This window comes from Poecile atricapillus, chromosome 39 (assembly GCF_030490865.1).
Source record: "Poecile atricapillus isolate bPoeAtr1 chromosome 39, bPoeAtr1.hap1, whole genome shotgun sequence".
NCBI lineage: Eukaryota > Metazoa > Chordata > Aves > Passeriformes > Paridae > Poecile > Poecile atricapillus.
In genome coordinates this window covers 12501-69326 of record NC_081287.1, presented here as the reverse complement: position 1 = coordinate 69326, position 56826 = coordinate 12501, and the positions used below count along the sequence as shown (strand labels likewise).

At 54.3% G+C, this 56826-nt stretch overlaps 2 protein-coding genes and 3 long non-coding RNA genes across 15 annotated transcripts; all 5 read left to right on the top strand.

Annotated features, from left to right (window-relative positions):
• The first annotated feature begins 2545 nt into the window (after positions 1-2545).
• On the top strand, positions 2546-11506 carry MAP2K7 (mitogen-activated protein kinase kinase 7). 3 transcript variants are annotated; one of them, XM_058861732.1, is made up of 12 exons: positions 2708-2877; positions 4826-4873; positions 6518-6653; positions 6914-6980; positions 7157-7270; positions 7354-7473; positions 7734-7841; positions 8164-8343; positions 8572-8652; positions 9187-9329; positions 9649-9694; positions 10047-11506. In XM_058861732.1, the coding sequence occupies exons 1-12, from the start codon at positions 2754-2756 to the stop codon at positions 10179-10181; spliced, it is 1302 nt and encodes a 433-aa protein (XP_058717715.1). In that variant the 5' UTR covers positions 2708-2753; the 3' UTR covers positions 10182-11506. The 3 variants fall into 3 exon arrangements, with proteins under 3 accessions (XP_058717714.1, XP_058717715.1, XP_058717716.1); XM_058861733.1 differs by lacking the exon at positions 4826-4873 and having other exon boundaries at positions 2709-2877; XM_058861731.1 differs by lacking the exons at positions 4826-4873; positions 6518-6653 and having other exon boundaries at positions 2546-2877.
• Positions 11507-12010: 504 nt separating this feature from the next.
• On the top strand, positions 12011-16697 carry TGFBR3L (transforming growth factor beta receptor 3 like). Of its 7 annotated transcripts, XM_058861921.1 has the most exons (7): positions 12011-12337; positions 12582-12673; positions 13030-13143; positions 13345-13644; positions 14302-14461; positions 14815-14913; positions 16346-16697. In XM_058861921.1, the coding sequence occupies exons 1-7, from the start codon at positions 12265-12267 to the stop codon at positions 16363-16365; spliced, it is 858 nt and encodes a 285-aa protein (XP_058717904.1). In that variant the 5' UTR covers positions 12011-12264; the 3' UTR covers positions 16366-16697. The 7 variants fall into 7 exon arrangements, 3 of the variants coding, with proteins under 3 accessions (XP_058717904.1, XP_058717903.1, XP_058717906.1); XM_058861920.1 differs by lacking the exons at positions 14815-14913; positions 16346-16697 and having other exon boundaries at positions 14302-14761; XM_058861923.1 differs by lacking the exons at positions 13030-13143; positions 14815-14913; positions 16346-16697 and having other exon boundaries at positions 14302-14761.
• A 9641-nt stretch (positions 16698-26338) lies between these two features.
• Positions 26339-27733, top strand: LOC131591240 (uncharacterized). The gene is made up of 3 exons (XR_009280296.1): positions 26339-27303; positions 27399-27571; positions 27655-27733. It is a non-coding gene; the product is annotated as an uncharacterized LOC131591240 (long non-coding RNA).
• Positions 27734-28483: 750 nt separating this feature from the next.
• On the top strand, positions 28484-29440 carry LOC131591239 (uncharacterized). The gene is made up of 3 exons (XR_009280295.1): positions 28484-29031; positions 29127-29299; positions 29383-29440. It is a non-coding gene; the product is annotated as an uncharacterized LOC131591239 (long non-coding RNA).
• Positions 29441-44431: 14991 nt separating this feature from the next.
• Positions 44432-53505, top strand: LOC131591346 (uncharacterized). Of its 3 annotated transcripts, none has more exons than XR_009280335.1 (5): positions 44432-44877; positions 48188-48372; positions 50194-50238; positions 51452-51569; positions 52903-53505. It is a non-coding gene; the product is annotated as an uncharacterized LOC131591346 (long non-coding RNA). The 3 variants fall into 3 exon arrangements; XR_009280336.1 differs by lacking the exon at positions 44432-44877 and having other exon boundaries at positions 47269-48250; positions 48329-48372; XR_009280334.1 differs by lacking the exon at positions 44432-44877 and having other exon boundaries at positions 47269-48372.
• The last annotated feature ends 3321 nt before the right edge of the window (positions 53506-56826 follow it).

Sequence of the window (56826 nt, the reverse complement as noted above, 5' to 3'; positions counted from 1 at the left end):
TCTCCCTCTGTCACTGTGGGTGTCCCCAAGAATGCCTCCCTCCCTGCAAAATTTCTCTATAGCCATCCCTGGCCTCCTGTTACCCTCCAGGTGTCTCCTCTGTTCCTGGGGGTGTCCCCAAAGTGTCCCCTATATTTTCCTCATTGGTCCCCCACCCCTCACCATTGCACCCACCCCCATCCCCCTGTGTCCCCTGGGTGTCCCCGTGGCTGTTCTTCACTGTCCCCATGTCCCCATGGCTGTCCCCTCACTGTACCCATGTCCCCCAGTGTCCTCGTGGCTGTCCCCTGTCCCCATGACTGCCCGGCATTGTCCCCGTGTCCCCAGGAGATCGACGGGAAGTCGCTGCTGCTGATGCAGAGGGCCGATGTGCTCACGGGGCTCTCCATCCGCCTGGGCCCCGCACTCAAGATCTACGAGTACCACGTGAAGCTGCTGCAGCGCAGCCACTTCCAGGATGAGGAGCCCCCCACGGAGCCTTTCCCAGCCTGAGACCCCCCCACAGACCCGCAGGGGTGCCCCCCAGACCCGTGGGGGCACCCCAGTATCCGGGAGGGCTCCTCCCTCCCCCTGCTGCTGCACACAGAGACTTTGGGGGGTGGGTGGGGGTCAGGGGGCGTCCCACCCCTTTTTGGGGAGTCCTGCCTCTCTTTGGAGGGGTTCCCATCCCTATTTAAGGGGGGGTCTTGCCTCTCTTTAATGTTCCACCTCTAATTTGGGGGGGGGGTCCTACTCTTAGTTGAGGGGGTTTGCACCTCGCTTTGAGGGGGTCTCATCTCTATTTTGGTGGGGTCCCATCTCTCTTTAGGGGGCTCCCACCCCTCTGGGGGTCCCATGTCTCTCTGGGGGATCCTGCCCCTATTTTGGGGGGTCCCACCCCTCTTTGACAGGTCTCTCTTTTGGGGGGGCACTTTTCTGGGGGGACACCCCTCTTTTGAGGCATTGCCTCCCTTTTGGGGGGTTCTCACCCCTTATTTGGGGGGCCTTCTATTTAGGGGGGGTCATTTCTCCTTTGGGGGGTCCCACCTCTCTTTTGGGGGGCTTCTCCTTGTGGGGCCCCTCTTTTAGGGGGGGTCACTTCTCTTTAGAGGGGTCCACCCCTGTCTGTTGGGCGCTGACCCCTCTTTTGGGGGGTTACCTCTCTCTGGGGCACACTGGGGGTGGGGACCACTGTTCCTTGTGAGGGTCACCCCTCTTTTGGGGGGCCTCTCTCGGAGTGGGGGATCACCCCTCCTTGAGGGAGCCCCCTTTTTAGGGGATCCCCTTTGGGGGGGATTTTTACCGCTGGGGGAGGGGGTTGGGGGGCTCTGCCCGGAGATGATTTAACCTTGCCCATTCTGTGCCACCCCCCCCCCAGCAAATTGGGGTGCAGACCCCCCACCCCTTGGCCACGAGGGGGGAGACCCCCCTATTCCCCCCTCCCCGCAGTCTGTGCCCCTCCCCCTTCCCCGGGCCTGGTTCGTTTTGGGTTTTTTTAAATAAAAACGGAAAAATGAAATAAATAAATACAGATTCTCGACGGTTGTAGTGGGGGGACTTCTGCGGGGTGTCCTCCCTTTCGGGGGGGTCCTCCCGCCTTAGAGCCTCCCCCAAAACGGGGGATTTGGGTGGAATGGGGGAGCCATTGGGGGGCTACTGGGGCTCTCGGAGCCCCCCAGTGATGGGAGGGTGCTGCGCATGGGCTGGTCCTCCCGCCCGGCAGGGGGCGCCTGCGTTGTTCGCCTACGGGTAACCCCTCCAGCCCTGGAGGCAACGCGCCTTAGCGCCCTCCTCTGCGCTTGCGCCGTCCCGCAGCCGCCTCCTCTACATCCTTACGGCGGCTGGCAGTGCCCAAGGGCTCCGCTGCATAAACAAGCCTCGACTGCCCCAAAACAGTCTCAGGTTTCACTAAAAGAGGAAGAACTGTCCCCAGAGTGCCCCAGAAGTAACCTCAGACGCCACTAAAGCCACAAATGCCCCAACACTCCTAATGTGCTTCGAGCCGCTCTAAAACATCCCCAGTCCCCTATATAGCCCTTCTGACACACAGAAAATCTAAACAAGCCCAAATTGCCCCCACATGCCCATGAAGCCCCAAAAATATCATTCATATTCATTCAATATCATTCAATATCATTCGATTCATATCGAATCGCCTCGTGTCCCCCTACGGCGGCCGGAGAGGCCCAAAAATCGCTCTGTTTCCCCCATCCTTCTCCTCCCCTCCCGCCCAATGGCAGCTAGCGGGGCGAAATAAACTTCTGGCTTACTAGATGGTTTACTATTATTATGCTTTAATATATTCTGTTTATTTTTATTATAGCTGTGGCTGTTCTGTGTCCCGCTTTCCTACGGCGCCCGGAGAGACCCAAAAAGCCCTCGCATGCGCAATGGCCGTTCACTGGTGAAAATGGCGGCGTCCAGGTGCCCTCTCTCCGTACGGCGGCCAGCGGGGTCGAAAAGCCGCCGTACCCCCACCCCGTCCTCCAAAGAAACCCAAAACCCTTCCTTGTCCTCTCGTCAATTCTCCCCCATCGACAGCGGCGGGTGAGGCTCTTAACTGCCTCTCGTTATTCTGCGCATGCGTAGTGACTGCTCCCGGGGGAGATGGCGGCGAGACTCAAATAATCCCAGTATAGTTTTCTGCGCATGCGCCTTATCCATCCCCGGGGCAAGATGGCTGCGCTTTCTGTGCCCTCCCTCTGTACGGCGGCCGGCGTGGGCTCCAAGCCCCGCCCCGCGCGGGCCCCGCGCATGCGCCACGCGGGGGGAAGATGGCGGCGTCCTCGCTGGAGCAGAAGCTGTCGCGGCTGGAGGCGAAGCTGAAGCAGGAGAACCGCGAGGCGCGGCGGAGAATCGACCTCAATCTCGACATCGGCCCTGCCCGCGCCCGCCCCAGTAAGCGGGGCCGGGGCGGCCCGGGGAAACGGGGCGGGGGGGGCGGGGCGGCTGAGGGGAGGCCGCGGTGGGGGGGGGTGGAGGGGATCGGGGCTCTGAGGGGGAGATTGGGGCTGAGGGGCCCGTGAGGGGGACGAGGGGGTTTTAGAGGCGTTTTTGGGGCACTTTAGGGACATTTCGGGGCAGTTTTGGGGTGTTTGGGATACTTTAGGGGCACTTTGGGGTACTTCTGGTCTGTTGGTGGGGCCAGAGTGTTTTTAGGGGGGCTCCGACGCTGTTTTGGGGTGTTGAGGACAATTTAGGGGTGTTTTGGGCAGTTTAGGGGCGGTGGAGCAGTTTAGGGAGATTTTAGAGCAGTTCTGGATTGTTCGGGGAATTGCAGGCGGTTTGAGCATGTTTAGGGACATTTTGGGGCAGTTCCGGCTTGTTTGGTGGCGTCCCAGGGTGCTGGGGATAGTTTTGGGGATTTGGGGTCATTTGGGGTTGTTTTGGGCTGTTTGGGGCGGTTTAGGGACATTTTGGAGTTGTCTGGGGTGATCGGGGGGACTCTGTGGGGGATCCGAGAATGTTTTAGGGTTTTAAGGACAATTTAGGGGATTTCATGGGCGTTTAGGAACGTTTGGGGCACTTTTGGGTTGTCTGGAGTGTTTGGGGCAGTTTAGGGAAGTTCTGGGTGGGTTTAGGGGAATTTGAGGCTGTTCTGGGGCATTTGGGGCCGTTTTTGTGGTCTTTGGGGCAGTTCAGGGCTGTTTGTGGAGTCGTGGGGTTTTATGGTGTGTCCGAGGCTGTTACTGGAATGTTGAGGACAATTCAGGGTATTCTGGGGCAGTTTGGGGTTTTTTAGTGGTGTTTCAGCCTGTTTTGGGGTATTTGGTGTCATTTTTGTGATGTTTGAGGCAGGTTAGGGACAATTTGGGACAGTTAGGGATTGTTTGTGGGGCTTGGGGGTTTTATGGGGGATTCGAGGCTGGTTTTGAGGTGTTGGGGACAATTTTGGGGTAGTTTAGGAGCAATTTGGGGGAGTTTGAGGCTGCTTTGGGGGGCAGGGTATTTTGGGGGGGTGAGGCAATTTGGGGGGTATGGAGGGGGGAATTTGGGGACTCACAGTGAGGTTTTTTGGGCTCTGGGGGGGGTTGGGAGTGGGATTTTTGGGGTGTTTCCCCCCCAGTTGTCACCACGAGGACCACCCCCATCAGGTAGGACCCCTCAGTGAACATTTTCCAGCTTTTCCAGCAGTATTTTAGGATTTTCCAGGATTTTGTGGGCTGGGGAGAGCAGACCCCTCTGCTCCCCCTCCCTCCTCCCCTCTTTCCCCTACCCCCTTTCAAATTTAAGCTCATGTTTATCCCCCACAATTTAAATTCATCACCCCCAAATTAATTCCCATCCCCCCCCCAATTAAGGTGATTTCCCTACCAATTTAAATTTATTTTTTTTTCCGCTGAATTTCGCTCCTGTCCCTCCCCCAGTTTCATGTCTGTCCTCTCCCCCAATTTAATTTCATTTAAATTTTGTTTAAATGTCTGTCTCCCCCAATTAAGCTCCGTTTCATTCCTGTTCCCCCAACTTCAACTCAATTTTATTTGTCCCCCCAAATTGAAGTTAATTTCTGCCTCACCCTAACTAAAACTCATCCCTCTTAATTTAATTAATTCCCCCCAACTTAAGTCCATTTTTGTTTCTTCAGTTTAAATTTGTGTCTTTCCAATTTAAGTTAATTTCTGTCTCCCCCATTTAATTAATTCCCCACACAATTTAAATTTGTATCTGGCCTCCATTTAAATTCACTCCCCCAATTTAAATTAAGTTCTGTCCCCCGAATTCAACCCCATCCCCCCAACAGGTTCTTTTATAATTTATTCTCTTTTTCTTTCTGTTTTTTTTCCCCCCCATTTTTTATTTTCTCCTTGTGCTCTCCCATGTCCCCCCCCCCCCCCCAAAATTCCAGTCATCGTCATCACCCTTAGCCCCGCTCCCGCTCCGTCCCAGCGAGCAGGTACCTACCCTCCCCCCCCAAAATTTGGGGACCTCCACCCCATGTTAACCTCCCCTTGCCTGTTTCCCCTCTTGGACCAGCTTTGCCCCCTCCCTTCCCCTCAAAATTCGGAGACCCTCTCCCCATTTTAACCACCCCGTGCTTCGGTTTCCTCCCCCCTTCCCCAGAGCAGTTTCTTTGCCCCTCTCCCCCCTCTATGTAACCGCCCCTGAATGACCCCCTGGAATGGCCCTTCTTTCCCCACCCCCACCCCAGAATGTCCCCCCTATGTCCCCTCCCCTTCCCGTGGCTGTGGCATGGAGTGGCCCCCCCGGCCCCGTGAAGCATGCGGCCGCTCGGGATGGGAAAAATGGGGGGAAACGGAGAAAAATTGTAGAAAATGGGAGGGCTCAGAATGGGGAAAATTGGAGGGATGGGGAGTGGGACGGGAAGAGGAAAAAATGGGGGAGAAATGGGTAAAATTGGGCAGGAAAAGGGGGAATTGAGGGAGAATGGGGCAGAAATGGGGGGAAATTGGGGAAATGGAGCAGGAATGGAGGAAAATGGTGTAGGAAAAGGTAAAATGGGGCAGGAATGGGAGAAATTTGGAAACATGAGGGGAGAATGGGAGGAAATGTGGAAAAGTGGAGCAGGAATGGGGGAAATGGAGGGAAATAGGAAACTGGAAAAAATGAGGAAAAGTTGGCCGGGAATTGGGGAAAACTGTGGGTGGAGAAATAGGGCAGGAAGAAGAGAAATGAGGAAAATTTGGGGGTAATTGCAGGAAAATGGGGCAGGCAGGGGAAAAATGGGGCAAGAACTAGGAAAAAAGGGGCAGGAAACTGCAAAAGAGGAGAGTAAGGGCCAAAATTTGGGAAAAATAGGGCAGAATCAGAGTTGGGACTGACTGGAAATGGGGCCAAACTGGGGCTGGAATGGGGCCAGACTGGTTCAAACTGGGGCTGTGTCCCTGGGGAAAGGGGGAGGTGGGGGGGGGCATGGGGCTGGAAGGGGCTCACTTTGCTGCTGCCCCCCCCCCCCCCCTCCATTTATGGGGTTCCGATCTTTCTCCCCCAATTTTGGGGTCTTGACGAGTCTGTAGTCTGATTTTTGGGTCCTGATGTTTTTCCCCTCGTTTTTTGGGGTTCCTGACATGTCTGTTCCCCATTTTTATGTTCCTTTCAAGTCTCTTCAGTTTTGGGCTTCCTGACTTTTCTTTTGCCCCCACACCCCAATTTTGGGGTTTCTGACTGGTTTTTTTGTCTCCTCACCTCAATTTTGAGATTCCTGATTGGTTTCTCTCTCCCCTCACCCCGGATTTTGGGGTTCTTGCTGTTTCTCTCGCCATTTTTGGTGTCCCTGATGCTTCTGTCTCTATTTTTAGCGTTCTCTTCCTGGTTTTATGATTCTCTCCCTCATTTTTGGATTCTCTCTCCATTTTTGGAGTTCTCTGCCTCGTTTTTGGGATTCTGTCTCTCCCCAGTTTTGGAGATTTCTTCTCCCCTTTTTTTGGGGTCCCCATTTTTGTGTTTCTCTCCCAATTTTTGAGGTTTCTCCCTATTTTTGGGGTCTCTGACACTCTTTTCCATCCATTTCTGGGGTTCTCTTCCCATTTTGGGGGTCTCTGTCCATTTTGGGGGTCCCTGACTCTGCTCTCCCCTCCAGCCCTGCAGCTGCCTCTGGTGAGTGAGGGGGGCCGGGGGGGGCCCCCCGAGAGCCCCCAGCCTGCGCCCCCCCCCAGACCCCGGCAGATGCTGGGGCTGCCCCCGCCCCCCTTCCTGGTGCCGCGCAGCCTGGAGAGGTGAGGACGTGCTCCTGAATCCTGATTGGCTGATGGGGGAGGCCTAGCAGCTGATTGGCCAAAGGTTTGGGGGATCTTGTTCCCTGATTGGCTGGAGTTCTGGGTAGTGTTGTGTTCTGATTGGCCGGTGCTTTGGGGTGATCTCTTGCACTGATTGGCTGCAGCAGATCCTGCAGCTGCTGATTGGTTGATGGTTTAGAGGATCTTGGTTGCTGAAATGCCCTGAGTTGATTGGCTGAGCTTTCCCGTTGCCCCTCCAGCATCGAGATCGACCAGAAGCTGCAAGAGATCATGAAACAGACGGGGTACCTGACCGTAGGGGGACAGGTAAGATGGGGGGATTACCTGGCTGTGGGGGGCACAGTTGAGAATGTGGGACGGGGACAGGAGGGGGTTATTTGTGAGGGGGTTATTTGGCTGTGGAGGGGTTACCTGGCTATGAGGGCCCAGGTGAGTCCAGGGGTATCCCAGGTAACTCCCCCATTTCCTCCCCCGCCCCACAGCGGTACCAGGCGGAGATCAATGACCTGGAGAACCTGGGCGAGATCGGCAGTGGCACCTGCGGGCAGGTGTGGAAGATGCGATTCCGCAAGACTGGCCATGTCATTGCTGTCAAGGTGGGAGCGCTTGTGTCCCCCGTGCTTGGGGACATTGGGGTGACCCCTGTGATCCCCCCGTGACACCTGTGGCCCCCCCCCAGCAAATGCGGCGCTCAGGGAACCGTGAAGAGAACAAGCGGATCCTGATGGACCTGGACGTGGTGCTCAAGAGCCATGACTGCCCCTACATCGTGCAGTGCTTCGGCACCTTCATCACCAACGTAGGCACCTGGAGGGCTGGAGGGTCTGGATCCATCCATGGGCTCCCCTCAGTGCTGCCCCCAGTGCTCCCAGTCGCCCCAGTAACCCCTTTCCCCCAGACCGACATGTTAATCGCCATGGAGCTCAGTGCTCCCAGTGTATCCCAGTACATCCCAGTGCTCCTAGTGCTCCCAGTATTGCTTCCAGTACCGCTCCCAGTATCACTTAGTGCTCCCAGTACTGCTCCCAGTGCTGCCAGTTCATCCCCTTTGTCCCCCAGACGGACGTGTTCATCGCCATGGAGCTCATGGGCACCTGTGCAGAAAAGCTCAAGAAGCGAATCCAGGGCCCCATCCCTGAGCGCATCCTGGGCAAGATGACAGTGGCAGTGAGTGTCATTGGGGACAGGGGGGGACGCCGGGGACAGGCAGGGGGTCCCCAGGATCCAGTGCCCCATTCCCAAGTGGATCCTAAACAGGGTGACAGTGACAGTGAGCAGTGTGGGTGGCACCGGGGGAACGCTGGGGACTGTCACTGCTGGTTCTCGCAGATGGGGAAGGTGCTGCTGTACTTGAAGGAGAAGCACAGGGTGACCCACAGGGGGACACTGGGGACAGTGGGTGTCCTGGGCAGGGTGACATGGCAGTGAGCAGGGTGATGATGATGCAGAGGTGACACTGGGAACAGTGATGTCCATGTCCCATTCACAGATTGTGAAGGCGCTGCTGTACCTGAAGGAGAAGCACGGGGTGATCCACAGGGATGTCAAACCCTCCAACATCCTGCTGGACGAGCGGGGCCAAGTCAAGCTCTGTGACTTCGGCATCAGCGGCCGCCTCGTGGACTCCAAGGCCAAGACCCGGAGTGCGGGCTGTGCGGCCTACATGGCGGTGAGGGGACACTGGGGACATGGGATTAGGGACATGCCCCAGCCCCAGAGTGGGGTGTTTTGGGGGTATCGGGGCTGTTTGGGTTCCCAGGTTTGGGGGGGCTGCAGCCCAGGTTTGGGGATGGGGCTGTTTGGGATCCCCCCCAGGTTAGGGGGTTTTGGGGATCCCCCCAGCCTTAGGGTCTGTATCCCCCTCCCGGTGCCCCGCAATTCCATCCCTCCCACCCAGCCCGAGCGCATTGACCCCCCTGACCCCACCAAGCCTGACTACGACATCCGGGCAGACGTCTGGAGCCTCGGCATCTCCCTGGTGAGTGAGCGTTCCCAATGTCCCCAGAATCTCACCCAACTGTCCCCAAAGTGTCACCAACCCGCCCCCAGTGTCCCTAAACTGGCTCCAAACAGGTCTCAGCCTTCCCCAGCTGCCCCAGCCAGCCCAGGCCCACCCCAGTGTCCCCAAACTATGACCAACTGTCCCCAAGCTGTCCCCAACCCACCCCAGTGTCCCCAGACGATCACCAACTGGCCCCAAACTGTCACTAGACTGTCCCCAACCTGCCCCAAACTGTCCCCAAGTCCCCAGACTGGCTCCAGTGTCCCTAAGTGTTCCCAGATGGCCCCAAGGTCCCCAACGCCTCCCCAGTGTTCCCAGACTGGCCCCAACCCATCTCTGGGTTCCCAGCATGTCCCCACAGTGCCATCCCAGCCTGCAGTGCCACCTGTCCCTACAGTCCACCACCTGTCCCTGTCATCTGTCCCTGTCACCTGTGTCACACCTATGTCACACCTGTCCATGTCACACGTGTCTGTGTCACAACTGTCACACGTGTCCCACCTGTTGCAGGTGGAGCTGGCCACAGGGCAGTTCCCATACCAGAACTGCAAGACGGATTTTGAGGTGCTGACCAAGGTGCTGCAGGAGGATCCCCCCCTGCTGCCCCCCGCCATGGGCTTCTCCGGGGACTTCCAGGCCTTCGTCCGCGACTGGTGGGTGACACGGGGACATGGGGGGCACACAGGGACACCAGGGACACACAGGGGACATGGGGGTCCCCAGCCCAGGGGATCCCCAAGATACTCCAGGGACTCCCAGGCCTCTGTCTGTGACTGGTGGGTGACACAGGAATGGGGGGACATGGGGACAGAACCCAGAGGGTCCCCAGGGTACCAGCCCCCCTTCTCTGGGGAGTCCCAGGCCTTCATCTGGGACTGGTGGGGGACACTAGGGGGGACACAGGGGACATGGGGAGACATGGGGACATGGCCTGAGGGTCCCAAGATGCTTATCCCCTGTCCCCTCCCCCAGCCTCACCAAGGACCACAGGAAGAGACCAAAGTACAACAAGTTACTGGTGAGTGGTACCTGTCACCTGTCCCACCTGTCACCTGTTATTGTCACACTTGTCCTTGGCACACCTGGCACACCTGTTATTATCATACCTGTCACCTCTCCTCCCTGTTACCTGTTCCATCCCTGTCACCTCCCCTACATGTCTGCACCTGTGTCCCCATGTCCCTGTGTCCCCAAGGCCATGTTCATGTCCTGTGTCCCCGTACTCACCTTGTCCCCAAACCCTCATCACTCGCTGCTCCATCTCCATGTCCTCCATGTCCATTGTGGTCACCATGTCTGCATATCTCCCAATGTCCCCATGTCATGTCCTTGCTGTCCCTGGTGTCCCCAATGTCCCCATGTCCCCACAGGAGCACACCTTCATCAAGCGCTACGAGACGCTCGAGGTGGATGTGGCCACCTGGTTCAAGGACGTGATGGCCCGGACAGAGTCCCCGCGCCCGGGGGGTGGCTTGGGCCACCACCTGCCCTTCTTCACCAGGTAGCGCCCACCCGGCGCCGCCACGCCCGACAGGGGACACCGGGGACAGCCCTGGGACACCTCCGGGGACAGGAACATTGGGGACAGCTGGGCCACACCCTGGGACAGGGCCACCCTCCTAGGACAGGGACACCCAGGACAGAGATACTGCCCTGGGCTGGGACACCCAGGACAGGCACACCTGTGACACACCCTGGGGGTGGTGACACCTTTGCCACACCCCTATGCCACCCAGCGTGATGGTGAACTGCCACAGCCACCACAGCCGCGGCCTGGCCTGGAGCGTCCCCAGCTTGTCCCTGTGGTGTCCCAGTGTGTCCCTGCCATCCCAGCGTGTCCCCTCCCACGGTCCCCTCCTTCCCAAGGCCAGGGGACAGCCCTGTCACCTCGGTGTCCCCCTGGCTGTGCCTCAGTTTCCCACAGGGTCCCCCTGTGGGGACCGGGCTGGGGACAGGACAGGGAGTTGGCACGAAGGTTGTATCACTCTGGGGTGTGACACCGGGGAGGTGACACAGGGAGGTGACAAACGGGGAGATGGCCCAGGGACGCGGACATGGCTAGGGGATGTGACATGGATGTGACACGGATGTGACGGATGTGACACCGGGGCCTGGGGCTGTGGCAATCTGCCCTGAGGTGGCACCAGGACCGGGGATGTGACACGGAGATGGCACTTGGGGACATGGAGATGGCGCAGGAACGTGGGACAAGGGACAAGTGTGGAGAGCCAGCACGAGGATGTGACAGCAAGGGACCGCGAGGGGACACTGAAGGATGGCACAGAGATGGCACTGTGATGTGACACGGGGATGGCACCAGGATGTGACAGAGGGACACAGGACAGAGATGGCACCGGGAAGTGACGCAGGACACGGGGATGGCACCAGGATGGCACCGGGAAGTGACACAGGACACAGGGATGGCATCAGGACGTGGTACCAGGATGCGACACGGGGACACAGGACAGAGATGTCCCCAGGCTGTGACGATGGGGACACGGAGCTGAAGGACACAGAGTGATGGCCTGGGGACATGGACACGTCATGGACGTGGCATCACAGGGCCCAGTCCTGGGGCTGTGACACCGGGGATGTGACACCAGGAGGTGACACTGGGGGGTGACACCGGGGACACGGCCTGGGGTGGCCCCGAGTGGCAGGGCCATGGTGGCATAGTGACAATCAGGGCCAGGCTGTGTCCCCGTTGTCCCCAAGGCCAGCAGGTGCAGTTTTAGTGCATTGGGGGCGTGGGCTGCGCCGCCCCCGTCACCCTCATTAATTATTATTAATTATTAATTATTATTATTATAAATGCGCATGTGGAACCCGAGGGGCCGCGTCGGCATCAGGCTCTGGGGACATGGGGGGGACATGGGACATGGGGAAACATGGGGACATTGGGGTCATTGGGATGGGGAGGGGGGACACAAGACATTTGAGGCATTGGGGACGTTGGGAAGGGGACATGGGACATTGGGATGGGGGGACACAGGATATTGGGATGAGGAGGGGATGGGGACATAGGGAGACATGGCACGGGGACATTGAGGACAGCGACGAGAAAGTGGAGGGGGGGACATTGGAGACACAAGAGATGGGACATTAGGGACAGGGTGACATTGAGATGGGGATGGGGAGCAGGGGTATGGATGGGGGTGGCACAGATAGACCGTGGGGACATCAAGATGTGGGACATTGGGGATGGGAAAGAAGGGGCTGGGGACAGCGGAGGGACACTGGGGACATGGGAAGGGATGGCACAGGGGACACCAGTGCCAAGGGGGGTGGCAGAGGCCACGGGGTTTTGGGGACACTGGTTGGGGACACGGGGGGACAGCTGGAGGATCCAGGTGACACCGGGGCGCTGGGAAGGGCATTGTGGACATCGGGGGGGGACAGGGGGATACTGGTGGCACATCAGGGACACGCGGGGGCACTCGGGTGACGTCTCCCGTGACATCACCGCGGCCCAAGGGTGTCACCGGGGCGACGGTGGCCTCGGGCGGGCTACACGGAGACATCCCCCCCCCAGCGTGGGCGGGTGCCGCGGGGACAGCGCCGGGACAACCTGGGGACAACGGGGACTGGATGGCAGCGCCACCGAGCCGCCCCCTCCCCCTGCTCGTCCTCCTGCTCCTCCTGCCCGGGGAGGGGCCCGCAGGTGTGGGGGACAGAGGGAACATGGAGGGGACATGGGGAGGGACACGGGGGGGGAGGGTCCCAGTGGAGGGGTCCCAGGTAGGGGGGTGGGGGGGTTCAGGGGTTCTCGCATGTCACGGAGGGGACAGGAGGGTCCCAAGGGGGTCACTGGGGGACCGGGGCACGGGGGTGGGTCCTGGATGTCCGGGGAGGGGAGGTGTCCGGGTGACCTCGGGGGAACACCCAGAGGTGTCACCGTCCCCCAGGACCCCCCCCGGGCTGGCCGTGGGGTGACCCCGCCCCCGCCCCGGCACTCCCGAGGCCCCCGAGGCCGCGCTGCAGCGGGGACCGGCCCGGGGTAAGTGCGGGTACTGGGAGGGAACTGGGTGAATTGGGAGGAGTAACTGGGAGCTCGGGGGGGTTACTGGAAGGCACTCGGGGGATCTGGGAACACTGGGATGTACTGGAGGGGAACTGGGAGTAGTAACTGAAGGTGACTGGGAGTGGGCGGAAGGGGGCACTGGGGGTGACTGGAAGGGTCACGGGGGAGCACTAGGGGTTACTGGGTTGAAAATGGGAGCACTGGGAGGGGTCGACGAGCACTGGGAGGCAACACTGGGAGGGGATACTGGGAACACTGGGATGGTGACTGGGAGCAGTGGGAGGTCACTGGTGGCACTGGGAGCGGACCCCGCGCTGACGCTGCTGCCGCAGTCCCGGTGCCCCCCCCGGCCCCCTCGGCTCCGCCTGGACGTCGCCCCCTCCCCCGAGTTCCGCCCGGCCCCGGGACCGCGCGCGGTGCCCGCGGGCGGACGCGTGTTCCTGCAGGTGAGTGGACACGGGAGGCGACACCGGAGACGGCGGGGGGCGCGTGTCCCCCCTAGGTGAGGGGGGGACAGGTGAGGGGATACCGGCGGGACATCGGACCCCGGGGGACCTTGTGGGGAGCACGGTGGAGGCACCGAGGGGTGTCCCAATTTCCATCAGCCCCGTGTGCCCCCCCGTGACCCCTGTCTCCTGTTCCCCCAGGTGTCGCTGTCCCGCGCCCCCCCCGGGCTGGGTTTCTCTCTCCGCCGCTGTTTCGTGTCCCCGCGCTCGTCCCCGGGCCCCTCCCGGGGTCCCCCCCCAGTGCCGCGGCCGCTCGTGGTGCTGCGGGGGGGCTGCGGGGCGGGCAGGGGGCGCGGGGAAGGCCCGGGGGGGGCGCGGCGGCGGCTCCGGGGCTCGTTCGTGCTCCCGGCCCGGTTCCCGGAGCCGCTGCAGTTCCTGCATTGCCGCCTGCGCCTCTGCCGCCACCGGGGCGACACTGGGACACCGGGCGGGCTTCCCGCGGTACCGACCCCATGAACAATGGGATAACAGTGGGATAACGGGAATGCGATGGCGGGACATCGGGAAAGGGGAAAACGGGAATGGGATAACGGGAATGGGATAATGGGGACACCGGGAATGGGGATAATGAGAACAGGGATACAATGGGATAAAAACGGGATAATGGGAATACAGAGGAAATGGGAGACACTAGGAATGGGGGACAGTAGGACCCGGAGCAACCCTGAACCAGGAGTGGGACACGCTGGGGACACACACCGGGAATAGGGGACAGCGGCAGCGGGGCCATGGCGGCACCGCGAGCGGGGGGACACCGGGATCGCGGGGACACCGGGAATAGGAGTAGGCACGGGGGATCGGGAGCACAGGGATGCTGACTGGAACCGGGGCCGGGGGTGACACGGCGGGAGGAGGACACCGGGAACGGGGAGGAGACACGCTGAGGACCCATAGGGAATAGGGACTAGGAGGAGGACCGGGACCGGAGACACCGTAACTCGAGAAGGGACGAGGGCAACGGGATCCGTGACCAGGGAGGCACGGGAGTGGCCCTGGGAACAGGGACACGGGGACAGGGGGACACAGGGGTGGCACGAGGGACACCGGGGGCCTCTGGGGGGGGGGGGGGGGGTCGCCGTTAACCCCGTCCCCCCTCAGTGCCGGGCCGAAGCCTGTCCCCGCAGAAGAGGCGAAGCCTCCGGTTCAGGCCCCGCCCCTCGGTCCCGTCCCCGCGATGGCCCCGCCCCCGGGCGCGCGCTGCGCACCGTGACCCGCCCGATCGTGGTGACACTGGGGACACCCGCCACCCCCGCGCCCGGTACGGGACCCCCGAGCGGCGACACCCCCGGACCCCAAACTCCGCTCCAACCCCGGGAGCGCCGGCCCGAGGCCCGCCTTCCAATCCCAAGACTCCCTCACTGGGACCACCACCCCCGAGACCCCCGGACGGGGATCCACCCCTCAAGCTCCCCAGGGACCCCCAACTGAGACACCCCTGGACACCCACCTAACGCTGGACCCCCTGACAGAGACCTCCTTCCTCCCCGAGAGCCCCCGTGCCAAGCGGGACCTCCCCGGGAAACCCCAGAACGGATCTCCCCCATAACCGGGACCCCCAAACCCCCCCCGCGGGCAGAAGTGATCCCCCAGTAGCCTCCTCTTCCCCTCCAGGCGCCCCTCCTGGGCTTCCCCTGCTGCCGCTCCCGCCGCCCCCGCCTCTCCTGCGCCCCCCGCCGCCCCCCCGGGAGCAGCCCCGGGCACCCCCCGCGGGTGAGTGACGGGAATGGGGGGTCACTGGGACCCCTGGGATTGGGGAGTTTGGGGGGTCCAGGACCCCTGATTTTCCTTTTGGTGGGGGGGAGGGTCCCGAACTCCTGGGTCGCTTTTGGGGGGGGGATCTTGGGGGGATCCCGGACCCCTTGAGGGGGCTTGGGGAGGGTTTGGACCCAAACTGCTCAGTCCCTTTCCGGGGAGGGACTTTGGACGGACGTCCCGAATCCCTGGGTTCTTCCGCGGGAAGATGGTTTGGGGAGCTGGGAGGGTCTCGGGGTTCTGGTTTCCCTTTTGGTGGAATTTGGAGGTGTTTAGGGAGGAATTTTAGGGAGTCCCGGCCCCCACATTTGGGGGGGGTCAGGATTTTGGGGGGGCTGACCCTGCCCCCCAGCCCCTTCCGTGCCCCCCGGGGCCGTGGCCGCCGTTTCTTTCGGTGCCTTCGTGGTGGGGGCGGCGCTGGCGGGGGGCCTTTGGCTCGTGCACGGCCGGACAGGTGAGTGACCCCCCCAAAATCATCTATATCCCCCCCAGAATAATCCCCTCAAAATAATCCCCCACCCCAAATAATACCCCTCCCCAAAATATCCCCTTACCTAAAAGAATCAAATCCCCCCGAATACCCGCCAAGTTCATCTCCCCCAAATAATCTCCATCCCAAAATAACTCCCCCAAACAATCCCCGTCCCCAAAGTAACCCCCTCTCCAAAATAATTCCCACCCCCAAAATCCCTAACCCCATCCCTGGGCCCTCCCTGTTCTCCCAGAGCCCCCCCAAGGCTGGGACACCCCCAACCCCCTTAATCCCCCCAATTCACCCCCCCCATTTCCCTTTAACCTCTTCTGCCCCCGCGAGACCCTCCCCAAATCCCCCGAGCTCCTCCCCCACCCCCCCATTTGGGGTGGGACGCGCCCCCCGATCTCTGCCCCTCCCCTCCCGCAGCCCTCCGACCTCCGCCAGCGCTGCCCTCCAGCCCGGGGAGGGGCCAGGTACTGGGAATACTGGGAGCACTGGGGGGCAGCTGGGAGGGACATGGGGGATTTTGGGAGTACGGAAGGGGGAATTGGAGGGGCAGGGGTAACTGGGAGCACTAGCGGGTAACTGGGAGTGGATACTGGGGGATACTTGGAGTACTGGAGGGGAGCTGGGGGGAACTGGGAGGGACATAGGGTAATTGGGGGCGGGTCACTGGAAAGGGATTCTGTGGGTACTGGGCGGAACTGGTCATGCTGAGGATACTGGGAGTGGCACATGGGAAACTGGGAACACTGGGGAGGACTGAGAGCCCGGGGAGTGACCAGAACCTGGGGGTTTTGGGACCCCGTTGGGCCGGGCTGGGGTGTGTGGGAAGGTTCTGGGCTGGGTTAGGGTATCACTGTCGCTATCACTGTCCCTGTCACTGTCACTGTCCCCATCACTGTCGGGTGACAGGTGATGATTGGCAGCTCTGAGCGCTTAGGCTGAGAAATTCCTGTGGGAAAAGGAAATTCCGGCAGTGGGAGATGGAGGCCGCAGCTCATCCAGCCCATCGCTCACCTGCTCAGGCCCCCATGGCAGGGAAGAGCCACAGCCTGGGGAAATTCGCATGCGAGCGGGGAGACAGAACCAGCAAATTGGGGTATTAATTAATAAAAAGTTCTGCTGTCTGTAACCAAAGATGCGCTGACGCCTTCAGTCATTAAAATGTCCCGATGGTGCAAAGCTTTGCCGATGGGGGAGTGGGGGAGTGGCCTTTGGGGGAACCCCCAGCGGCTGCTGTGCCCTAAGGAGAATAAAAACTGCAAATTCCTCTCCTAGTGGTGTGACTTGGCTTCATCCTCCATCGCTGTGCTCCGGGTGGGCTCAGGGTGCCCTACAGGCTGGGAACAGCCAAAGCAGACCCAGGGTTTGGGGTTTGGTGGGGGCAAGGAGTGCATTGGGGGCTGCAGGGCCTGCCATGGGAAGGGACTGGGAGGTTCAAAGGGTCCCGTGATGGAAGACTGGATCCATCTCGAGGGTGCTGAGCGCCTTCCAGAAGGTGCAGGATGCGTCCCGAGGGTGCTGAGCGCCTTCCAGGAGTTGAGTGCCTTCCAGAGGGTGCTGAGCGCTATCCAGAAGGTCCGGGATCCATCCCGAGGGTGCTGAGCGCTTTCCAGAAGGTGCTGAATGTCTCCAGAAGGTGCTGGATCCGTCCCGAGGGTGCTGGTCTCTTCCAGAAGGTTCTGGATCCATCCTGACGGTCCTGAATGCTGCTGTGGTTCTCCTAGGGTTTTGGACTGTCCTGGGTGATCTGGATCCTCAGCACTGGGCGGGGTCCAGTAGAATAGCCTAGAACCTCCGGACTGGTTCCAGGACCTCAGGACTCTCAGGATGGATTTTGGGGCTGAAATTTGGGGATGTGAACTGCATGGTGGGAGCTGAAATCAAGGTAAGGGCTGGGATAGGGCCTTGCAGAGCTGTTCCTGCAGTAAGGATGGTCAGGTTGGGGCTGGAATGTGGGTTCAAGAGCTAAGCTCAAACCACAGAGAGCTAGAGCTAAAACAGAGATCCTGCCTGGAGAGCCAGAAAGCAGCATGATGTGGCAGTGCTGGGAAGATGTGGAGCCAGAAGCGCAGCACAAGAGCCGGCAGTCAAATAAAGCTTGTGGGACTGAAGCTGAAATCGCTGGGGCCGGGGTCGGGACTGCAGTGCTGCAGCTGCAAACGCTGTTCTGAGGGGATAGTGACTGTAGATGTGGGAAGCAACCATAGAATGGTACACAATGGGATGGGCTGCAAATACAGTAAAGATTGCTTTGGGGTTGGGATGGGGTTGGAGTGGCATTTCTTGGCCTGGAGGTGAAACCTCGGAGCTGGAACCAAAACAAAGACCCTTTTGTCTCAACCTGGAGCAGCTTCACCTAGCGGAGCAGGGGAAAAGGAAGCGGACATGTGGAGCTGGAAGAAGAGAGCTGGCCGTGAAATAAAGCTTGTGGGTCAAGAGCTGAAATCACTGGGGCAGGGAAGGGCACTCCAGGGCTGGAGCTGAAATCATTGTGGGGCTGGGATAGGGACTGATAATGGGATTGCCACGGTAGGATCTGTGTGCTGGAATCACTGTAGCCTGTGATATGGATGTTGGAGCTGGGTCCTGTGACTGGAAATGAAACAAGACGGGTAGGGCCAAAAAAGGGGACTTTATGATTGGGCCTGAAATGCTGGCAATGCCAGAATATTGCCAGGGTCTGTGATAGCCACTGTAGGGCTGGAGAGGAAATCCAGCTGTGGGGCTGGGATATTGATGGTGGAGTGGGTTTAGAGGCCCTAGGACGGGAGCTGAAATGTTGCAGAGCTGGAGCCAAGAGGAAGACCCTGCTCCTTGAACCTGGGGAAGTTTCAACCAGCAGAGTTGGAGGAACGCATCTGGAGCTGGAAGAACAGAGCTGACCGTGAAATGGTCTTGTGGACCAAGAGCTGAAGTGACTGGGCCAGGGAAGGGGTCACTAGGACTGGAGCTATAATCACTGTGGGGCTGGGATAGAGACTGATAGTGGGATTGACACTGCTGGGTGAGGTAACTATGGTAGCATTCATATGCTGAAATCACTGGAGGTCAGTGATATTGATGTTGGGGCAGGGTCAAAGGGCTGAGGTCAAGGGCAAAAGCTCAGAGATCAGGGGTCAATGCTTAAAGTGAAAAGTCAGGGATTCAAACTTCAAGGGTCACATGTGAATGGTCAGGGTTCAAAGATCCAAGAGTAAAGGGTCCAAGGTCCAATGTTATGGGTTAATTTTCCAAGGTTGTGTGGTTCAAAGTCAATTATCAGGGAATCAAACTTCAGAGAGCTAAAGTCAATAGTCAAAGGTCAAAATTCAGAGGTTAAAAGGTCAATGGTCAGGGTCAAAGGTGAAGGGTCACAAGTTGGAGGTCAATGCCAAGGAGTTGCAGGGAAGAGGAGTATTTCTAAACTTCATTCATGTTTCCCTCTAATTCTGGGTGTTTGGATTTCCTTTGTGCTCGTCAGGATAAGCCATAAACGAGCCCCTGAACTCTGCATCGATGTGTCAAACACTTCCACAGAAAGGCAAGTCAGCAGTGATTCTAGAGGAAAAATTAGAGGTGATGGCTTATGATCCATGGGGAATTATATTGGGAATTATGAAACTCAGACACATGGAATTGTGGAGGTGGAATTTCATTTTCAGCCTTGGGCACCTGGAGGGGGAGAGGTGTCCTCATCCATAGCAAGGAAAGCCTGGTGCCCCAGTGTGTCAGGTGCAGACAAGGAGCTGTCTAGGGAATGAGAAACAAGTTCCTTCTGCCCCTGCCCTCACTCTTAGAGTGGCAACAGCACAAACTGAACTGTGAGGATGATGAGGAGACAGAGCAGCCCCAGGTGTGAGCAGTGAGGCTGATGAGGGGACAGAGCAGCCCCAGGTGTGAGCAGTGAGGTTGATGAGGAGTGGGTGGATCCTACCCAGGGCTGTTTTAGGGGGAGGGTTTCGCTCAGTTCACTTGAGCACGGAGCAGTTGGAGAAGAGGGGTTTATGGTGAGCTCCCCGGGGGTATCTCATGGAACGATACCGAGACCATCTCATAGGGTCTGGGAGAACAGCTGGATGCACTTGGACATGGAGCATTGCTTAAAGGAGGTGCCGAGGGACAAACCTTTGTGTCTGGAAGCAGCATCGGAGCAAGTAAGCCAGTGCGGGTTTGCAGGGGGGACTTTTCTCCTTTTCCTTTTTGATTTCCTCTTGCCGGGGAGAGACAGAGCCGTGCGGAGGCGAGGCGAGCTCTGCCGGGCCGGCAGGCGGGAGCCGCGGCGCGGAGCTGTGTCCGTCCGGCCGCTCCGCCCGCTCCGGGCGCGGGGCTCGGGCACCGCCGGGATCCCTTCGGGCCGGTCCCGGTGCCGCTGGGCGGGCCGGGCTCTCCCGCGGCCGGGGCCGCCCCCGCCCGCCGGAGGAGCCGCTTTCCTGCCGGGAGCCCCGGTCCGTCCGGGGGCAGGAGCGCGGGGCCGCCCCTGGGTGCCGAGTGCCGCCGCTGCCGGGGCTCCCGTGGCTCCCCCGGTCCCCCCGCACCTGGAGCGGCGCCAGCCCGGGAGCGAGTCCCGGCGAGGGCCGCTGGGGGACACCTGTGGCTCGTCAGCTTCCGAGTGCGCTGGCAAAAGCCGCTGGGAGGAGGGGAGGGGGAAAAGCCCGACCTTCCGGCCTTTTTGTCTCGGGGCTTTGTCGGTTTTGCTCTTTAGCCGAGCCGCGCCTTTAAATAACGATGTGGCGCCTTCTAGAAACTGCGTCCAATACCTTTTGCACCCTCACGTGAGGGCTTCGAGCTCAGGTTTTTCTATTGCCGAGTTAATTGTAGGTCCAAGCTGGCAGCGTCCCGTGCATGTGGCGTGCGTGACTCTGTGATGTTCATTTCCCCTGGATGCAGAGTTGGGCTTGTTGGGCAGACCGTATTTCTCACACCTCGAGGCTTGTTAACCCTCGTACACGATTTTCTGGAGACGCGGGCTGGGGGAGAACTTTGTCTTGCTGCTGTACTAGGGAATGGAATGCAGGGGGTCCCCGCAATATCCCCGTGGAAGCTGGAATGTCCGAGGAAATGGATGTGATAATTCTCGGGGCTGAACCTGGCTCCCAGCGCTCTGCAGCGTAGGACGCGAGAGAGCAGGGCCGAGGGACAGCGGGGTAGGAGCGGCGAGGTGCTTCGTGCTCTGGGTTTGATGTCGCTGATGTTTCCAGAGCCAGAGCAGGTTGATTTGGTTCTGGTGCACTGGAACGGGATCCAAACCTCGGAAAGGTTTGAGACAAACTGGGAGGAAATGTTTTAAAATGAATGTGTTTCTTAATAGAAAGCAGGTTTCAGTCCGTTTTTAAATTGATTTTAAAGGAGGTTTTTTTTTTTGTTGTGGAGGAAAGACCAGTAGATTTTAGAAGGGTTTTTATATTTGTTTTGAAAAATTATTTTAGTATTGTTAGTTGAAGTGTTAGGATGAGTTGTGTTTTAGTGTTGAATCTTTTTGAGGGGGTTCAGATTTTTTCTAGGTTAAGATTTTTTTCCCTTGGTTGGTGGAGGTATTGTGATTTTATTGATGATATTGGTGGGAACTTGATGCTGTTTGTTTTTGGCTATTTTATTTTTACGAATTGGATTTTTGCAGTTGGACTGGAAGAATTCACTTTATTTCAAAACATACTACTGTAATGATGTAAACTAAACTGTAATGATGTAAACATATTAACTCCTCAGTGTCTTAGATTTATTTTCTCATTTAGGTTTTCCAGAATTTATGGATAATTTAGCAATCAAGCAGGGATGGCACCCAGTTCTTGACAAGATGGCTATGGAAAAACCTGTGTCTAACAACACGTACCTGATGGAGGGCAACAATTTTGCTGTTATTACAGGGCCAAATACAAGTGGCAAAACAACATTGGCATGCATCTCCTGGAGGAGAGGAGTTTCTGGTGGGCTCCCAGTGGCATTTCATGGAGTGATGGTGAGAGCATCTCATAGGGTCTGGGGGAGCACCTGGATGCACTTGGACCCGGAGCACCGCTTAAAGGAGGTGGTGAGGGACAAAGCTTTTTGCCAGGAAGCAGCACCTGAACAGCTGAGCCGGTGTGGATTTGCAGGGGTGATCTTTCTCCTTTTCCCTTTTGATTTCATCTTGGCAGTCCTTTCCCGGTGCCCTCAATCTGTCACAAGAATTCCAAGAAAAAAAAAGGCTGAGCAAACAGTGAAAAGAAGGGGTATAGGTAAGGTGGAGTTCAGGTGTACCCCACCCCAAACCCTAAACAGCAGCCCTAACAGTGCTCCCGTTTCCCTGAGACAGCTGCAGGCAGGAACCCTAAAGCAGCAGAGTGCCAGAACCCCTGGTACTGCAGACAGTACCCCTGGTGCTAGGGTCAGCCAGGAGATAGTGGGGGGACGATCCGTAGGGTTGGGGAAACAGGGGGTTTCCCGCCCCGCCCCACCCTGGGCTCTCGGTCCCTCCGCAGCCGGGGATTGCTCCCACCCCTCCTCGAGGCGGCGGTTGGCAGGGCTTCGTGCCTGGCCTCCGCAAAGAGTTCGGCTCTGTCAGCCTCTGCCCTGTCTCAGGGCCAAACTTAGGTAGGGTAGGGAGCAACTGTGGATTGCCTGGTCCGGGCTAATGGACATCTCTTGGGGCCTATGGATAAGGAGCATCCCCGGTTGCAAGTGTAGGGTTCTAACTAAGTTTGTAGGGTTCAGCGGGGGAGCTTGGCAGTGACACAGAGAGGCTGAGGGAGGGCTTCAGAGGTCGAGGGCTGGAGACAAACAGTGAAAATAAAAAGGGTACAGGTTTCGATATAAGGTAGAGTACAGGACTATTCAAACCCTGAACAGCAGCCCTAACAGCGCTCCCGTTTCCTTGAGGCAGCTGCAGGCAGGAACCCTAAAGCAGCAGAGTGCCAGAACCCCCGAGAGCTGCAGGCAGTACCCCTGGTGCTAGGGCCAGCCAGGAAGAGATAGTGGGTGCTAGGGCCTACTGCTGTCATATAAGCTGGGGTTTCCATCCTTGGGGTACCCTGGGCTCCCTGTCCCTCACTGACTGGAGAGTCTTCCTCCCCTCCTTGAGGTGGTGGTAATTTGGCTGTGTCAGCCAATACTGCTGTGAAGCAAGCCTCTGCCTCCCTGTGGGGTGAAGTGTGCAGCCCATGAACCTGGGCGTTCTCTAGAGAAGGTAAGTGCTGGGTTTTCACAGATGTGCTGCTAAGATCCTGCATTGATATTTGGTCTTCTAGATTGTAGCTGACGAGGAGACGACATCCTGGCGATGGCAGGAACTTCCCGGATAGCGCAGCGGCCTTCCAGGGCGTCCTCGTGTGGATCCTCCCCGCCGGGCATCCGAGAGCTGAGTCAAAGGCTACAAATTGCAGAGGGGCTGAAAGCGGGGTGCCTGGTCGGGACTCGTGACCTGGGATATTTGAGTCAGCTTTGGGGACGGGGAGGTCCAGACTGTGGCCCCTTAGGCCACACGGTGGGAGAGCCTCACAGTTGCTCACAGTGCTGAGGTGCGCAGGACAGAGCAGTCCCGGGGCGTGTCGTGTCACTTGTCCATCGTGCCTTCTGTGTCTTTTGTGCCTCTCGTGTTGTACGTGCCTCGCCTTGTTTCTTCTGGGGGCTTACCAGAAACCCCGGCGTCACTCCTCGCATCTCTGGGCTCTTCAGCCCGATGCCATTGAAGCTTTGCCTCAGGAGCTCGCAGAGGCCTTGGAATCGCGTCTCTCTTTTAAAAGCATCCGATCGGATGTCTTTTAGAGGTCTTGTTCCGAGCTGTGTCGACAGCCGTGCGCCGCGAGGATCCATTGTTGCGGCTTAGGTCTTGAAGAAACGCAAAGATAGGTAGAGGATTGTGGCCCTAAAATTCTCGGGCATCCGTCTTGGCAGCTGCTGGAGTTCGTCAGTCCGTCAGCAACTTCTTCCTCCCGGGTTCTGCGAGCTTCATCAGCTCATTCTCACCCGGCTCATCTTGTTCCGCGTTCTCTCGGTCCTTGCGGCCATTCTTGTGGCCCAGAGTTTTGTCTCCCCGTTGTGTCCCCTCGTCTGTTGTCTTGTGTGTCACGGGTGTCTGGGTGTAGTTGTCCCGGAGCTGCTCTGTCCTGCTGCCCAGCCTGGGTGTAGGTGTAAAAGGCCAAGTCCCAGGCCCCTGTAATTTGGCATTTGTAATGTAGGGTGTAGTTGGAGTCTAGTGGGTGTTCCTAGATGGACACAAGATGTCAGGAGCTGTGAAGTTACCCTGCAGCACTTTGACTTTTGTCTTAGCTTTCTTTCAGATGCACACGGATGAAATCGGTGGCAGAGCGCCCCATCCAGGGTAAGGGGGTTCCCCCGAGAAGGTAAGTCAATGTTTGTCTTTGCAGGGCAACTGGAACCGGTCACTGTGTGACAGGTCTCCTCTTTGTCTTTATTTTTAGGAAGTGAAGCCGGCTAGCAGCAGTCAAGGCAAAGCGGGCAAGGTGAGCATTTACCGGTGGAGGGAAACTGTTGTTATTGCTGGGCTCTCAGTTTCTGGTGCAAATGCCAAGCGTCCCTTCTTGTTTGCGTGCTTTAGGCGGTCCAGTCGCATTTCGCCGAGATCCCCTCACCAACCAACCGGCCGGCACAGCTGTTTCGCCGCTCCCGTGAGCCCGGCGGAAGCGTTACGGGACCGTGAGACGGAGCCTTTTCCACGTAAAGGGGTCGTGTGGGTGGCCTTCAGGAAGGGGCCGAGGGGTTGCCGTGAGTTGGGGATGTCGGGAGGAGGAGCGAGGGTCCCGTTGAGTTTCAGCAATGCCGCATCAGTTTGTCTTCTCTTAGCTCAGGCGCGCCCTGCGACGACGGCGTCCGGCTCCCGGCGTGGCCGAAGCGCGCGGCCTCAGGACGTGGCCGTTCACAGGAGACCGTGAGTAGCGGAATTGTCGGGTTTTGGCTGATGCCCTGCAAAGATCAGCCACTGATTTTCTGTTTTATTTATTGTAGCTGACCGAGAGACGGCAGCCTGGCGATGGCCGGAACTTCCCAGATGGCGAGGCGCCCTTCCTTGGCGCTCCATGTGGATCCACCCTGCCGGGCATCCGAGAGCTAAGTCGAAGGCTGCGAATTGCAGAGGGGCTGAAAGTGGGGTGCCGGGTCGGGACTCTGGACCTGGGATTTTTAAGTCAGCTTTGGGGACAGGAAGGTCCAGGCTGTGGCCCCTTAGGCCACGTGAAGGGAGAGCCTCGCTTTTGTTCACAGTGCTGAGGTGCGCAGGACAGAGCAGTCCCGGGGCGTGTTGTATCACTTGTCCGTCGTGCCTTCTGTGTCTTTTGTGCCTCTCGTGTTGTACGTGCCTCGCCTTATTTCTTCTGGGGGCTTACCAGAAACCCCGGCGTCACTCCTCGCATCTCTGATCTCTGGGCTCTTCAGCCCGATGCCATTGAAGCTTTGCCTCAGGAGCTCGCAGAGGCCTTGGAATCGCGTCTCTCTTTTAAAAGCATCCGATCGGATGTCTTTTAGAGGTCTTGTTCCGAGCTGTGTCGACAGCCGTGCGCCGCGAGGATCCATTGTTGCGGCTTAGGTCTTGAAGAAACGCAAAGATAGGTAGAGAACTGTGGCCCTAAAATTCTCGGGCATCCGTCTTGGCAGCTGCTGGAGTTCGTCAGTCCGTCAGCATCTTCTTCCTCCCGGGTTCTGCGAGCTTCATCAGCTCGCCTTCATTCTCACCCGGCTCATCTCGTTCCGCGTTCTCTCGGTCCTTGCGGCCATTCTTGTGGCCCAGAGTTTTGTCTCCCCGTTGTGTCCCCTCGTCTGTTGTCTTGTGTGTCACGGGTGTCTGGGTGTAGTTGTCCCGGAGCTGCTCTGTCCTGCTGCCCAGCCTGGGTGTAGGTGTAAAAGGCCGAGTCCCAGGCCCCTGTAATTTGGCATTTGTAATGTAGGGTGTAGTTGGAGTCTAGCGGGTGTTCCTAGATGGACACAAGATGTCAGGAGCTGTGAAGTTACCCTGCAGCACTTTGACTTTTGTCTTAGCTTTCTTTCAGATGCACACGGATGAAATCGGTGGCAGAGCGCCCCATCCAGGGTAAGGGGGTTCCCCCGAGAAGGTAAGTCAATGTTTGTCTTTGCAGGGCAACTGGAACCGGTCACTGTGTGACAGGTCTCCTCTTTGTCTTTATTTTTAGGAAGTGAAGCCGGCTAGCAGCAGTCAAGGCAAAGCGGGCAAGGTGAGCATTGACCGGTGGAGGGAAACTGTTGTTATTGCTGGGCTCTCAGTTTCTGGTGCAAATGCCAAGCGTCCCTTCTTGTTTGCGTGCTTTAGGCGGTCCAGTCGCATTTCGCCGAGATCCCCTCGCCAACCAACCGGCCGGCACAGCTGTTTCGCCGCTCCCGTGAGCCCTGCGGAAGCGTTACAGGACTGTGTGATGAAGCCTTGGCCTTTTCCACGTAAAGGGGCCGTGTGGGTGGCCTTCAGGAAGGGGCCGAGGGGTTGCCGTGAGTTGGGGATGTCGGGAGGAGGAGCGAGGGTCCCTTTGAGTTTCAGCAATGCCGCATCACTTTGTCTTCTCTTAACTCAGGCATGCCCTGCGATGACGGCGTCCGGCTCCCAGCGTGGCCGAAGCGTGCGGCCTCAGGATGCGGCTGTTCGCAGGAGACCGTGAGTAGCGGAATTGTCGGGTTTTGGCTGATGCCCTGCAAAGATCAGCCGCTGATTTTCTGTTTTATTTATTGTAGCTGACCGAGAGACGGCAGCCTGGCGATGGCCGGAACTTCCCAGATGGCGAGGCGCCCTTCCTTGGCGCTCCATGTGGATCCACCCTGCCGGGCATCCGAGAGCTAAGTCGAAGGCTGCGAATTGCAGAGGGGCTGAAAGTGGGGTGCCGGGTCGGGACTCTGGACCTGGGATTTTTAAGTCAGCTTTGGGGACGGGGAGGTCCAGGCTGTGGCCCCTTAGGCCACGTGAAGGGAGAGCCTCGCTTTTGTTCACAGTGCTGAGGTGTGCAGGACAGAGCAGTCCTGGGGCGTGTTGTATCACTTGTCCGTCGTGCCTTCTGTGTCTTTTGTGCCTCTCGTGTTGTACGTGCCTCGCCTTATTTCTTCTGGGGGCTTACCAGAAACCCCGGCGTCACTCCTCGCATCTCTGATCTCTGGGCTCTTCAGCCCGATGCCATCGAAGCTTTGCCTCAGGAGCTCGCAGAGGCCTTGGAATCGCGTCTCTCTTTTAAAAGCATCCGATCGGATGTCTTTTAGAGGTCTTGTTCCGAGCTGTGTCGACAGCCGTGCGCCGCGAGGATCCATTGTTGCGGCTTAGGTCTTGAAGAAATGCAAAGATAGGTAGAGGACTGTGGCCCTAAAATTCTCGGGCATCCGTCTTGGCAGCTGCTGGAGTTCGTCATTCCGTCAGCATCTTCTTCCTCCCGGGTTCTGCGAGCTTCATCAGCTCGCCTTCATTCTCACCCGGCTCATCTCGTTCCGCGTTCTCTCGGTCCTTGCGGCCATTCTTGTGGCCCAGAGTTTTGTCTCCCCGTTGTGTCCCCTCGTCTGTTGTCTTGTGTGTCACGGGTGTCTGGGTGTAGTTGTCCCGGAGCTGCTCTGTCCTGCTGCCCAGCCTGGGTGTAGGTGTAAAAGGCCGAGTCCCAGGCCCCTGTAATTTGGCATTTGTAATGTAGGGTGTAGTTGGAGTCTAGCGGGTGTTCCTAGATTGACACAAGATGTCAGGAGCTGTGAAGTTACCCTGCAGCACTTTGACTTTTGTCTCAGCTTTCTTTCAGATGCACACGGATGAAATCGGTGGCAGAGCGCCCCATCCAGGGTAAGGGGGTTCCCCCGAGAAGGTAAGTCAATGTTTGTCTTTGCAGGGCAACTGGAACCGGTCACTGTGTGACAGGTCTCCTCTTTGTCTTTATTTTTAGGAAGTGAAGCCGGCTAGCAGCAGTCAAGGCAAAGCGGGCAAGGTGAGCATTGACCGGTGGAGGGAAACTGTTGTTATTGCTGGGCTCTCAGTTTCTGGTGCAAATGCCAAGCGTCCCTTCTTGTTTGCGTGCTTTAGGCGGTCCAGTCGCATTTCGCCGAGATCCCCTCGCCAACCAACCGGCCGGCACAGCTGTTTCGCCGCTCCCGTGAGCCCTGCGGAAGCGTTACAGGACTGTGTGATGAAGCCTTGGCCTTTTCCACGTAAAGGGGCCGTGTGGGTGGCCTTCAGGAAGGGGCCGAGGGGTTGCCGTGAGTTGGGGATGTCGGGAGGAGGAGCGAGGGTCCCTTTGAGTTTCAGCAATGCCGCATCACTTTGTCTTCTCTTAACTCAGGCGCGCCCTGCGATGACGGCGTCCGGCTCCCAGCGTGGCCGAAGCGTGCGGCCTCAGGATGCGGCTGTTCGCAGGAGACCGTGAGTAGTGGAATTGTCGGGTTTTGGCTGATGCCCTGCAAAGATCAGCCGCTGATTTTCTGTTTTATTTATTGTAGCTGACCGAGAGACGGCAGCCTGGCGATGGCCGGAACTTCCCAGATGGCGAGGCGCCCTTCCTTGGCGCTCCATGTGGATCCACCCTGCCGGGCATCCGAGAGCTAAGTCGAAGGCTGCGAATTGCAGAGGGGCTGAAAGTGGGGTGCCGGGTCGGGACTCTGGACCTGGGATTTTTAAGTCAGCTTTGGGGACGGGGAGGTCCAGGCTGTGGCCCCTTAGGCCACGTGAAGGGAGAGCCTCGCTTTTGTTCACAGTGCTGAGGTGTGCAGGACAGAGCAGTCCCGGGGCGTGTTGTATCACTTGTCCGTCGTGCCTTCTGTGTCTTTTGTGCCTCTCGTGTTGTACGTGCCTCGCCTTATTTCTTCTGGGGGCTTACCAGAAACCCCGGCGTCACTCCTCGCATCTCTGATCTCTGGGCTCTTCAGCCCGACGCCATTGAAGCTTTGCCTCAGGAGCTCGCAGAGGCCTTGGAATCGCGTCTCTCTTTTAAAAGCATCCGATCGGATGTCTTTTAGAGGTCTTGTTCCGAGCTGTGTCGACAGCCGTGCGCCGCGAGGATCCATTGTTGCGGCTTAGGTCTTGAAGAAATGCAAAGATAGGTAGAGAACTGTGGCCCTAAAATTCTCGGGCATCCGTCTTGGCAGCTGCTGGAGTTCGTCAGTCCGTCAGCATCTTCTTCCTCCCGGGTTCTGCGAGCTTCATCAGCTCGCCTTCATTCTCACCCGGCTCATCTCGTTCCGCGTTCTCTCGGTCCTTGCGGCCATTCTTGTGGCCCAGAGTTTTGTCTCCCCGTTGTGTCCCCTCGTCTGTTGTCTTGTGTGTCACGGGTGTCTGGGTGTAGTTGTCCCGGAGCTGCTCTGTCCTGCTGCCCAGCCTGGGTGTAGGTGTAAAAGGCCGAGTCCCAGGCCCCTGTAATTTGGCATTTGTAATGTAGGGTGTAGTTGGAGTCTAGCGGGTGTTCCTAGATTGACACAAGATGTCAGGAGCTGTGAAGTTACCCTGCAGCACTTTGACTTTTGTCTCAGCTTTCTTTCAGATGCACACGGATGAAATCGGTGGCAGAGCGCCCCATCCAGGGTAAGGGGGTTCCCCCGAGAAGGTAAGTCAATGTTTGTCTTTGCAGGGCAACTGGAACCGGTCACTGTGTGACAGGTCTCCTCTTTGTCTTTATTTTTAGGAAGTGAAGCCGGCTAGCAGCAGTCAAGGCAAAGCGGGCAAGGTGAGCATTGACCGGTGGAGGGAAACTGTTGTTATTGCTGGGCTCTCAGTTTCTGGTGCAAATGCCAAGCGTCCCTTCTTGTTTGCGTGCTTTAGGCGGTCCAGTCGCATTTCGCCGAGATCCCCTCGCCAACCAACCGGCCGGCACAGCTGTTTCGCCGCTCCCGTGAGCCCTGCGGAAGCGTTACAGGACTGTGTGATGAAGCCTTGGCCTTTTCCACGTAAAGGGGCCGTGTGGGTGGCCTTCAGGAAGGGGCCGAGGGGTTGCCGTGAGTTGGGGATGTCGGGAGGAGGAGCGAGGGTCCCTTTGAGTTTCAGCAATGCCGCATCACTTTGTCTTCTCTTAACTCAGGCGCGCCCTGCGATGACGGCGTCCGGCTCCCGGCGTGGCCGAAGCGCGCGGCCTCAGGATGTGGCTGTTCACAGGAGACCGTGAGTCGCGGAATTGTCGGGTTTTGGCTGATGCCCTGCAAAGATCAGCCACTGATTTTCTGTTTTATTTATTGTAGCTGGCCCAGAAGACAGCAGCCTGGCGATGGCCGGAACTTCCCAGATGGTGAGCCGCCCTTCCTTGGCGCTCCATGTGGATCCACCCTGCCGGGCATCCGAGAGCTGTGTTGGAGGCTATGAATGGCAGAGGGGCTGAAATCGGGGTGCCGGGTCGGGACTCTGGACCTGGGATATTTGAGTCAGGTTTGGGGACAGGGAGGTCCAGGCTGTGGCCCCTTAGGCCACGTGAAGGGAGAGCCTCACATTTGTTCACAGTGCTGAGGTGTGCAGGACAGAGCAGTCCCGGGGCGTGTTGTATCACTTGTCCGTCGTACCTTCTGTGTCTTTTGTGCTTCTTGTGTTGTACGTGCCTTGCCTTATCTCTTCTGGGGGCTTGCCAGAAACCCCGGCGTCACTCCTCGCATCTCTGATCTCTGGGCTCTTCAGCCCGACACCATCGAAGCTTTGCCTCAGGTGCTCGCAGAGGCCTTGGAATCGCGTCTCTCTTTTAAAAGCATCCGATCGGATGTCTTTTAGAGGTCTTGTTCCGAGCTGTGTCGACAGCCGTGCGCCGCGAGGATCCATTGTTGCGGCTTAGGTCTTGAAGAAATGCAAAGATAGGTAGAGAACTGTGGCCCTAAAATTCTCGGGCATCCGTCTTGGCAGCTGCTGGAGTTCGTCAGTCCGTCAGCAACTTCTTCCTCCCGGGTTCTGCGAGCTTCATCAGCTCGCCTTCATTCTCACCCGGCTCATCTCGTTCCGCGTTCTCTCGGTCCTTGCGGCCATTCTTGTGGCCCAGAGTTTTGTCTCCCCGTTGTGTCCCCTCGTCTGTTGTCTTGTGTGTCACGGGTGTCTGGGTGTAGTTGTCCCGGAGCTGCTCTGTCCTGCTGCCCAGCCTGGGTGTAGGTGTAAAAGGCCAAGTCCCAGGCCCCTGTAATTTGAAATTTGTAATGTAGGGTGTAGTTGGAGTCTAGCGGGTGTTCCTAGATGGACACAAGGTGGCTGGAGCTGTGAAGTTATCCTTCAGCTCTTTGAGTTTTGTCTTAGCTTTCTAAGCATTACATTATTCACTGCCCGATGTGGGGTTCAAAGGAGTAAGAAAAACCTATACTAATTACGTTATATTGGTACTTCCTGTGTGTTGGGAAAAAGGACTGTGGGATAAAGGACTTTGTAATGGTGTTGCTTAAGTTCATGTCTCTCAGGGTGGAGGCCTTCATGTAGTTCTAGTCTCTGAGCTTTTTTTGAGGTTTTAATCTACTTGTCCAGAAATGGATTACTTGTATTTATTTCTATTTTATGGCTATCTATCTATCTTCATTTGTTTATTATAGATGTGTATATTTTCATTTCTATATTATTCATTTAAATGCCATGCCTGTAAGTAAATAAAAAACAAAAAGTCCCTTGATTTAAATATTTTTCATACCTATTTCTATCATATTGAACTTCTTTTTTTACACACCTAGATATAATACACAACAGATATTAAAATATATTATATTAGCATCTATCCATATGGTTTTCATACTGAATATTAATCTACTTGTCTAGATTTGGATTACTTGTATTTATTTCTTTTTTCTTTCTCTCTAACTCTCTCTCTATATATATCTATCTAGCTCCCCTATATTTACTTTTACATGTATATATTTATATATTTCTCTTTCTAATGTTCTGCTTTTTGAAATTTGCATTGCTTTCTCTTTGAAACTCTACCCATTCATTCAGCTAACAGGTCAGAATGACAAAAATATAAAGCTCTGGTGAACCCCGAGTGCAGAACACGCTCGTCTCTCTGGAACTTAGGCACAGAAATTTCTCTTGGTGCATTTTAGTACCTCATGGATGCACAGATGTGTTTTATACACTCATATTTTACAGGGAAGTAAGAAGTGGAAAAACAAAAGCCACTTTCTTAACCCTAAGCCGTTCCTGACATAACAAAACCCTAAAGACGGCGTGCACAGAGAGGGGGTTTCTTTCCAAGGGAATTTAGAGAGATCCATTCCTGTTCCTTGCCAATGCCTACCGTAAAAACCAGAGCAACTCCACAGGTTTTTGGATTCTGCATCCAGCCCTCGCAGGGAATTTCCTGGCAGCTCGGGGTCCCCTCTGGGCAAGGGTACCCGGCACGAGCCCTCCCCATTCCCCGCTCACCTTGCTCCTCCAGCGCAGCGCGTGCCTCCCTCTGCCGGGGACCTCGGCGTGCCCCAAGGGACACGGGAGCCCCCCAGTCCCCACCCCGTCCCCCTCAGCCTTTGCTCCTCACCCCCAAAGAAGGCACAGAACAACTCCAACTGCCCTGGACAGCAGCACCCTGCTTTATTGGAAGCCCTTCTAGGTCTAGACCCCCTCCCAAAAAGGAGCTCTGCTGCAACAAGAAAAGGGGTGCCCTGGCTGCGGGCACTTCTGCACCACCGTGAGTCCAGAAAAACCCAAAATCACCGGAATTTAACCCAAAAAGTCCTCAGATCCAAAAGAAACCCCGTGAAAATTGGGTAAAATATGCAAAAACGGCAAAAAATCCCATAAAAATCCTGAGTTTTGGGGGTCAAACACCACTGCTACCCCGGCTGCGGGCACTTCTGCACTGCCGTGAGTCCAGAAAACCCCAAAATTCCAGGAATTTAATCCAAAAGAATCCTCAAATAAAAAAAACAAAAAACCAAAAAATCCCATAAAATACGAGAAAACGGCAAAAAATCCCATAAAAATCCTGAATTTTGGGGTCAAACAGCACTACTACCCCGGCTGCGGGCACTTCTGCACCACCGTGAGTCCAGAAAAACCCAAAATCAGCGGAATTTAACCCAAAAAGTCCTCAGATCCAAAAGAAACCCCGTGAAAATTGGGTAAAATATGCAAAAACGGAAAAAAATCCCATAAAAAGCCTGAGTTTTGGGGGTCAAACACCACTGCTACCCCGGCTGCGGGCAGTTCTGCACTACTGTGAGTCCAGAAAAACCCAAAATCACCGGAATTTAACCCAAAAATTACCCCAATCCAAAAAAAACCCCGTGAAAATCCCATGAAATACGAAAAAATTGCAAAAAATCCCTGGAAAAATCCTAAAAAAATATAGAAAAAATCTCATAAAATACAAGAAAATTCTGTAAAAATCCCCCAAAACTGCCCCAAATCCCCTTCAGGATCTTTGGGAACCTCAATTTGTGCCTTTTAGGGATCAGTTTGGGGGATTTAGGAGGTTTTTTGGAGATTTTTGGTTGATTTCAGGGTGATTTTGAGTGATTTTGGGTTATTTCAATTTGATTTTAGGTGACTTCAGGGTGATTTTGGTTGACTAGGCTGATTTTGGGGTGTTTCAGGCGGATTTCGGGTGACTTCAGTTTGGTTTTGGTGTATTTTAGGCTGATTTTGAGTGATTTTGGTGCATTTCAGGCCAATTTTGGTTGATTTCAGGGTGATTTCTGGTGATTTCAGGCTGTTTTTTTGCTGATTTTGGGGTGCTTGAGACTGATTTTGGGGTGTTTCAGGTTGATTTCAGTTGATTTCAGGGTGATTTTGAGTGATTTTGGGGTGTTTCATGGCAATTTTTGGGTATTTTGGGGTGTTTCAGGCTGATTTTGAGTGATTTTGGGGTACTTCAGGCTGATTTGGGGTTATTTCAGGCTGATTTTGGTTGATTTCAGGGTGGTTTTGGGTGATTTTGGGCTACTTCAGGCTGTTTTTTTGCCGTTTTTTCACCGATTTTTGATGATTTTGGCTGATTTTGTGCCGATTTCTGGATTTTAGGGCACATTTCTCGAATGCCACCCTGACGTGCGCATCGGGCGCCGTTTCCACCGGGGCTGCGTCTCCTGCCTGGGGTGTCTCATCTTCTGTCCCCAAACCCCCCAAAACTGCCCCAAATCCCCCAAAACTGCCCCAAATCTCCTTCAGGATCTTTGGGAACCTCAATTTTGATCCCGGTGACGTTGTCCCTGCCCTGCACCCGGTGATGTTATCACCGGTTTTGTGATGTCATCGTCGGCCCGGTGATGTCATAGTGTTCCCTGTGATGTCACCTTCTCTCCCCACGTGACATCACTTGTCCCGCCCGGTGACGTCATCCGCACTCCGTGATGTCATCGCCAGCTCGTGACGTCACCGCCCCTGTGTGACGTCACAAGCCCCCCAATGTATGACGTCACCACCCCCCCGTGTCTGACATCACCACACGCCCCCATATGAAGTCACCACCCCCGTGTATGACGTCACCATGTCCCCCGTGTATGACGTCACGGTGCTGCTGTTGATGGCATCATGGCGGCCCCGTTGATTACGTCACTGCGGCCCCGTGTATGACATCACGGCTCTGCTGTCGATGACATCACGGCTCTGCTGTCGATGACGTCACGGCGCGGCCGTCGATGACGTCACTGCGTCCCCTGTCGATGACGTCACAGGAGGAGGACGGCTCCACCTGTCTGCACCACGCGGCCAAGAACGGGAACCTGGAGATGGTGGAGCTGCTGCTGGGAACCGGACAGGTGGATGTCAACGCCCAGGTGAGTGGTCAGTGAGTGACCACTGAGTGTCCACTCACTGTCCTGAGTGTCCACTCACTGTCCTGAGTGTTCTGAGTGAGCCCTGAGTGTGTCCTGAGTGTGTGAGTGTCCACTCTGTGTGTCCCTGCTGGGAACTGGACAGGTGGACGTCAACGCCCAGGTGAGAGGTCAGTGAGTGACCCCTGAGTGTTCACTCACTGTCCTGAGTGACCCCTGAGTGTGTGAGTGTCCCCTGAATGTCCCCTGAGTGTCCACTCACTGTGTCCTGAGTGACCCCTGAGTGTCCACTCAGTGTCCGGAGTGTCCTGGCAGTAGTCAGAGGGTCAGGGCTGCTCTGGGGCTGTTTTTGGGCTGTTTAGGGGTTGTTTTTTGGGTGTTTTTTTGGCTGTTTTAGGGCTGTTTTGGGGGTTGTTTTGGGGGTTGTTTTGGGGGTTGTTTTGGGGCTGTTTTGGGTTGTTTTTGGGGTGTTTTGGGTGTCTGGAGGCGGCACTGACCCCTGGATGACCCCTCAGGACAACGGCGGCTGCACCCCGATCATTTGGGCGGCCGAGCACAAACACATCGAGGTCATTCGGCGACCGCTGACCCAAGGGGCCGACGTCACCCTGACCGACAACGTGAGTGCACCTGGGGACACCTGGGGGGACCTGGGGGGACCTGAGACACACCTGGGGACCCCTGGACACACCTGGGGACAGCTGGGGACACACCTGGGGACACCTGGGGGGACCTGAGACACACCTGGGGACACCAAAACCACACCTGGGGACAGCTGAGATACACCTGGGGACACCTAGTGACACCAGGGGGCCACCTGGGGACAACTGGGGACACCTGGGGACAGCTGAGGAACATCTGGGGAACATCTGAGACACACCTGGGGACACCTGGAGAACATCTGGGAGACATTTGGGGACACCTGGGGGGACCTGAGACACACCTGGGGACACCTGGGGACACCTGGACACACCTGGGGACACCTGGGGACATACCTGGGGACACCTGGGGGGACCTGAGACACACCTGGGGACACCAAAACCACACCTGGGGACAGCTGAGATACACCTGGGGACACCTAGTGACACCAGGGGGCCACCTGGGGACAACTGGGGACACCTGGGGACAGCTGAGACACACCTGGGGACAGCTGAGGAACATCTGGGGAACATCTGAGATACCTGAGACACACCTGGGGACACCTGGAGAACATCTGGGAGACATTTGGGGACACCTGGGGGGACCTGAGACACACCTGGGGACCCCTGGACACACCTGGGGACACCTGGACACACCTGGGGACATACCTGGGGACACCTGGGGGGACCTGAGACACATCTGGGGACACCAAAACCACACCTGGGGACAGCTGAGATACACCTGGGGACACCTGGGGACAGCTGAGACACACCTGGGGACAGCTGGGGAACATCTGAGATACCTGAGACACACCTGGGGACACCTGGAGAACATCTGGGAGACATTTGGGGACACCTGGGGGGACCTGGGGACAGCTGGGACACACCTGGGGACACACCTGGAACCCAGTCTAGAACCCAGTCCAGAACAGTCTAGAACCCAATCTAGAACCCAGTCTAGAACACAATCTAGAACCCAGTCTAGAACGTGATCTAGAACGCTCTAGAACCCAGTCTAGAACGCTCTAGAACCCAGCCTAGAACAGTCTAGAACGTGATCTAGAACGCTCTAGAACCCAGTCTAGAACAATCTAGAACATGACCTAGACCACTCCAGAACAATCTAGAACCCGATCTAGAACAATCTAGAACACGTTCTAGAAACACACCTGGAACACACCTGGGGACACCTGAGATACACCTGGGGACACCTTGGGGACACACCTGGGGACACCTGGGGGCCCCTGAGACACACCTGGGACACACCTGGGGACACCTGGGGACACCTGAGATATACCTGGAGACACCTGGGCACACCTGGGGACACCTGAGATACCTGAGACACACCTGGGGACACACCTGGGGACACCTGGGATAGAAGGAACACACCTGGGCACACCTGAGGGTACCTGGGGGGGGTACCTGGGAACATACCTGGGGACACCTGGGATAGAGAGGATACATCTGGGACACACCTGGGGACACCTGGGGACACCTGGGGGTACCTGGGACACACCTGGGATGGAGAGGATACATCTGGAACTCACCTGGGGGGACCTGGGGACATCTGGGGACACCTGGGCACACCTGGGATAGAAGGAACACACCTTATTGGGTTTTGTTTATTGGATGTAGGGGTTCAGATGGGGTAGGGTTGGTTTGTTTAGCTGAGTTTGGGGTGTTAATTAGGTGGCTTTTGTTAGATGCAGTTTTCAATTTTTGAAAGTTTTTTTATTGAGTGGTTTTAAGGTGATTTTTAGTAATTGATGGTATAATTTTATTTTGTTTGTAGTTGGTGTATAAAAACGTATATGTTCTATTTATTTAATGTTGTCTTTTTTAGTTTAGGTGTTGATGATAAGTTTGGATTTCTTTCTGTAGTGTGTTTCTTATTAGTTTTACTTCTGGGGACACAGGCATTTATATGGTGGATTTTTAGAGGTATATTTTTGGGGGTGATTTTTTTAACATTTTAGTAGTTTAGATCAATATTTTATGTTTTTCATTAGGTATTATTTTTTTTATTGAGTATTGTAATTATGTATTAGTATAAAGGTAGAGCTTTGGGTTTTTTTTTAACTATTGTTTAGGGTTAGTTGAATGGTTTTGAGTTCAGTGCATCGGTCCGATTATTTTTTAATAGTTGATTTGTTGTGTGGAGTTCAATAGGGTTGCTTTTTATTTACGTTTAACTTTGCTGATGTGATAAGAACTGTTAGTGACAGAGCATAGCATCTGTTTTTGCCGGTAGTCGGTTGTACGGTGTGGGTTTTGTTTGTGTTACCTGTTTTGGGTTTTTTTTTGTTAATGAGATTAAAGTTTTTATTTTGGGGTTGCGATTAAAAATTTTAGGGCAATTTAGATTTTTGACACAGATGCACTGTGATGAGAGTACGTTAGTTGTTTTATGTGGTATTGGTGGTTTAGATAGGGGGAATATTTGTTTTGAAAATTTGTTTTGGTATTGTTAGTTGAAGTGTTTGGATGAGTTGTGTTTCAGTGTTGAATCTTTTTGAGGGGGTTCAGATTTTTTCTAGGTTAAGATTTTTTTTCCCTTAGTTGGTGGAGGTACTGTGATTTTATTGATGACATTGATGGGAATTTGATGCTGTTTGTTTTTTGGTTATTTTATTTTTAGGAATTTGATTTTTGCAGTAGGCCTGGAAGAATTCACTTTATTTCAAAACATACTAGTTTAATGATATAAAGGTTTCCATATTAACTCCTCAGTGTCTTAGATTTTTTTTCTTATTTAGTTTTTCCAGAATTTATTGATAATTTAGCAATCAAGCAGGGATGGCACCCCGTTCTTGACAAGATGGCTATGGAAAAACCTGCGTCTAACAACACGTACCTGACGGACGGCAACAATTTTGCCGTTATTACAGGGCCAAATTCGAGTGGCAAATCAACATCGGCATGGAATGCCGGAGGAGAGGAGTTTCTGGTGGGCTCCCAGTGACATCTGATGGAGTGACTTTGTCTCTTTATGGACTTTTAGATTTGGGTTCTTTTTCCCTTTGAACTGAAGATTGATGAGAGGGAGGCGAGTTTTCTCTCGTTCGGTCTCAGTTGTTTATTTTTTGTTATCAGCATTACAAGGTACAAGGAGCTATGTGCACTATGATAGAAAAGGGGTAAAATGGCTAACAAAGATCTTCTTCAAGGTCTTTTATATGTCCATTTACCCAATTAACAGGTGCCAACTAAATTATTTTTCTTAGTGACCCAATGACCCAACACCTGTGTGCTGCACTGTGACATTTTCTACCCAATCACCTACTACTACCCAAACACCCCTAGGAGAAGAACATGAAGAAGAAAGAAGGACAAGAGACAACACCCTAAATCCTCCATCTTGTCTCCTGTTCTCTAAACTACTTTTTCACCCAGTGATTTAAGAAACTTTCTAATCAACACATTTACACTTTTCCTATCTAACTTTAACATTTGTTTTCATGTGTCACCATGAAAACATGCACATGAATTTCATATTATATGAAATTCAGTGTTTCCTTGAATCCTAGAACTAAACATTAAAAACAAGGGCACACAGTCTGTATCTCCGACTCCAACATGACGGTGAGAGCATCTCATAGGGTCTGGGGGAGCACCAGGATGCACTTGGACCTGGAGCATTGCTCTGAGGAGGTGGTGGGGGACAAAGCTTTTTGCCAGGAAACAGCAGCTGAACAGGTGAGCCAGTGTGGATTTGCAGGGCTGATCTTTCTGCTTTTCCCTTTTGATTCCATCTTGGCAGTCCCTCCTCAGTGCCCTCAATCTGTCACAAGAGTTCCAAAAAAAAAAAAAAAGGCTGAGCAAACAGTGAAAATAAGGGGTACAGGTATGGCAGAATACAGTTGTACCCCACCCCCAACCATAAACAGCAGCCCTAACAGCGCTCCCATTTCCCTGAGGCAGCTGCAGGCAGGAATCCTAAAGCAGCAGAGTGCCACAACCCCGAGAGGTGCAGGCAGTACACCGTGTTCTAGGGCCAGTTGAGAAGAGATAGTGGCCACGTAGGTCCCGCTTGTGTGGGATAACCAGGGGTTTCCAGCCCCGGCCCACCCCGGGGTCCCCGTTCATCCGCAACCGGGGAGGCTCCCAAACCTCATCAAGGCGGCGGTTCGTTCGGATCCACAGCAATACCGGTTGAAGAGTTTCGCTCCGCAAGCCTAAGCATCCCAGCGGGGCTGAAGCATGCAGGCGATGTCAGGAGACCGTGAGTGTTGGGTTTTCACAGATGTGCTGCTAAGATCTTGCACTGATATTTGGTTTTTCTTTATTGTACCTGTCCAAGAGACAACAGCCTGCCAGAAACGTGCCAGACGGTGAGGCGGCCTTCCCTTGTGCCCCACGTGGCTTCTCGTCCCCACGCATATGAGAGCTAAATCGAAGTCCAAGACCTACAGAAGGGCATGAAAGCGGTGTGCTAGGTCAGCACTCGTGGCCAAGGATTCTCGAGTCAGCTTTGGAGATGTGGAGGTCCAAGCTGTGTCCCCTTAGGCCACCTCAAGGGAAAGCCTCACTTTGGCTCACAGTGCTGAGGTGTGCAGGACAGAGCAATCCCGGGGTGTGTCGTGTCACTTTTCTACCGTGCCTTTCGTACCTCTCGTGTCGTACGTGCCTCGCCTTATCCCTTCCAGGGGTTTATCAGAAACCCCGGTGTCTCTCTTAACATCTCTGATCTCTCTGAGAAGAACATGCAGAAGAAAGAAAAAGGGACAAGAGACAACACCCTAAATCCTCCATCTTGTCTCCTGTTCTCTAAACTTTTTCACCCAGTGATTTAAAAAAACTTTCTAATCTATACCCTTACACTTTTAGCTTTTTCTATCTAACTTTAACATTTGTTTTCATGTATCACCATGAAAACATGCTCATGAATTTCACATTATATGAAATTCAATGTTTTTCTGGATCTTATAACTAAGTATCAGAAACAAGGGTACGCACTCTGTATTCCAGACTCCAACATTTGACCCACTCCTTAAAAAAAGAAAAAAAAAAAAAATCAACCCAAACCTTTTCTTTGATTAATTTTCACTCAGGGTTATTTTTCCTTCTCTCAAGCCCTATGCCCCAACAACAGAACTGCTGCTCTGTTCTACAGAGCGCTCTGCCTCCAGTTTTGAACATCAGTTAACTAACCACTCAAAGCTAGAGAAATAGATCTAGGTTGCTAACTTAACCGGTAGCTTAATTTGTCTAATTGCTTTAAAGTTTCTGCTGAAACTACTTGAATTGAAAGCTGAGTTGTTATAAATATCTATCTGAAATTTCATGAGTCAAACTCTTCACAATCAAGTGTGACTAAGATTGATATAAGGTTACACTAAGATGTTGCCTCTTTATATAGAACATGCTAAATAAAAAGAAAAATTGAATATTATACAAAAATCTATTTTCACTGAGATAAGGTACACTTTCTTTTGAGTTAACTAAAAGAAGCGATGCAGGTGAAATTGCATCACAAAGCGATCAACAAAATGATACAGCTCAAGGGTGATACCTGATTCACCTTCATCTTCAAGGACTTTATCTCTCATGCAGGATTCTGAATCTTGACACAGTTCACACCACGCTTTAACAAATGAGGCCTTACAATATCGATTTTCCTCCTCTTTCACACGAAACCCAAAGTTCATCGCTCTCGCGCGCGGGATCAAAAGCGTTCAGCCGTCAACTGCGGTCTCGATACGGTTCACATCGGCGTGCTCGCTCTTCTGCTCTTTGGGCCGTCTGCTCGTCTCTGCAGCTGATGAGTTTCCATGGTTCTTCGCTAGGAAGTTACTTCTGCTTTGAACCTGTGAATACACAAAGATACACTTTACTCCAAATTACTAATTGAAATTAATTTTTAATCTTCTCGCTTCTGAACCTTTGACAGGAACCAAAGAATTCTCTCTCAACTTTGCTTGAGTACTGTTAGAAGAATACCTGATAATTGATGGAACTGGCTTTGTGAAAGACTCGTTTAAAAAGGACCGTTCAAGAATTATTCGCAATAGATATACAATCTTGGCGTTTTTTCCAAAATCTAAAATACATACATGGTGTTTCCACGCTTCTGAACTGCAGCCTGTTTCCTCCCCCTCTCTTGTAAACAAAGGTCAAATATCCACTGTCTTGTTCTGACAGTGAAAAACCATCAAAGTAAAACACAATACATATAGGAAATAATACTTTTACAGCAATCAAAAACTGTTTAAGACAGTGCATAATTAATATTATGCGATATTAAACTTATCTATATAATATGTAATATGAATTACTGAATGTACTAAATATATACTCTCATCCCAGAGTCTGCCACTGCTGATAAATCAACGGAAGATTGGAAAATCATGTCCGGATAACAATTTTCCAAGCCCACGGTAAAAATCCAGCTGCTATATTAATTCACTAATTGCCAAGTCAAATTGACCCGAGTATTGTTTTGATCCAGAAAACTTCTGGCTTTGTCAATTCTCTATCCAGGTAAAGTCAAGGCCTGGCCCAGCACGTCAGGTGCAGACAACGAGGCGTTCAGGGAACTAGCGGCGAGCCCTTTCCGCCCCTACCCTCTCACCCAGGGGCAACAGCACCGGGTATCGGACAAACCTCTGTCAAGCAGCAGCAGCCGAGCAGATGAACCGGCGCATGGATTTGCAGGGGGGAACTGGATTTGCAGGGGGGATCTTTCTCCTTTTTTCCTTTTGATTTCATCTTCCTAGTCCCTCCAAAGCGTCCCTAGAAAAAATGGGGATGATGAGGACGAAAGTAGTTGAAACTGAGGGAAGCAACTCTGTTGGGGAGGGTGAAACAGGGAAACCTTATGAATGTGATTGTTTGTCAGAAGGTTCTGAAAATATGAAGGCTAGAATCAAAGTAGAAATGAAAGCCTGCTCTGAGTCCTAGGATACCGAGTGCCGGTTAACCAAAGAACAATAGCCTAGCCAGTTGAACGAGAATCCCTGCTGACAAAACAATGTCCTTCTGCTGATCGAGAAGTCCAAAGGTAAAGAAGCAAGGAAAGAACTTGTAAAGCTTTGTAGAGTCTAAAGCGCAGCACTGTATGTTAATATAGGGAAGCGCATAGGCTGTATGTAAACTCTTTAGTGGCCGTGTCTCATGGTGATCGGTTACTAAGAATTAGAATATTCACGATAGAAAAAGATATATTGGATTGTAACAAGAACTTCGCTCTCAACTCTTACCCCTCTCTCAGCTCCCCTCTCCCCCGCTCTTACCTCTGAACCCCGCTCCCTCACCTCCTTCCCGTCTAGCCCTCTCCCCCACTCTTAACTCTCAGCCCCCTCTCCCTGCTCCTACCCCACTAGTCTTCCCTGCTCTCTACCTCTGGTTTTTCCCTCTTTCCCTCTATTGCTCTCTTATTCCCTCCCTCCCCTTTCCCAACCTCTCCTCCCCTGCTCTTACCCGTTCTCTCTCCCCTTCCCCGGACCACGCGGACGCCGAGGCCGGTGGTGGACACGGATCTTCCCCTCTTTTTACCCTTATAATAAATTGCTTATACTTGAACAGCTTGACCCCGGAGAAGTCTCTCACCGCGAGTGAGCGTTTTTACACACCAATACCTGGCGCCCGCACGTTTACGAGCCATCCCACGACTCCTCCATCGGTGAGACACTGCTCCATCATCACTGGCAACTACGAAGACAGTTTTTTTTCACCCTTTAAGGCCGTCTAGAGTGCAGTTTATGCGGCTGATCACCATAACACCGTAACTCTCTTTCCACTGTTCTGCGGCACCCTCGGGCACTGGCCGGCCGTCGCTCAGCAGCGTCGGCTCCGGAGCTCTAGAGGTATCTAGAGGTATAGCGTGGCTTTTTCGGGGCGCACGTTCCGAACGGCGTCCGCACCCCTGGTTTCCGCAGGGCCCCGCGGCACTGAGAAGGGTGGCAAAGCCACGCCTCTTCTGTGCTACATGGGACATCCCCTGCGTGGTTTCTTCGGGGTGAAGGTTGCCAAGCAGCGTCTGAACCCCTGGTTTCCGTGGAGCCCCCGAGCTCAGGGGGGCGTTGCGAGGCGACGTCTCACCTGGGCTAGGTGGGCAAAGCCTCTACGTGGTTGAGCGAGGGGCAGACGCTGTCACAGCATCTACACCCCGCCCGAACTCTCTAAAAGTTTTTCCGCTGCAGCGTACACACTGTAGTTTTTAGACGACTCTGCAGCGTGGTTATGTGCGAGTATTACTAAGTGACACCCGAGAACGGACGTGAGGTGCCCGGCCAGCACCCATCACCCGAGCTCTGAGAGACGAGCCGACATCATTAAAATAAGAGGTGAGTCACAAACCAGTCTATCACGGGTCAAAACTATTCAACCCCAGAAAAAAAGCTGTATAAGCAACTAAAATTCTCACTAAAAGCCAGCCAAAGTAAATTGCCTAAACGAGAACTAAAAACCCTCCTAACCTGGACTCTAGTTAATTTCCCAAACGCAAAGCACTCAGAATTTTTTACTAGAGATTTTTGGGACACAGTTGGTAATAAGCTTTTTAATAACATCTCTCGCCGAACTGTGGCGGCCGCTAAGCTCCTCCCAGCCTGCAGAGCACTCGTAGAAATGCGTGCTGCCAATACACAACGCGTGATGAGCCCCCCGTACCCCCGCATCTCCTACCCCTCCCCCCGACCACGCGGCCCCCGCATCCTCTGTCCCCGCCGGCCCTCCTCCTTTCCTGCCCACAGAGACCGGCGCGCCCCCGACCACGCTGCCCCCGTTCCCCCTACCCCAGTTCCGGCACGCTCCGTTCCCACCCCTCCCCTCGCCTTCCCCGTCCCACCGCCCGCCCGCTTTTGCCTCCCTCCTGCCGTCCCAGCTACCCCCGATGTTGCGGTCCCGCCCCGTTCCGCCGTCCCCGCGGTTATGGGCCCCGCCGCCGCCGTCCCCGCGGCCCCGCCTTCCCCCGCCGACACCGTGGTTCCCGGCTCCGCCACCCCGCCCACCCTCGGCATCGCCGTTCCCGCAGCTCAGCTCCCCTACACCCCCTCCGTGCCGCCCGCGCCGCCTTGCCGCCCCACAGGCTCCGCTTTCCCGGCACCTGTGGAGCCGCCGGCCCCGCCGCCGCTGTCCAGTGACACCGATCTGAGCGGTGCGGCCCGGGCCGATCCGAAACTCCCGCTGCCGTACACCACTCCCCCATGCTGCCCTGCGGCGCTGACGCCATCCACGCATGCGCAATCACTGCTTTTATCGCCGAGGCTCCTGCCGCCGTCCCCGCGCTCCCCGCGTCTCCCCCCCCCGTGCCAGCCTGTCAAACCGCGGAAGAGGAGCGAAATGCCCACTTCTAAAACACCAGAACAAGTCCAAAAATACCAGCGTCACGCAGTTTCAAATCACCGAGTTGAAAATTTCCAAAGGAATCCAATTGCAAAATACCAGAATACGGGGTTCTAAAATTCCAAAATGATTCCGTTTCAAAATAGTAAACTAGTGAGTTCCAAAATATGAAAAGCACCCAATTTCAAAATATCAAATTGCAAAATACCAGTTCTCAGATGTCTTACACCGGCAGGATTCCCAAACCCAAATGAACGCAATTATTGTCAAAACGGGATCTGCGCTACCAAAACGACTATTTTCTTCCCTGAAAAGCTTTCCCTGGTGATCATCAATACACGTAGTTATTTTGATCATTTAGCCGGGCGTAATAGAAATTTTTCTTTAAAACCCCACTTTTGTAGCTGTCCTCAGCTCGCGTCCGTGACCCGCAGCCTCCGGGCGGGACCGCCGGGGCCGGGATCGAAGCAGAGAGCCAGCCCGGTCCCCGCGGCTGCGCGGGGAAACACCGAGCGGCGAGCAAAGGGAGCATTTATAAACTATATCGATATTTCACTGAAATTCAGGGCAGAGCAGCGACGGGGGCGCTCAGGTTCGGCCAGGATTAGCCCTAAACGAGCCGGGCAAACCCCCGACCGCTCAAGGGAAGCGGAAGTCAGTAACCGGTAATCGCCTAGGACCCCGTGAGGAATTTCCTCCGTAATCACAAACCCAGCACGCAGGGGATTTATGCGGCAGAATCCCAATTTCGGCCACGGCACCCGGAGGAGGAGACCGGTTCTCTATCGCAGAAATGAAAGCCCAGCACCCCGGCGTTTCGGGGACGGACCGCGGGACACGTAAGGGAGGGAACGATCGGCAGGATGTTTCTACGCCTCACCCCCAACCCCCCCCCACTCCAAGGTGCAGCAGCCTCAGGCGTGATCGGTGAGGACGAGAAGGGAGCAGCTCCTTGCAGAGGCAGTTTTGAGAGGGTTACCCGGGCAAGGCTCGCGCAGGGAGCCGCCGGAGGGGCCAGCGGGGGCATCCCGGGAGTTCCTCCAGGAACGAGGGTCACGGCACCCAGCAGGGACCGGGGGATCAGGCGGTTTCACCCGGGCGGGGAGCGTCACTTTAAGATAAAGCCGAGAGAAAAGCCCATCCTGCCGAGCAGGGTCACCCGAGCGGGCGGGGCAGCACGCACATTCCCGGCGGGGGGGGGGGGGGGGGCGGCAGTTTTCAGCTTTCCTCTTCTACCTCGCCACTCCATCTCCACAGCCCCAAAGAAGGGATGGGTTATCAGGAAAAAAGGCGTTTAAGCTGAGGGAAAAAGCTTCCTTTTCCCCAATCGCCTGTGTTTGAATTGAAGAGAAATCCACTTCCCCTGCAATTTTGATAGTCTCAATTGGAGGTAACGCTGCCTTTTCTGTGCTGTTAGAGATATTAATTGATAGAGAACGCCCATTTTCTATTTTTTTCCACTTTAAGTGGAAAGGGAAAGCAGGGATGATGCTTTTTTATGGATCTGAATTAACCGAAAAATGCCCCCTTTTCAATCACCAGAGAGATTTAAAGTGAGGAAAACCACTCTTTTTCCCAATATTTGACGGGTTTAAATTAAAGGGGAGAAGCCATTTATTTACCACTGTATCTGTTTAAGTGGAGGTAGCTGCCCCATTTGCTCATTGTTAGCGTTGCCTTTTCCAGCATGTCCTGGGGTGACTTTATGATACCGGTATCCCCAATCGTCTGGTTTATGTTAAATATTAAGTTCTGCACCTTTAAGACTGGCTCAGAAAGCGAGAGCGGGGGGAAGAAGAGGCACGCCATTTGCATTAAGGAACAAACATCACTCCCACACATCCCGCTCCTGGACCGTGGTGTCTGCAGCACGGACAGACAGCGGGACAGAGCTTCTCTCTGGCTTTTAGTTGGTTTTAGCTAGCTGAGGCAGAGGAGTTCCCTGGACCTTTGTTTTTTTTTCCTTTTTTTGTTTCCTTGGATCTGTGCAAACCTGCTCTGGACCGAACACCCGGCCAAACCCCGGGAGCTCACGCCTTTGGCCCACCGGGGCCCGGGCCTCGGCACTTTTCAGCGCCGGAAGGACCGATAAGAACCCGAGCGAGGCGAGCTACACCATGTGAAAAGGACTTTTCTTCCTAGACTTGCCATCCCATTGAACAGTGAGAGGTTTTATTATTTCATATTATTCAATTTCTGTTAAATAAACAGCTTTTTCCACTTCTTTCCAAGGAATTTTTTTTTTCCTTTCCTGGACCAGTTGGTAGGGAGCGGTCATTTCCCTGGGGAAACCCCCATTTGGAGTTTTCCTCCCTAATTTGCCCTAAACTAGGACACAGCATTTCAAGGGTTTAAAGCTGCATTTCAGGGTACCTCTACCCATGCCCCGGCACCAAATATTTCCAACAGGAGCGAGTCCAGCAGGTACGTAACGGTAATGCCAACTGGGAGTCTATTCTTTTTCTTATTTTCATTTATAATGTAGAGAGCCCTAATTAGAGGTCCCTATGAGACACCATTCATATCTATACTATTCTTCTCCACCCTAATTAATCACAGGGGGAGTGCTACTTAGTAATCACTAATACATAATTATGCAAGTCCATAAATTATCCAACTTAGCTGGCAACACTGCTGAAACACAAAGTTTTGCTTCTTACCTTTTTTTTTTTCCTTTGCTCCATTGCTGTGAGTAATTGCAGTAAAAAAAGAAAACACTGTCTTTTCCCAAAGAGTTTTCTCCTACGCAGAGCTCCTTACCTCAATTTTAACTCAGAGGAGCCAAACAGCTACGGTCCCTCTGAGGGCTTTTATACCCGGTGGGATTTGCCGCCTCCCTTTTCCCAGGCATCGTGGGAAAAAGAGGCGGGCTCAATTAGGGGTATATTAACCCCAGGCTGTGCTAAGGGGCATTATTCCCTCCAAGGGAATCAGGTGGGCTAAAGAGCTTGTCTCTCATTTCAGCGAAGAGGCTCTTTCAATTTACTCCAGCCTGCTTTTAGCAGGTATCTTTTGGGCATTTGAAGCAGCAGAGGTTTTGAAAACACCTTGAAGAAAACATTATTGAACACAGGGAGTATTTAAGTTCATGATTTTGGGTTGGGAGTTCAGGGGTGATAAGATGCTTTTATAATGATTCTTCTGTTTGGGTTTTTTTTTAGGAGGATTGCAGTTTCCTGAAGTTCTAGGTCACGTCAAGTGCGATACTTCAGATTCTCTCAGCAGATTCATCGTGACACAAAAGGGAACCGCTGCGGCAGCTTTCCTTAGCAGCAGATCAGTCTCTCCGATGGATTCGCTTCGGAGAGATAAGTCGAGGGCTGTGGTCACAGAGGGGATCGAAGCAGGGTAGTGGGTTAGGATTCACACCGGTTAGGGTTTTGAGTCAGCTATGGGAAGGGGGAGGTTTGAGAACTGGCCTCTGGGGCCACCGTGAGGGAAAGGCTCACTTTGGCTAACAATGCTGAGGCGGGCAGGGCAGAGCAGTCCCAAGGTGTGTTGTCACTTGTCTGTCGTGCTTTCTGTGTCTTCCGTTCATCTCGTGTAATATGTCTCTTGCCTTAGTCCTCCCAGGAGCTTATGAGAAACCCCAGGTCCTTCCGGTCATCTCCCATCTTTCGTTCCTCGGCCCGGGGCCGACGCCGGCGAAGTTTCGATTCGGGAGGTCAGACAGGCGTCAGAATCGCATCTCTATTCAGAAGCATCCGATCGGATGTCTTTTTAGGTCTTGTTCTCAGCTGTGTTGACAGCTGTGTGCAGTCATCTTTCTTTACAGTGGATAAGGACTTGTGCCGATTCAAAGGCAGGCAGAGGCTTCCAGCCACAGGATTCTCAGGCATTCGTCTCCGCGGTTCTCGGAATAAGTCGTTCCGTTAGCATCTTTTTCCTCCGGGGTCATCCGAGCCCGGCGGGCTCGCCTTCGGTCCCCCCTCGGTCATCTCGTTCAGCATTCTCTCGGTCCTTGTGAGGACTTTCTCGTCTCAGAGAGTTTTCTCTCCCTGTCGTGTCCCCTCGTCTCACGTGTCACGGGTGTCTGGGGGTATTCGGTCCGGAACTGCTCTGCCCTGCCGCCCGGCCCCGTTGCAGGTGTTCAAGGACAAGTCCTGGGCACTTGTAGTGGAGATTCGTAATACGGGCTGTAGTTGGAGTCTAGGTAGTATTCTTATGTTGGCAGAAGGTGTCTGGAGCTGTGAAGTTACCCTGCAGCACTTTGACTTTTTTCCTAACTTTCTTTCAGATGCGGATGGATCGACCTCCCGGCAGAGCGCCCCGTCCCAGATGAGGGGATCCCCCTGAGAAGGTCGGTCACGGTTTTTCTTTGCAGCGGGGCTGGAACCGGTCACTGTGTTACAGCTCTGCTCTTTGTCTTTATTTTTAGGAAGTAAAGCCGGATAGCAGCAGCGAAGGCGAAGCAGGTAGAAGGTGAGCCTCGGTTGGTGAAGAGAAGCAGTTGTTCTTGCTGGGGTCTCAGTTTCTGGTGCAACTTCCAGCATTCCTGCTTGTTTGTGTGTTTTAGGCTGCCTCCTGATGTTGTGCTGAGGCCCCCTCACTGACCTGCCAAGAGACCCGGTTTGCTTCTCCGGTGAGCCCCAGCAAATGTTACCGGAGTCCGTGACGAAGCCTCGACCTCGTCCACCTGAAGGTGCGGTCCGGGTAGCCTTTAGCCACGGCCGAGGAGTCGCGGCGAGTCGGGGGCGTCGGGAGGAGCGGCGACGGCGCGCTCAACTTTTAGCGACGCTACATCGCCTCCTCTCTGTTTATTCTAGGCGTGCCCCGCGACGACGGCGTCCGCCTCGGAGCGTGGCCGAAGCGTGCGGCCCGAGGACCCGGGCGTTCCTAAGAGACGGTGAGTAGGAGCATAGTTGGGTTTTGGTGAATATGCCACTAAGATTCTGCACTTATATTTGGTTTTCTTTATCATAGGTGATGATACTTGTCTGAGACAACAGCCCGGCGAGAGAAGAACTTCCCAGACGGCGAGGTGGCTTCGTTTGGCCCCTGACCGGCCTCTCGCCGTGACTCACGTCTTCAGCCATCTGAGAGATAAGCAGAGCCCGCAGAGGGGATCAAAGCAGGGCGGCGGGTCGGGACTCAGATGGGTTTGGGTTTTTGAGTGAGCTTTGGGGATGGGGAGGCTCTAGAAATGACCCCATAGGCCCCGTCGAGGGAAAGCCTCACTTTGGCTCGCAGCGCTGAGGCGGGCAGGGCAGAGCAGTCCCAGGGTGTGTCGCCACATGTCTCTCGTGCCTTCCGTGTCTTCCGCGCATCTCGTGTAACATGTCTCTTGCCTTAGTCCTCCCAGGGGCTTTTGAGAAACCCCGGGGTCCTTCCGGTCATCTCCCATCTTTGCGTTCCTCGGCCCGGGGCCGACGCCGGCGAAGTTTTGATTCGGGAGCTCGGACAGGCGTTGGAATCGCATCTCTCTTCAGAAGCATCCGATCGGATGTCTTCTTAGGTCTTGTTCTCAGCTGTGTTGACAGCTGTGTGCAGTCATCTTTCTTTATAGTGGATAAGGACTTGTGCCGATTCAAAGGCAGGCAGAGGCTTCCAGCCACAGGATTCTCAGGCATCCGTCTCCGCGGTTCTCGGAATAAGTCGTTCCGTTAGCATCTTTTTCCTCCGGGGTCATCCGAGCCCGGCGGGCTCGCCTTAGGGCCCCTCATCGGTCATCTCGTTCAGCATTCTCTTGGTCCTCGTGAGGACTTGCTCGTCTCAGAGAGTTTTCTCTCCCTGTCGTGTCCCCTCGTCTCACGTGTCACGGGTGTCTGGGGGTATTCGGTCTGGAACTGCTCTGCCCTGCCGCCTGGCCCGGTTGCAGGTGTTCAAGGACAAGTCCCGGGCACTTGTAATTGGAGACTCGTAATACGGGCTGTAGTTGGAGTCTAGGTAGTATTCTTATGTTGGCAGAAGGTGTCTGGAGCTGTGAAGTTACCCTGCAGCACTTTGACCTTTTTCCTAACTTTCTTTCAGATGCGGATGGATCGACCTCCCGGCAGAGCGCCCCGTCCCAGATGAGGGGCTCCCCCGAGAAGGTCGGTCACGGTTCTTCTTTTGCAGCGGGGCTGGAGTCAGTCACTGTGTTACAGCTGTGGTCTTTGTATTTTTTTTCAGGAAGTAAAGCCGGATAGCAGCAGTGAAGGTGAAGCATTGTGAAGGTGAGCCTCGGTTGGTGGAGAGAAGCAGTTGTTCTTGCTGGGGTCTCAGTTTCTGCTATAACTTTAATCCCTTGTTTTTTTATGTTAGGTGGTCTACTTGCAAGATATCCCAGCCCAGGATGCCAGAGGACAGGTGGGTGCAAGCTCTAAGTGTGTTTTGGTGTTTAAGTCCCTGGTTTGCTGATAATGTTTAGTTCTCTAAGATAGAACGAAAGAACCATATCACGAATCCCACCTTGTGGATCCTGACACGAATCGGTGTCACGGACAGGATTCTGAGAGACAGAAGGGGTTGCAGATTTGTCATGCACTCAGTATCGGGGGAAAGACGTTTCGCCTCAGCCGCCCCTAGCCTGCCACGCCGGTGAGCAGTGTCTAGAAAGCAAGGGAGGCGATTCGAATTTTTTAAAAACTGCACACGCCTAGATGCAAAGCACCCCACACTCATTTGAGGGCTCTGTCTTCAGAATTTTACAAGGGATATTTGAGTACAAGAGTTTGGACTGACTGATTTTTCTGTTTAAAGTACTTGTTTGCTGATAATGTTTAGTTCTCTCAGATAGAATGAAAGAACCACATCACAAATCCCACCTTGTGGATCCTGACACGAATCGGTGTCACAGACAGGATTCTGAGAGACAGAAGGGGTTGCAGATTTGTCGTGCACTCAGTATCGGGGGAAAGACGTTTCGCCTCAGCCGCCCCTAGCCTGCCACGCCGGTGAGCAGTGTCTAGAAAGCAAGGGAGGTGATTCGAATTTTTTAAAAACTGCACATGCCTAGATGCAAAGCACCCCACACTCATTTGAGGGCTCTGTCTTCAGAATTTTACAAGGGATATTTGAGTACAAGAGTTTGGACTGACTGATTTTTCTGTTTAAAGTACTTGTTTGCTGATAATGTTTAGTTCTCTCAGATAGAATGAAAGAACCACATCACAAATCCCACCTCGTGGATCCCGACACGAATCAGTGTCACGGACAGGATTCTGAGAGACAGAAGGGGTTGCAGATTTGTCGTGCACTCGGTATCGGGGGAAAGACGTTTCGCCTCAGCCGCCCCTAGCCTGCCACGCCGGTGAGCAGTGTCTAGAAAGCAAGGGAGGCGATTCGAATTTTTTAAAAACTGCACACGCCTAGATGCAAAGCACCCCACACTCGTTTGAGGGCTCTGTCTTCAGAACTTTACAGGGGATCTTTGAGTACGAGAGGTGGGACTGAGTGGTTTTTCTTCTGTTTAAGTCCCTGGTTGGCTGACAAGCTTTCGTAGTCCAAGATGGAATAAAGGAACCGCATCAGGAATTCCACCTTGCGGATGGTGCCAGTCATATTTTCTGTTTTGTCCGAGGTTCCGTGCAGAGAGGCAGAGCCGAAGTTTGCGATCGGCCGCACCGAAGCCGGCGCGGGGGACGTCTCGACGTACGCATCCTATCGAGGATGGGTCTTGTCCTATTACGTTACAAAAGGTAAGCGTCACAGGTGGAAGTTGGGATCAGGGGAAAAGCATTTATAATCAGTGGAGCCAATTTAAAGTTAAGGTACAGGACAGGGCTGTAGTGGGGTGGGCCCCTCTGAAGCCAGGGGAGAGGGTTTCTTTTCGAGCTCCCCAGAGCTTTTGCCGGGCAGGGCAGTTCCAATCCATCCTCTCACGCTCTCGCGTTTCACGTCGTCGGCCGTCTCAGCCTCTCGACGTCGTCGTGGATTTTTTCGTCCGAGGAACCGGCCTTCGCGTCCCTGCGGCTATCGCCACGTTCACCCGGCAGACATCGCCTGCGCTCGCCTCTGTAAAGTGCCTTGTGCTGCGCTCGCCTCTGTAAAGTGCCTTGTGCTGTGCTCGCCTCTGTAAAGTGCCTTGTGCTGTGCTCGCCTCTGTAAAAAGTGCCTTGTGCTGTGCTCGCCTCTGTAAAAAGTGCCTTGTGCTGTGCTCGCCTCTGTAAAAAGTGCCTTGTGCTGTGCTCGCCTCTGTAAAAAGTGCCTTGTGCTGTGCTCGCCTCTGTAAAAAGTGCCTTGTGCTGTGCTCGCCTCTGTAAAAAGTGCCTTGTGCTGTGCTCGCCTCTGTAAAAAGTGCCTTGTGCTGTGCTCGCCTCTGTAAAAAGTGCCTTGTGCTGTGCTCGCCTCTGTAAAAAGTGCCTTGTGCTGTGCTCGCCTCTGTAAAAAGTGCCTTGTGCTGTGCTCGCCTCTGTAAAAAGTGCCTTGTGCTGTGCTCGCCTCTGTAAAAAGTGCCTTGTGCTGTGCTCGCCTCTGTAAAAAGTGCCTTGTGCTGTGCTCGCCTCTGTAAAAAGTGCCTTGTGCTGTGCTCGCCTCTGTAAAAAGTGCCTTGTGCTGTGCTCGCCTCTGTAAAAAGTGCCTTGTGCTGTGCTCGCCTCTGTAAAAAGTGCCTTGTGCTGTGCTCGCCTCTGTAAAAAGTGCCTTGTGCTGTGCTCGCCTCTGTAAAAAGTGCCTTGTGCTGTGCTCACCTCTGTAAAAAGTGCCTTGTGCTGTGCTCGCCTCTGTAAAAAGTGCCTTGTGCTGTGCTCGCCTCTGTAAAAAGTGCCTTGTGCTGTGCTCGCCTCTGTAAAAAGTGCCTTGTGCTGTGCTCGCCTCTGTAAAAAGTGCCTTGTGCTGTGCTCGCCTCTGTAAAGTGCCTTGGCTTGGAGCTGCCCTGCCCTGGCACATAGTTAGAGTTAGGTAGAACAGGTATAAAAGGTTATAGGTCCTGTTTTCTATGAGGTTTTTGTGTACAAAATGTGTGGGCCTAGAGGGGGGCTGAGTCATAGCTACCATACAATCCCTCACTGACCACCTTGTGTTGTCTTGCAGGTCTCTGATGCCTATTTTCTGAGGATCTACCATTTGATGTTGAGAAGCAGCAGCGAGAAGATGTCTCGGGGCATTTTGTTCAGCACAGTGTTTCAAATAAGGGTTGCGGTCACTGTGTGAGTTAGAGTCTCCCGCTGTGTGTCAGAGCGTGTCTGTCTGTGAGAGTCGGTGGGTCTGGGTGTGCTTGTGTGTGTGCGTGTTGTGCAGTTCTAACCTTGTGTGTATTGCTTTTGCTTTTCAGGACTTTAAATTTACTTTTAAATTTAGAATAAAAAATCCCCAGCTGGGGGGGTTTTTTTTTTTTCCCTCCCAGCTGGGGTTTTTTTTCCTCGGTCCCGGCCGGTCTGCGAGGCGACAGTCATCGCCTAAGTTTGGGCACGGACCGGCCCCGGACCGGGGTTTTCGTCAGGCAGGGTGATTTCGAGGCCCCCGGGAACCGAGTTCCCGTGGGGTAGGAGGGGTGTGTGTTGTGCGGTTCTAACCTTGTGTGTATTGCTTTTCAGGACTTTAAATTCACTTTTAAATTTAGAATAAAAAATCCCCAGCTGGGGGGGTTTTTTTTTTTTCCCTCCCAGCTGGGGTTTTTTTTCCTCGGTCCCGGCCGGTCTGTGAGGTGACAGTCATCGCCTAAGTTTGGGCACGGACCGGCCCTGGACCGGGGTTTTCGTCAGGCAGGCTGATTTTCGAGGCCCCCGGGAACCGAGTTCCCGTGGGGTAGGAGGGGTGTGTGTTGTGGGGTTCTAACCTTGTGTGTATTGCTTTTCAGGACTTTAAATTCACTTTTAAATTTAGAATAAAAAATCCCCAGCTGGGGGGGTTTTTTTTTTTTCCCTCCCAGCTGGGGTTTTTTTTCCTCGGTCCCGGCCGGTCTGCGAGGCGACAGTCATCGCCTAAGTTTGGGCACGGACCGGCCCCGGACCGGGGTTTTCGTCAGGCAGGCCGATTTTGAGGCTCCCGGGAACCACGTTCCCGAGGACCGCCGACGGCAGGGTTATAACGGGGCGGTCGAGAGGAGAGCGAAGGTGAGTGTGTGTGTGAGCAGAAGCCGGCTTCTGTGGTGAATGAGTATTGTGTTTTCTGCGTGCTCCTTGTGGTTTGGGGGAGCAGTAATAATGAAACAGCATGTATTGTCCTTTTCAGAAATGGTTATATTATGTTAATATGTATTTGGCTTGTATTGTTCTGTATTTGCTGCTGTGTTTCTCTGTATTGTTCTGTATGTGAATTAGGAGTTTTTCAGCGTGTACAGCAATTGTATTGTATTGTAATGCATTTGTATCCAGTTTCTATGTGTTTTTCTGTACTGTAAATAAATTCATTCAATAAAGTTGCCTCACCCCTAATAAAGATGATCCCCCCCACCCCCTCCTCCCCAACCCCTGTGTCTTTGGTGTGGTGTAGTCATTATTTTCATTCTATTTCTTGCTTTTCTGTCTCTTTCTAACCTTATTTCTGTCTGTCACTTCCTCTATTTTTCTGTTTCTTTGCTCTCTGACTCCAACCCTTTATTTTCCCTCCAACTCTGTTTCCTTTCCTTCTAGCTCCGAGTTAGACAGACAGCAAATGGAGTCGATTCCTTTCCACTGTAACTCAGTTCCAGTGAACAGGAATCGTCTCTGTTTCCTTTCTCTCTACCTCTGAGTTAGACAGAAAAGAAATAGAGTCGGTTTCTCTCCACTCTCCCTCTGTCTCTTTTCTCTCCAACTCTGTTTCTTTTCCCTCTAGGTCCGAGTTGGACAGACAGCAAATGGAGTCGATTCCTTTCCCCTGTAACTCTGAGTTACGGGGACCAGGCATCGTCTCTGTTTCCTTTCTCTCCACCTCTGAGTTAGACAGAAAAGAAATAGAGTCGGTTTGTCTCCACCCTTCCTCTGTTTCTTTTCCCTCTCGCTCCGAGTTAGACAGACAGCAAACGGAGTCGATTCCTTTCCACTGTAACTCAGTTACAGTGAACAGGAATTGCCTCTGTTTCCTTTCTCTCTACCTCTGAGTTAGACAGAAAAGAAGTAGAGCTGTTTTCTTTTCCCTCCAACTTTGTTTTCTTTCCCTCTAGCTCCGAGTTAGACAGAAAGCAAACGGAGTTGATTTCTTTCCACTGTAACTCAGTTACAGTGAACAGGAATTGTCTCTGCTTTGTTTCTCTCTACCTCCGAGTTAGATGGAAAAGAAAGAGAGTTGGTTTCTTTTCCCCCATCCCTCTCTTCTTTTTCTTTCTACTTCAACTCTGTTTCTTTTCTCTCTCACTCAGAGGGAAAGGAAATAGAGTTTTTATTTTGTTCTACTCTCCCTCTCTTTGTTTTCCTTCTAACTTTGTTTCCTTTCCCTCTGTGTTTCTTTGCACTGTCCCTCTCTTTCTTTCCACTCTAAGTCTCTCTCCCTTTTCTCTGTAACTCAGCCTTAGACTTAGACTTTATTTCTTTTTGTTCTCTATTTCCTTTCCCTGTAACTGAGTTACAGAGAAAAGAACCTTTCTTTTCTCTCAAGTTTGAGTTCATCCTTTCTTTTCACTCCAACTTAAAGTTTGAGTGAAAAGAAATGATCAACTCAAACTCCTTTCTCCTCTAACTTTGTGTTTTGCTTTCTAGCTTTAAAGTTTAAAAAAAGCAGCAGTAGAACCTTTCATGCTCCCGGGGAGTAAATAAACAAAATAAATCTTGATTATAAATAGATACCATTTACTCCCCGGGAGCACGAAACCTTCTACTGCTGCACCAGACTTATAGTTTTTATTCTTTTTCTTTATAGTATATACCCCATCTAGGGAGTCCCCACCCATACACACCCACACTATACCCACCCTCTAGCCCACCCTCACCCACTCCTATGCCAAACCCACACACCACTTAACCCAGCCCAAAGCACCCACTCCCCAATCACTCACCCCACCCCTGCACCCCCCAGCCCCAAGCACTCACCCTGCCCCTGCACTCCCCCCACCGCTACACCCCCCATACCGAAGCACCCACCCCGGATACACCCCCCAGCCACAAACACCCAGTCACAAATGACTCAGCCAACGCCAAGCACTCCCCCTGTACACGACCCATCCCCTTTGACTAATCCCTGCCCCAACACGGCTGCACAAAAAACCACCACCCCAATTACAGCAACAAAACCCCGAAACACCACCCCCGGAGCTGTCCGTCACGCCACGCAGCTCCCGGCCCCGCCCCGGAGCTGTCCGTCACGCCGCGCCGCCCCCGGCCCCGCCCCGGAGCTGTCCGTCACGCCGCACCGCCCCCGGCCCCGCCCCGCGGCTGTCCGTCACGCCGCACCACCCCCTAGGACCGCCTCCGAAGACGTCACACAGCCGCCATGTTGAAAAACGGCAAAAAAAATTTTTAATAAAATACGTACAAAACCACGAAAAAACTGCATAGTAACGCAAGCACGACACCCCCCGCCCAACCCGCCGACCCCCCCGACGCCAAAAAACCCGCCGCGAACGACGGCAATCGATCCGAAACACCGCCAACCGTACAACCGCCGCGCCGCCGCGGAACGGCCGCGCAGCGACCCGAAACGACCCCCCGGCGCGCGCCAGCGCGCCGGGGGGTCGTTTCGGGTCGCGGCGAGGCCGTCCCGCGGCGGCGCGGCGCCGGCAAAACCCCCCGGCATGGGCGCCGCCATCTTGGCCGGAAGTACGTCACGGCAGCCATGGGAACCGCCGGAAACCACGTCTGCGCATGCGCGCCGCCATTTTGTCGCCATAAAAAAGCACCATAGCAACCCGAAACGCGGCGCCGCCAACCGCGGAAAGAACGGCGCGAAATGCCGCGCGTCAGCGCGGCATTTCGCGCCATTCTTTCCGCGGTTGGCGGCGCCGCGTTTCGGCGCCAAAAAAACGCACGATGCCACAGATATAAACAAAGACATGCGCGCAGCCATTTTGAACCGGAAATCCATACAGGCACCCATTTTAAC

Excerpts from the sequence above, each read along its gene's own strand:
- MAP2K7 (XM_058861731.1), top strand. The coding sequence starts at position 2,561 with ATGCGTAGTGACTGCTCCCGGGGGAGATGGCGGCGAGACTCAAATAAT. Across the intron at positions 7,271-7,353 it reads GCCATGTCATTGCTGTCAAG|CAAATGCGGCGCTCAGGGAA; the intron begins GTGGGAGCGCTT and ends GCCCCCCCCCAG. Across the intron at positions 8,344-8,571 it reads GCTGTGCGGCCTACATGGCG|CCCGAGCGCATTGACCCCCC; the intron begins GTGAGGGGACAC and ends CCTCCCACCCAG.
- TGFBR3L (XM_058861920.1), top strand. The coding sequence starts at position 12,265 with ATGGCAGCGCCACCGAGCCGCCCCCTCCCCCTGCTCGTCCTCCTGCTC. Across the intron at positions 12,338-12,581 it reads GCCCGGGGAGGGGCCCGCAG|GACCCCCCCCGGGCTGGCCG; the intron begins GTGTGGGGGACA and ends ACCGTCCCCCAG. Across the intron at positions 13,645-14,301 it reads CACCGGGCGGGCTTCCCGCG|TGCCGGGCCGAAGCCTGTCC; the intron begins GTACCGACCCCA and ends GTCCCCCCTCAG.